General features: G+C 42.8%; 1 protein-coding gene across 2 annotated transcripts; it reads right to left on the bottom strand.

Annotated features, from left to right (window-relative positions):
* Positions 1-1301: 1301 nt before the first annotated feature.
* LOC124703177 (ABC transporter G family member 50-like) lies at positions 1302-14962 on the bottom strand. 2 transcript variants are annotated; one of them, XM_047235403.1, is made up of 25 exons: positions 14810-14962; positions 14021-14128; positions 13809-13932; positions 11791-11876; positions 11462-11546; positions 9494-9653; positions 9321-9397; positions 9102-9155; positions 8935-9025; positions 8549-8850; positions 8178-8453; positions 7786-8099; positions 7530-7690; positions 7350-7453; positions 7109-7262; positions 6198-6305; positions 6007-6080; positions 5567-5899; positions 5175-5465; positions 3575-3658; positions 2973-3106; positions 2606-2833; positions 2301-2472; positions 1964-2218; positions 1302-1599 (listed from the first exon to the last, which is right to left on the bottom strand). In XM_047235403.1, the coding sequence occupies exons 2-25, from the start codon at positions 14083-14085 to the stop codon at positions 1333-1335; spliced, it is 3999 nt and encodes a 1332-aa protein (XP_047091359.1). In that variant the 5' UTR covers positions 14086-14128; positions 14810-14962; the 3' UTR covers positions 1302-1332. The 2 variants fall into 2 exon arrangements, with proteins under 2 accessions (XP_047091359.1, XP_047091358.1); XM_047235402.1 differs by lacking the exon at positions 14810-14962 and having other exon boundaries at positions 14021-14426.
* Between the last annotated feature and the right edge of the window lie 46971 nt (positions 14963-61933).

Raw genomic sequence — 61933 nt, 5'->3', positions numbered from 1 at the left:
TGCGGCTGAGCTGCGAGCAGCTGCCTTTGGTAATCTCTTCTCGATTGTATATGCACGGCTGGAGAGCACTTTCTCCAATTGGCTAGCAACGCAGTGGCAGTGGTAGTTTCACTAGTAGGACTGACCACATTTTTCTATAACCAGCTAGGGAGTCAAGTGCAACTACTTAGAGCAAAAACAATAGTGTAGCTAGCCTGCTATGTTTGTCATGTCATCTATAGCCAATTTATAGCCATCATATATAATAATTGACTTAAAAATATATTGCATTATGAAAATATGACCTACCATTCAATCTCTCAAAGTATCTAGGAGCACGTGTTAGAGTTAGCTCAGCCCACTCTCCTCTCTCATATTCTCTCCCCTCTAACTAAGCATTAATATATTATTTTATCTCTTGTAGCCAGCTGACTGAATCTTAGGGGCTGTTTGTTAGCATGAAAAACCATTGGCTCGCATCGGCCAGTAATTTTCGGTCCATTTGATTGCCTAGCTCCTCTACGTTCTTGCATCGCACGTTTTTTAAAGCACCTTCGGGCCATGCTCTGGAGAAACGACTGAATCTGCTCTTTCTACCAGTGCAAGTACGTTCTCTTCACTCCCACATTCATACTTGGAGGAGGTTATGCTCATTCTCCACACACTCTCTCTTCAAATCAACACAACCATATTTCGAATCAAAATAACTTGTATCTGAAAAAGATACGTGTCGATGATATGAATCGATTTCGACATCCAGTTTCGAGTTTTGTCGGTCGTAAATCGTAAATTTTATGTATGAAGTTTTGAGCAAATTTTGCCTAATTCGTCGCACATGCTCAACCGTTTGAAATTTCCTTTGAGTAGGTTCACCTCACAATTCCGAAGACTTTCGTGTTGAAAGGTTTTTGTTTCGGTGGATATAGTCAGATAGATAAATGACTCGCTAGTATATTGTAATTCGTACGTATGTGTGAGTATATTTTGGAGTACTTTTGCTCAACTTCTCACTTGTTATCTTCATGGACGGCGATGTGTTGATGATAGGTGAGAAGTAGAGGTGATAATCCATGGTGGTGCCGGCACGGTGATGTTTGTCTTCGTGGTCGTGACGTGGTGATGCTTGTGACCGGCGTGACCTACGTGTCATGGTGGTATCCAGCTTCGTGGTCAGCAACATGGTGGTATCCAACAGACCGATCTTGGTCGGTAGTTCATGTTTGTGTTGTACTTGAACCTTGTATAAATGTGGTTGCTTTATTTATAAAGCGGGACGAAAGCATATTTCGAGGAGTATATAAATCACATGCCTGATGCATGATACGACTTGACGTATGTTGGAACATCACATGCTTACCTCTTTTGAAAATTGAATTTCTCAATTGACAAAGAAAACAGAATTACGATCGCAAAGGGAAAGGCAATGAGAACAACAGCTACTAGGCTCAACTTGTCTTGATGAAACCCGAAATAGTCCTTCAAGAAGACCGAAATCGCTTTAGTTTCTCCGAATGCTTCGACCTCTTTCTCTATGTTCCCGTACTGGGATGTCAAGAGAGCATTGAGTACCCAAGACGTAGGGGTGAGATAGTAAAGCCAAAACCACCACTTCGGGATTCGCTGCAATGTGAATCGAAATGAGTGTTAGTGCTTTCCTATGTTCAGGGATGTACCACTAACGCTTGAATAATAATATGATTCTTCCATTGAATATAAAACTCTGTGGGGGCAAGTGTTTTCCTCCATACCCTATCTCATTTACATAAAAGGTAATTGCCACAATATAACCGCACTATAAAAATATTGCCAAATTGAATTAACATTGGTGTGCTACCGAAAAGTGGCCAAAGGTCTAACATTGGAAGTTACTTTTTGATTGGTATATATTTGTTGTGGCCGATCTGATTTTCACCGGTAAAAATAATGATATTTTACATCTTAAAAACTGTAAAATCTCATGATGTTCGGATATATTCTGACTTACAGGTGCAGGTAAAACAAAACCTGAGAACAGTGATTGCATGTTGTTGAACAATGATGCCAGTATAGTCGCAACTTCAACATTGGGGGTTAGTGAAACAAGAAGCAAGCCAATGTAAACATAGGAGAGAACTGAACAGAATGTGGTGTAGAAGAACCATAGGAGTTTGTGTGCTGTCCAATAATAACCAATTGATGGATAAATTATCAACGTATACAGTAGCACTTGGATAAATACATAGGGTATCTCAATGGCAGCCTGTAGAATGTGAAGAAAATTGAAAGTTAGTACTTTCAGTATATATTTTACTTCGCTTGCGAACTTGTGATATGTATCTCACCTGTGAGAATGAATATGACCAAGAGGAGTACATTCCTGCAAATTTCTCACGATACATTACAGTGCGCTCCACTGTACTGAATGGTATGACTAACAACTCATTAAAAGCACCTACGTTTATGACACCCGTATACATGGCACCAAATACATTCAATAGATCCTGCTCGTTGTTCCTTAGAATTGATAGGAAAAAGGTCAGATGCTAATCTATTGAGTATGTTAGATACTTCGACAACAATGGTCTATGGTGAAGCACTCCAGGTTAAGTAATGTGCAATATTGTACATAGTAGAATTGTGGACTTACAATATTTCTGCGTGCTTCCAGAACAATACCCCGATGAACAGGGCTAATATTATTGCCATCACTATACGCATCAAGTTGTATCGAGGACTTCTCCAGTATGTTATGTTTTGTTTCCATAAACAAGCTTTAAGTTGGATCCAGCTATTCTGTGGGAAACGATTGGCGAAACATAGATTTTCTGAATTTGGTAATGGGCTACTTAGCTGCTCAACAAGCTCTTCCATGTCTCTGCAGAAAAGTAACTTATAATCCCTTCGCAATTCAAATTGAGATGTTTTGTTTCGTAAAAAAATTGATTCAAAATTGTTTGGTTTTGGCTATCCATGTATTCCCTTTTGATCATTAAATTTGAAACAAAATTACATACCTCCGCAATGATGATTCTTTATACATAGTCGCAAAGTCTATACTAAGTTGAACCTCCATTGATGTCGATGTTATGTCCAACATCCAAGTGGCCGGGTTGCAGTTGTTCTTTATTTTGGGGACACCAGAAAATTTCTACCGATACAAACAAACATAAGTTCACTCTGTTAGAACCTCCCTGCACACACATCTAAGTTGTCTCACTCATGGTTCTTCTCTCAAAACACTGAAACAGAGAACCAGATATGACCAAAATAAATAAATAAAGACTGAATCAGAGATCCTACTTGAATCCATATCTAAATGGAGGCAATAATTCACTTTAAAACAGCACCGATCGAAAATACACCATACACCAGGAAATGGCCAGGAACAGGTTGGGGCCCAAGAAAACTTCCAAAATGACTTTTTTTATGCGCACAAGGATGAAGATATATTCAAACCATTTACAAATTTTGTTGTTGCAATACCATAAATCATCAATAGGTGAAAAAACAATGAACCACAACTCATGTTTAATTTTCTTCAAATTCAATAGAACCGCTAAAAATGTATTATCAAGAAATACAAATACATATGAGGAAATTGGTTCATGAAACTTGCCTCAAAATACTCAATCACTTTGCAGGACTGCTCTCCTATTGGTCCATTGTAGATTATTTTCCCACCACTTTTCATCAATATGAGCTGCAAAAAAAATTATCAATGCTTTAAAGGAAACTTTGTACTAGCCTGAAGAAAAGAAGATTTTCCGTTTACTATGTTTGGTTATTCCAAACAAAAAAAAATTGGGATACGTCTCTTTACATAACATATAGTTTAGGAAACTAAACTGGCATATAAGTTGCAGTATAAGAGCACTCAGACGGATTAAGTTTGTGCAATCATGTCCTTGGAGTGTAATTTATTTGATGTAACAATGAACCTGTGACAGTCTGTAAGTGTATTTTTCCCTTAATCATATTTTGGCTAAGATGACAACGGACTCCGCTGCAAATGATGGATGATGGTGGTTTTATTTTGTATTTCATTGAACTTTTCATAAACTTGAAGGGCTTCACTGCACAAAACTGAACAGTTGAGGGAACCAAATTGCAGTTTCAGTTAAATTGTTCTTCTAGTTAACCGGTGCTGGACAGCCAAACGCTTGGAGCGGCACAGCATGGGCCACCCAGTTGCTTGCCATTCTGCAATCAGGCTCCAGAGAGATGCAACCATCTCCTCATTGGATGTATATTCTCAAGGATTGCCTGGCAGCAAGTCCTGTCCTTGATACGATCAACTGCAACACCACCAGTCGCCAACGAGGGTTGATCAACAGGCATTAATGTCGACAGGTGGAGGACAGCAAAACTGACCACGTCAGAAACACTGCGCAACAGGATGTCAAGCATAGTGCTGCTGATCTGTTGGATACTTTGGAAGCAACGAAATTTTGGAGCGGAAACGACCAGATGGGAATCAACTCCTACGCACAATGAAAGATGAGGCTAAGACTGCTCATAGTGGGAGTAACATAGCTAGTAACATCACACATCTCAAGGCATTTTGGTGACATGGCATGCGAATAAATGAAGAAAGAGAGTGAGGTGGTAACTAGTTATGTTACCATAACATCACACAGCCCAAGGCAAAATGAGTCTACAACATAATAAATGACACAATGCATGACACCACATATAAGTTACTACCCACTATGAAGGTAGTAACCTAGACTAGTAACATGGCATATGTTACTAGTCTAAGTTACTCCCCACTATGAGCAGCCTAATGCTTGCGCTTTTGCACACGCAACTGGATTTCACCTTGTAATCCCGAGGTGCAAAACCACTGCAACCAGCCGCTAGACTTGTAAAACATTTCGCCTTTTGATACAAATACACAAGCTTTGAGTTTTTTCGGTATTTTTTTTTGCAGTTTCAAGGGCTTGGTTGCGTTAATTGAAATAGTTGAAGGGCTTATGTTGCAACCTTTACATTGTATTTTGTTTTGTACTTTTACTTTACTTGAACAAAAACCGCAATCTATAACCAAATACACGTGCTTCTATTTCTGATGGCTACAAATGCACAGCTATCATGGCTATCTGTGAAGGTGAAAGCTATTTTTCATCCTAATTGCAATGAATTTTATTTACTAACTCCGGCAAAAAAAGTGTCCATCATGTTTGTAGTATACAAGAAATGTTAGAAGCCAAAGTTACCTCATCAAATGCCTCAAAAATTTCAGTGCTAGGCTGATGGATCGTACATACTACTGTCCTTCCTGTTTCAGAAATACTTTTAACAGCACGAATAACAATTGCTGCTGACCTTGCATCTAATCCTGTTGTTGGTTCATCAATTAGTATGACTGATGGATTTGAAACAAGCTCGACTGCAATAGTTAGCCTCTTTCGCTGCTCCATGGATATTCCAGTTGTCTGTGGCATCCCAACTAAGACATCTTTTATTTCATCTAGTTCAACAGTTTTAAGAACTTCAGCAACAAATTCCTACACAGAAGGAAAAACAGGAAAAATGGCTAATTTGTCGATCTCTTAGGTGCCTGACTTATTGAAATCAATATGTTTTTGTGATGTTCCAGGGGACATACCGATCTTGTTTTCTCATCAACCTGAGAAGGCAGACGAAGCCAAGCAGAATAAGTAACAGACTCTTCAACTGTAAGCTGTGGCGAATGTATGTCGACTTGCTCACAGTAACCCAAGATTCTAACAAACGTTTCTTGCAACTTGGGATATCCCCCTATTCTTATGTCGCCTTCAATATAACCTCCTGTTTTCCTTCCTGCTAATACATCTAGCAGAGTTGTCTTCCCGGCTCCACTGACACCCATTAATGCAGAAAGTACACCAGGACGTAATGCACCTGTCAGGCTTTCAAGTAGTTGAAGTCTTCTTCCTGGATAGCCTTGTTTCAGCATTTCCTGTAAGATGATACATTTTGTAAATACCTCCATTATAAAATACGAAGCAGGCAAGCAATAAACAAAACTGTGAAAATCAAATAAACAAGGGGATCTTGCTTAATTACCGGTGGGGTATCAACATGATAGTTCAGATCACAGAATGTGATTGCAAGTTGCGTAACAGGTATAGCCATCTTTGCTGCAAGAACAGTGCATTGAAGACACGTGCATTTTTCTTTTAAAACGTCTATTAACTTCATTCTTCTTAATCTCCAATTCTTATTATTGATTAATATTGATATGTTTAGATTTTTACCTTCCTTGGGAGTATTTGAATGATCGTCAAATTCTTTTTGGACATCATCTTTTTCCTGCCGTTGATATAAGCTCTTTCTAGGAGTGCTTCCATGACTTGCTTCTATAGCTGAAATTGTCAAAAGTATAGCCTGATTCAGAAGAAAATACATGTCTATTGACATTAACAGGGTCTCCATGGTGTCCGGGATTCCGGGCACCATACTCCAAATTCAGAAGTTTTCATGCAGGTATGCTGCATGAATTTTCAATTATTCTGGGTATCATGTTTAACTTGATTAGAAATAACTGGAAACAAGTTTGAACTAAGATTCAAAGTTTAGTTTCCTTTTTATCGATTTTAGGCAATAGGCGAGTACTCATAAATCTGCTTGATATGTGGATGAGTAATCCTCAACTTCTTTGAAATCAATGGCTATTTCGAAAGACTTCAGCATATATCCAATAATTATATCCAACTATCCAAGTATAAACTTTGAAATTGAAATTTCTGAGAAACATTGCCCACATTTAGTGCAATTGAAATCTGGATCGCCAGCCACACTGGTGCTGCAGACAATAGTTTCGCTGATATATGTTGCATCAAAATGTGTGGGTATTACATTTAACTAAATTATAAACAGTTTGAATAAAAATTTAAATCATAGTTTGCCTTTTCATTGGTTGTTTGATTGATGTACTGGCATAGCATATACATGTAAATCTGCTAGGTATGTGGATGAATACACCTCAAAATATTTGAATTTAAGTTGATATTTGACACTTTGGCCATAAGCGGTAATATACTGTAAAACTGAAATTTCCAAAAGAAGTGCATTAGCATAATACAGTGTATTTCAAGTCATGGTGTCAAGGTACCCTGGAGCTCTATTTTAACATAAATGCACTTTGTGTTGTTAGCAGTGAACTTACGTGTTATGCAAGTTAGTGCCAATCCGAAAGCAGTATTAAATAAAATAATACATCCTAGCAGTGCTCCAACAGATATCCAATAGAAGTGCCAACTGTAATATTGCCCATGACTAATCAAGGCTTCGTTCCCAATTGTGATGTTTTGTATAGTTTCCTGAAAAGGTACAAGTAACAATGATGTTAGATGCTCGATAGTAGCTAATCACACTCATTTGTTTATTTGAAAAAAATGTGTTTTCACCTTTTGCCATCTCGGCGATAGGAATTCATTAATAGCTATGCTGATTTGTGCATATGCCAATGGAGAAACCCAAAATCCCCAGTTTAACCATCCCGGCATTGAGGCTGGAACAAAAATGTATTAAACACTGTTACGATTGATATGCATGGTTTCTATGCACTCAATGAGCAACAATCTTACATTTGGGAAGAATGAAGCCTCCAAACACGAGCAATAGAAATACGACAAGAAAAGCATAGAAGAAAGATGTAATAGGTCTCTGGAAGTATGAAGCAATAAATCGATAGAGCGAAGTTACTGATTGATGGAAAAGACAAAGTATCAGCAACTGGCAGAAGAACCTAGCACAATAATGAGTAAAAATAAATGAAGTTAGAGTTTCTCAAAGTTTGTTCTTAGCAATGCAAAATTGATAAGCTTCCCATGAATTATTTACCTTGAGACAGTAGATGTATAACCAATACCATAATATGTGATGCATATCCATACAAGTGAATTTAAAACGGAAACAGGGACCTTTATGATTGAAGCTGGTATAGCATATGCCCATGAAGGATAGAAATTGTAGCTCTTTTGCTTATTAAAACTTGGTAGTCTCGCAATTTGCATGCTCATCTCTGGTATGCCATTTAGCATAATCATGAAGAGGGAATAATATAATGCTCCCATATAATAATTCGCATGAGTTAAGTCTGTTGCCATGCGAGTTCGGTAGAACATAAACATTGTCATGACTGCAACAACAGCAAGCTGGACCAAGGGATAAACTTCACTATGGATGTATAATTTACTTTGTACAAGAAAGAGTGCCTCGCAATGAAATATTACCTGTCCTGTTTTGAAGACATAAATAAACATACTCCTTTTCATTAGGAGTGCTTCCCTTGCTCCACAAGCTTTGAACATTTCCAGTTTTTGTAATGAGTACTTATTGAGTGCTAAAGCTTCCTTGCCGAACTTGCTTTTCTGTGGAATATATGGTTCTTCTACTTTTCTTCCAATGTGATTTTCTTTGAACATGCTTGATAATTCATCAGGTGAAATGTATATGTAAGATTCATTTGGACCAGACCAATACTGTTGCTGGTCCTTCCAGGACAAAATCTAATGATTTCAAAATTAGAAAAACTGGTTTCATGAACGTGTAAAATATCATTTTTTTATTTACTGCACCTGTTTTTGTGATCGAAAACAGTTACCTCTTGGAGAAAGTCAGCTACCCCCTTTCTTTCTGGGCATTTGAACCCACACTCCTCAAAAAAACTGAGTGCTTCATTTCGTGGGCCATGGTAGATAATCCTCCCTTTTGCCATTAATATCAGGTCATCAAAAAGATCAAATACCTCAGGTGTTGGTTGAAGAAGTGAAACAACCATTGTATATTCGCTAATGTTGGCCAGTTGCCGGAAACAACTGATTATTTGGAAAGTAGTAGAACTATCCAGACCATTTGATATTTCATCCATAAAGTAAGCTTTTGCTGGGCCCACAATCAACTCAGCTGGTGAATGAAAGTCAAAAAAAATATTTATGTGGTAATGGCTTTTGGAGAATGTATTTCCCAGTCATATTGGATTTACTATACCTGTGGTTAATCTTTTCTTTTGCCCTCCTGAAATTCCTCTTCTCATTGCATCCCCAACCATAGTGTCTGCGCATATCTCTAGCCCCATGATCTACCAAATAAATCAACACAATGATACTCTAATTATTTGCCTTAAGCACCAAGTTATATGTTTTGGCACGACGCACCTTCAATATGTAATCTGTTTGTAGGCTTCTTTCTGAAGATTCAACTGCTATTGCCTGCAGTAGCATGAAAGGCTTACTTTTACCATAACCAAATATTGTTCTCCAACAGTTGTCATATTTGATCCACATTACATTTCTCTCGTCTTTAAGTCCTATCCTAGTTATAAACTGAGCAAGGACAGTGTCAACCAGTACATCGGAGGAGAATACAATATGTACCTTCATGTATAGATCTATGTCCGCATCAGGTATGATCCCAGCCGCACTCTCCCTTACACTCACCTCCTCGAGTATTTCTTTGGTAAAACAATAATAAGGGATAACATAAATACAGTTACTTAAATGACCTTTTTTTCTGACCACGAATCTTTGTGAGGGTCCAATGGACTTACCTGGTCTTCTACCCACACCTTGACATCGAGCTGAGAAGTCTAAAGTTTCCCTCACTGTCATATCAGGTATGTGCAAATCATATTGACTGATATAAGCAGCTGTTTTCTCAGGTACAAATTCATCGAGTTGGTAACCATTGTAAGAAATGTCTCCTGTTACCTGTAAAAGCTAGTATATTGTCATTCAGATTGACAATGCATTTATTTTCCTGTGATATTTACAAATGTGACCATAGATGTATCTATTGTGGTCCTGAAGATGCTTCTTATATCAGCTACGATCCCACTTAACCAAAAGTTTTTTTTTCAGATGGAAATATGTATTCCATTAACCAAACTGCGCAGCAAAATCGCTGGCAACCAGATCATGGGCAAAGGTAGGAGCTCGACCCAGCCATACTGCTTGGGGCTCGAGTACCATCGTTGCACCATATCGAGCGTTCGAGCATATCCACCGGCGCCCCCCATAGCGGCCCCGATAGCGATTTGGGGGTCGGGAGTGAAAATGGGCTCACACCGGCGCGCCCCAAACGGCGCCGGCTAGTTTTCGAGCCCAATAGAAGCGCAGGCAACCCCGTGCCGGCCCCTTTGCCAAGGGCGCGAATCGGGCGCGCCGGCGCCTCGCGAGGCGGAAAATTTTGGGCGTGGGAGCCGCTTGTCAGTGACGCTAGGGCGCCAAGCGGGATATTTTACCGCCACGACGCCGCACGGGAAATTCTCCCGCCACGATGCCGCGCGGGATGTTTCCCGCCTCGCCGCCAGTCTATATTATCCCTCCTCCCCGCCTCATTGGTGCAAAAATCTAAACCCTAGAAAATACCATCGATTCGTGGGAGGAGGCGGCGCTAGAGGCGGCCATAGAAGTCGTGGAGGAGGACCCGCAGCTCGTAGAGTACGAGGCGTGGGAGGAGGCGGCGCTAGTGGCGATCGTAGACACCTTTGTCGCGGACGAGCGGCAGGAGCTGGAGGAGGCGCGGCGGCGCCGGGAGGAGGTGCGGCTGCAGCGGGAGCGCCGGTTGGAGGCGCGCCAGCAGAAGGAGTGGGAGCAGCTTGCGCTGCGGCAGGCGATGCGGGAGGAGCAGCAGCATCAGGATGAAGTCTACGAGCGGTGGCGTTTGGCGGAGATGCAGCTCCGCCTACAGAGGCAGGAGTTGGATCACCGTCGGCGGCGGGAGGAGCTGGAGCGGCAGCTGCGTCAGTAGGCGGTGGCCGCGGATAGAGCCGCCTACTTGACGTTCGTGGCAGAGAGAGTAGCGGGGGATCGACGATGGAGGAGCAGGGGAGAGAGCTCCACAGAGCCGGGTGGCCAGTAGGTAGTAGGTTAGAGATGAAGCATGTTTCACATGTCATCCGGGGTCGAGGAGTGAATAATGTTTTACTCGGATTTGCCCTATAACATTATTCATTCCTCGATCCTGAATGACAAAATGAAACTACAAGTATAAAAGCTTAGTTTGTTAAAAAAACTCCTATCAGGGTCGTCGGTTTGGAGGCGTCGGTGTGGGAACAGCACCCCCAAATAGAGGATGCAGTGCCGACGCTCCCATACGGAAGTGCTGGCGTCTCTGCCGGCGACTATTTGGGGGCTGCCGGTGGAGATGCTCTTAGCAACTTTATTACATGCCCGAGGGCAATAGAAGATTGAAAATGAACTAAAAAAGCTAGAGCCTTAATCTCCCGGAAAAGTACCACCATTCGGTGCAATATCAGCTTCATTCGAGCGAACAGCCTGAACCAGCAATTGAGCATCAGTCTCAATAATAATTTTTGTCATACCAATCTGTTGGGCCAAGGTCATGGCTTGGATACATGCTTCAGCTTCGGTTTGTAGAGCATCTTGTGCATGAGCAATGCGTCCAGCACCAGACCAACATATATCTCCATATTTATGACAAAAGTTCATATTTATGACAAGCAAAAATAAGACATGCATGTTTCTTGTTTATGGAAGGAAGGCTCTGTTTGTACCTTTAGAGATTTATCTAGTTTTCCGGCGAGAGCTCGCAACAGAGTGCTTTTGCCACATCCTGGAGGTCCCAGTAGAAGAGTCAATCTACAAACATGGGAACATATGGAATAAAAAAAAACCTTAAAGTAGGATGGCGAGAACTAGCAACATAAGCAATTGAACTGAATCTTCCACTCGCTCACATCAAACACCAGAACATCACCGTTCGGACTGGTAGCATCGTCATAGTAAAGTCTATTTTTGAATGTAGAATAATCTCCATACCTTTAATTTTTCATGTTCATGGTCTCTTTTCCATCAACTAAAATGCTTAAGAGATCTAACATACCTGCAGGGTTTTATGATTCCACTCACATCTTCAAGAATGTTGATTGGTGCTCTTTCTGCCTTTAAACCCAGCAACTTTACAAGGCCCTGTTTTTTTATGTAGTCAGTTCGTGATAATTTAGAGGAATTGCATTATTGAACAAAGTTTATTCATATAAACTACGCCCCCAGGGAGCCTATTACACCAGACTACCAGTAATACCTAACCTCCGGGCGAAACTGAGCTATAGTAATATAGCCAGATGCGTCCTAGACAACATTTAAAGCCCAGCCAATCACACAAAGACTATCCTAGCACAAATTTTCTGATACTTGATTACCATGTAGTAAAAAAACGAAATGACACCTTCTACATGAATAATTTAAATACTTATTAACAGTAAATGTCCCGTAGATTTGCATATAACTTTGAGACCACATCACGAACAAAATTATCAAGATTTGGCTAATTTTGGAGAAAATGTCCCATTTGGATTTGGTAAATCATGCAAGTTGAGTTTGTCCTGAGAATTTTCCTATTATTTATTATTAAAACAACCAAGGCACTTGCAGATATGATACCATATTGATCAGGGAATTTTCTGGACACTGGTTAACTTTGCTCGCACTATAGGTTCACATATGAATATGATCATCTTTTTTTTTTTGGTGGGGGGGGGGGGGGGGGACGCATATGATCATGTTTGCTCGCACATGAAAGTTTACCACTCAACCTTGGAGCACAAAATGCAATCGAAGGGAGAAAGGTGACAAGATTCAAACATGAGAACACGAACACTATCTTAGCGACTGCGCTCAGGCTCAGTGCAAGAAAGAACTACAGGTGAGAGTGAAACAAGTCAGTTGTGTTGCTGCATTTCTCCGTCTGCTTACAGAAATGGACCGATGAAACTCATCCACCCATACAACAGAATCAGAGGATCTCAAAACAGCACCAAACTCTGCATGTTCATGCCCAATCAGCACACAAATTTTAGAAACATCAAATAGGAAAAAAAAACTACCCATCTCTTGCACAGAGTTGTACACTCTTCATGCCGCCATAGCATTGATGGGACCAAAGAGGAATGTCATGACTAATGATCAATGATTTAAAAACATAACTACAAAGACAAAGATTAATTTTTGGCTAGACATAGTGAGGGAAGCTACACAATTACACGCACGCTGCATTTTCAAATAAATAAAAATGCAACAGCTCTGGTTGATGAACAAAGTGTATTTGTGCTGACAACTGTGGATTTCTCCCTATATGCACTTCTGGAACTATTTAAAAAAATGTCTAGCCAGAGGGATTCTCAACTATCTAAACAGGAAGGAAACTCTTGAATAAAAACTAACCAGTATATTAGTGTACAAACCACTTCATCATGCTCTACTGCTGGATGTAAGTTTATATAATCTATCCATAGCCCACCACAACACAATACACATCACTAGAGGCTGGGGTCCTCCCCTTATCGGAAAAAAAAACTAGAACCGTAAATGCACTATCTATTAGCTTTGCTCAATTTCCGAACCTGTCAATTGGCTTCGGATCAGCATACACCACTACATTGCTTTTCAAGAGAAGATATGCCACTAAATACTATCTGTCCTACAAGGTAATGACTGAAAATACCTGCCATTAAAGTTGCCATCTACCCTATATATAGATGTAGTTTGCATGGATCTTTATACGTATTACCTGAGTAAAGCTAGGCCAAGCATATCTGTCCACGTAAATTATCTTCATATGGTGAAAAAATATCACGAGCACGAATTATCTACTTAAAATTGACAACACGTCGTATCTAGATAAATCTGTGACAAGTAATTCGGGACAGAGGGAGTATTATTTTCTATGGAAAGCATATCAACCAGTTAAGTAATACAGTGTGCTAATATGCAAGAATCTGTTAATGGAAGCATATATCAGATGCAAAAAAGTTCTGAACCACAAGCAATTAATCAATTCAAGAGGTGTCTTACTTCAGCTGCTGCAATGAAGCATTTTTGGAAAAAGAAGAGTTGTCTTACTGAGTAAACTCCCTTAGTACTATTCCATAGCGTCGGCAGATGAATTCCGTTAGTAATTCTGCACTCTGCTTCCACATATAGATTGTTGTACCTCACCTCTATTGCTGGCAAATTGACATCAACTCTGTCGATTTGAGCAAAACAACAGTTGCATAAATAGACCTTAATCTTCAACCAGATAGAAAGAACTGTATCAGCAAAAGAAAACTTGCCTTTCCAGTCTTTCCTTTTGTCTGTGCAGGAAACGATGGTGGTCATCTTGAACGTTCTTTAGCATATTGTCGAAGAACTGACGCCTCTTCAAAGCTCCTAACTTGCTGCTGTAAAGGAACATGTTTTCAGGCACATGATCAGTGTCTGCAGCACTATCCTGGTGCTGTTTCACTGGCAATTCTAACTCAAACTCGTCGGAATGCTCATCATTCACAGACGAGGGTAAATCTGGATGCTGAGACGATGAGGTTGCCTCTCTTCCAATATCATCCATCTCAAAATGGGTTAGTTGACTTGATAGCCTTTGCCGTTGTCTTATAGTAGTCGAAGCATGTGGTGTTTCGTGTGGTTGAATCAACTTTGCATTATGACTTCAGAATTGACTATGAAGGCGAATCAATTGGCGTGTCTCTGTGGAGTATATAAAGGTTTTATCGAAAAATATAAAGGTTAGGTAATTTAATACAGATTTTCTGACAGAGACAGCATCAAGCACAGGAACTTGAAAGATCAGTTACCTGTTGACTTCAAGTTAAATATTATAGAAAAGCATATTTAGAACTTGCATGTTATCCATAAACTATGCACTCTACAGCACTTGTGATTGATATAGTTGCTCTGCTCTCCGGTTCTTCTATGGTCAGAGAGTTTGTAGTTTTGTACTTGATTCCCCCTATTTTTCGCCCAAAATTATCTCATTTCTGCACTTTTTCAACTTGGGTTGATTTGACAAATGCCACAGCAACACTCGACTTAAGAGAATCGCACTGCAACTCTTCGGTACTCACCTGATTTCTAGGACGAAAACGCCTTCTTCTACCTCCTTCCTTTTCCATCTTTAGAGTCTCCGCCTCCAGCCAGTAACGTTGCTGCCATGGAGCTTGAGGCAGATCCATGGAGATCACCCGACCGCCATGGCCCTCTCGAGCTCCATATCGGCCATGGAGGACCACCCTATCTCCTCCAGAACCGACAGCTGCCACCGCACACGGTGGAGTTGCTGCAGATGAGGGCACGCCGGAGGGGGAGGCGCACGAGAAATGGCGCCCAAGGAGAAGCTTGTTGAGGAACGCACTTTCCCCATATCCATTGTGCTCGATGCGCAGACGAGAAGATGAAGTCATGGAGAGGTCAACGGAGCAATTGCCGTCGGTGGTGGAACCGTCAAGCTCCGGCATGGCGAGGAGGAGAGGAGGGGGAAGTATGTGGCAAAAGCGGGAGCAATGTATGGGAGTAGGGGACAGAAGACGCCGACAATGAGGTGCCCGCCGGAGTTTGAGCGGTCGCCGACAAGTGAGACGAATGGGGGAAAAGTACGAAGAGGGTTGGAATGGCAATTTGGTTGGGAACAGTAGAAATTCCTAGGGGCAGCTTAGTCATTTTACCGTCGCATTATGTGTATATATTTCTGTTTTTTCGAACTATATATTTCTTGCTTTCTATTCCCTCGTTTTCATAGTTCTTGTCTGGATTGCAGTTTGAATTTAAAATAAAACACGGCAAAAATTATGAAACAGAGAGAAAGTACAAAGTTACATGCATGTTATTATATATGTGGATGAAAGCATAAATGATTCTGTCACCTGAACCGTCTTTCTAGGATTTATTGATTAGAGGCAACGCACTAGCGATCTCATTCTCTAGTGACAGGAGGTGCTAATCTCTAGCTCTTACTTTCAGCTTTCAATCCGGCAATGATCAACGATGATTTTGCAGGTGCGGAGCAAGGTAGTGATACGGAAGGAACCCAGAAATAAGGCGAACTCACCATGGATGCACTATTGAGAAACCTCAATCTAAGCGAGGTGGAGCAACGAGTGGTGGTTACGGATGATTGTGGGGACATTTCAGAATCAAAGAAGGTTGCGGTGGCAGGGAAGGTGATGTCTCCAACCGAATTTCATACCAGCACTCTCCGGTCGCAATGGGCAAACCCTAGGGGCTTGAACTTCCAAGACATGGGGAACAACATCTTTGAGGCTACAAAGACCGGACGGGAAGAAGCTCCATGGATGATAGGGAAAATATGTGGTAGTCCTGAGAATTTTGTATGGAGCATGAGACCAGATACTGACATATGTTGTCTAAACTTCTCGTTTAATTGGCTAAACAAGAATGGATGCAAATATGTTGCTAGTCAAGTCGGGGAATTGATTAAGCTTGATATGTGAGGCAGCGGGCGTGGTTGGGGCTAGAGTTTGAGAGCTAGAGCTTGGATTGATGTCAATGATCTATTGCGCGGCGTGACTCTGATTAATTACATGTTAGATAATTATGCTGATAGCTACAAGGTGCAGTATTGCTTTGCGTGTGGCAAACTGGGCCACCCTCATAAACTATGTGTTGATGATCTGATACCACGCAAACACTACATCATGACATGTGTGCCTCACTAGGGATAAAGTAAATACTGTACATGTGTTATGTTTATCATATGACATTATGATAATCTTGTCTATTTAAGGTAGCATATTTAATATTCAAACATTATGTTAAATTGCTTAAGGCTATACTCTATTGATTCGTAATTCAAAATTGCTTGGAGTTTTCCCTTTCTCGAGGATTATAAGGGAGATGTGTTGCATCATCTCTATGTTAGGACGTAATGCCCATATAAATGATTATCAAACACATATTGAAGTTCCACCAATATTATATCATTGATAAATTATTAGTGTCCACTACAACTTAAAAAAAGAGTAGACAAGTGAACCCATGAATCCCGATTATTCGGATTAAATAACAGTCGCCCGCGGATACGTGCATTTATTTGCATTCATCTTGTTTACTAGCCTTTATTTGCTTTCATCTAGTAAACTTTACTTTCATCTAGCTTCTACATACACACACAAAACCCAAATACCACTAGCCTTTCTTTGCTTTCATCTAGTTTACTTAGGTTGTTTACTTTATTTTACTTTACTTTACTTTTATCGTTGTATTTTCTATTATTAATGCGAAACCTTGTGCTTGGCAACCACAAGGCGGAGTTGGGTACACAAGACAAGAACTTTATTTTATAGGTTGCTAGAAAAGAAGAAGAAAAATTCAACTTCTACGCAAATTCCCCGAGAGTTCGATATAAACCCTCGAGTCACCATTGTGGGGAAAAAATGTTTGCAAAAACACTCTGCACTTGGGGTCTCAACGAATTGGTACACACAGAGTTATTTCCATGAAGCATATTTGGTGACGCCACCAAGCGTCATCACCTAGCCACGATGCCCGCGAGCACCGCGAGGAGCATCGATGCAGCGGAAACAAGGGACGATCGACCGCTGCAAGGCAAGCGCATGTGGGCACAGCCTCCAGCCAAGACGAACGAAGATGGCCACCGCCAGCCGCCTGCCCATGCGCTGGGCCACCGTGCCGCTGCCATGTCCGCCCACTCCATCACCGCGCCATATCATCGCCACACAAGAACAGCCGCCCACTGATACGTGCATTTTGCATCATCATTATTGTTATATATATGATTAGTTTCATTGTTATTTGCCATCATTCATCGTTATCTATGCATTTTAGTCGATTTCCGGGACTTTCCTACAAAGTACCCTTCATTGGTATTTAATTCATGGGAGGCAGAAAACCTCCTTTTTCGTATTTTATTTGTTTCAGGACTTTATGGATCGCTAAAAATCGGGGAAAAAATACCTGATCCGTTTTTCACCCGAAGAAGGACCGTGGGCCAATCACGCGAGGGGAGCCACGAGGGCCAAAAGGCACCAGGTGGCGCGCCCAAACATGTAGGGCGCACCACCCTAGCTCGTTTGCGCCTCGGGCATAGTCTTGGCCCCCCTTTTATACCAGAAGCTCCGTTTTGGCTAAAAACCTAAGCCATATTTTTCCCGATTTTTATTGAGGCGGTGGCGGAGGCGAAAGTCCTTTTCTACTCCGTGAGAGGGCAGATCATGTTGCACCGGTGCCTCCGGTGAAGGAAAAATCAATGCCATCAACATCCCCACTCCTCCTTGGCTTTGGAGGAGGCATCTCCATCAACACTATCATCACCACCTTCTTCATCTCTGAGATCGACGTCATCCCCCTCATAATTTGTGTTGAATTGAACCCCAGATATTGTTTTTAGTGCTATTACATGTTCGTGATTGGTACTTTGTCATTATTTGGTGGGGAGATTATATATTCAGATTATGTTGTAATCATTATGCATCTAGTCCATATTATGTTCGACACTCATGAGTACTTCCCCATGTTCTTGAGGGCATAAGATGATTTGGCTATGATTCTATATGATGTGCAATGAGGGTCAAGTTTTCTATCTTTTATGTTGTTCTATGATGGTTTTATGCGAACGTCGACTGCATATTACTTCACCTATACGTGATCATAGGGCTGCACTTTAATGTAATGCACTAGTGTTGGAAGGGACGGACTGACAAAAGCCGTTTTTGAATACTATGGGCTGCATTAGAGGGGTTTATGTCGGGGACCAATGATCTTATGGCTATGGTGGGACATTTTTGTCTTAATGATTCCTATACTTTCTCATGAAAATGTCTCTAGGACCCATCATAAGGGGTGTGTTTGCACATATCTATGGTTGCGCTTAACTTAGGCTCCGCCCTAATTGAATTAAGCTCGACAACATATTTACCATGTTGTTTAGAACTCAGATGCTAGTAAATTCATACCACTCTCGGGAACTTTAGTCTCATATAAGAACACACACTTGAGCTTGCCCTCTTACTGTAAAGAGGGTTGGGCTTTTTTCTCATCGAGAGAATTTACTTATTTTCTATTTACTTTCTGCACTTTATTTTTATTGCAACCTATGCACCCAAAAACACCAAAACTGCTACTTTATTATTACTGCTTTATTGTCGATTCTGCTAACCAATACCTTCAGCTCCTCGTGGGTTCGACAACCTTTCTTATTTAAAAGTACTACAATTGATCTCCTGCACTTGGGAGCCATCAAGACACTTTTCTAGCGCCGTTGATGGGGAGTGTCGCGCTATTGGTAAGTGAATAGTAAAGGAAGCTTTTACTGTTTTTATTATTTGCTATTTGTCTCGTCATGAGTATGTCTAGCCGTGATGAGATTGATTTGATTTTATATAATTATGATTATGTTCAATCTCTTAAAGAAAATGAAGAAAAACCACCTGAGCTTAGGGTGGCATTTCAAATTCCTATTGCTATTGCCAAACAAGCTATGAAACTAACCTTCACACGTGATAAAAGTAAGACTACAATGGGACATCTACATGCTATTGAAAATGTATGATATTTATTTAAATTGGATGATGTTATTCATGATCATGTGAAAAGGAAGTTATTATATATATATATATTTCTCGTAATGCTCACATATGGTTTAGATCTCTGGATATTAAATGTCATCTTGACTGGGAATTATTGAGGAAGGCCTTCTATACCAAGTATTATACTCCTAATGAAGCTTATGATGATCGATGTCATATTTATAATGTTTGGCCTCACCTTGCAGAAAGTATTTCTGAAGCTTGGGGGAGGCTAAATGAACTCATCCGTAAGAATCCTTGTCATGGTATTCCTGACAGTTTTATATTGGTAAACTTCTATGTGAGGCTGCCTCAGCATCATAGTGATTTTTTGGATAATTCATCTTAAGGGAGTTTTACTAATAGAACTCAACAAGAAGCAAGGAATTTATTGGATACTATTGCTAATAATTCAACTGCATGAGATCTTGATAAAGGTAATGAGCCTCATTTTGATTTTGAATATGAATGTGTAGAGTATTTCTCTACTACTATTGTTTGAAGAACTAAAGAATAAGTTTGGTCTTGATCCTCATATTTTAGTAGACGTTTCTAAATCTTTTGCTAACCATTTGAATGTTCCTAAGAAAGGATTCAAGGTCTTTAATCAACCTCTTAATACTTCATCATATATTGCTGAAGTTGAGAAACAGGTTCAGCAAACTTGATCGGCTATTATAGAATAATATGTGGAATCTCCTCCATATCCAAACATGGTGAAGGAAAATTTTCTCACCACTATTGCAAATAAGATTGCTAGAAGATGTCATGAGCCTTATGAAAAAATCTCTATGAAGCCTCAAATTTCAGCCATTAAAGAATTAAATGAAGAGACTCCTTGCGATGTCTATTTATGCGAAGATTCCACTAAGGTAATTCAAGGTAAGACTACTAGAGCTGGTAAACCTATTATATCTTGTGCTATTGGAACTTATGTTATCATGGTCTTTGTGATATTGGAGCAAGTATAAGTGTGATACCATATTCTCTATATCTCAAAATCAAGCCTGATATTGATCTCATACACATGGAGGAAACAGGTATAACTAGTAAACTTGCTAATCAAGAATTTATTACTCCTCTTGGCATGGTAAGAGATGTAGAAGTATTAGTAGGAAAGATTAAGTATCCTACGGATTTCATTGTGCTTGGTTGCTCCCAAGATGCATTTTGTCCTATTATATTTGGTAGACCTTTCTTACATACTTGCCAAAAGAGAGAGTGTTTATTAAATATGCTCGAGAAAGGTTAGAATTTTTTTTTTGAAGTTTACTGATAAGCATTTAGAAAAAGAAAAGTTTCAAAACGATATTGTGGAAACTCTTGCTTATGTGGCAGTTTCTTCATCGGACGCCGGTGGAATGATATGTACTTAATCAAGAGGAACCATATAGTAATGAAGAAAGAGAGGCATTAGAACAAATTTTATCTCAACAACCACCACATTTACAATTGCACATTTGATGCATGTAAAATGCATACATGAACTTTGTCCTTTATCATACTGAATTTCAACATATTTGCCACATATATGATGATAAATACCATGGTTTACATTGATTTATGGGGATTTACCAATGATCCCCTTTATTTGGTTTATAACTCTGCAGAACGGGAAAATCCTTTTTTGTGTATTTTTCACTTTCAGAGACCTATACGGAGTCAAATTGACCTAGGATTTTTGGAGCATCATTTTTTCATCGGGAGAAGAACACCTGGAGAGGCATGAGGGCCGTAAGAGACCAGTTGGCGCGCCCAGCAAGGGAGGGCGCGCCACCCTGGCTCTTTCAGCCATCGATCATCTGATTGCCCTGATTCTTTCACCCACCGACGTATTTCGACCTAAAAATCACTATATATATGGCCCCGACGAGTTCTCGGGAGGAGAGCGCCGGACAAACACAGAAACACGAAAACGGAGCCTGTCACAGAGAAGATTAGAGGGGGGAACTCCACCGGGATCACCATCGGAGGGATCTCCACCTTCTCCAACGTCTTCATCATCATCACCATGATCAAGGGAGAGTAGTCCACCTCTGGACTACGTGTTTGTGGTGCAGTAGCTTGATATGTTTCTCTCTTGTTATTCATAGTTCTCAGTGCCATATGAGCTGCCTAACATGATTATGGTCATATTTGTAATACCTATGTGGTGGATCCTTATTCTATGATATTGTGCTATGAGAACTGGTCATATTATGTGTAAGATGTACTGATAGATGCATATTATGTACCCTGTTCTTAATTATTTGTTCTGATCCAACATCTATGCAAGAGCGTGTGTGGGGTGATGTGTGTATTAGATGGAGTAGCATAGTATTAGTGATTGGATAGTGTAGAGACCTTGCATACCACTGCATGTTGTAGTATGCTAGCCGTGAATATAACATGTGCGAAGTACCAATCCGCAAATATCACATCCCTTAGAGTGGTACAACAGAAACATAGTTGATCCAAACTTACTCACTTAATATTATTACAAGCTAAAAATATACATCATAAGGGAGCTCCTCTTGGGTCCGTAGAGGATAACTCGGGAGTTCCAGTTGAACTGTACAAAGCCTACGAACTATCGGTAGAACTAGGCTTAGGACCATTACTACTCGAGCAGCTTATTCTATATTGTTCGGTGTTGCCCGACTACTACTACAGTAACCTACTAGCTTATGCCTCCTCCTCAGTCTCGTCAGCTCCGTACTCGATCAGGTAGTCCACTCCTTCGATGCCTCCCGAGAGATCTGGCTCCTCGTAGTAGACATCCTCCGCGTAGTCTGTTTCCTCGGGATTCCCCTCAGTGCTGTTCTGGCAATCTAGGTATGGTATTTAAAGAGGGATGAGTACGAGCATACTCAACAAGTTTATTATAGGAAAGAGGTGTTTTATGCACTAGCTACGGCCATGAACCAGAAAGTCCAAGGCAATGCAGGTTTTTGTAGACATTTCTTCAAAAGGTTGCTTTTATTCAGAAGATCTATGTCCGCCAGCCTTCACCGGGTGCCTAGAACTTCATGGAGTTCCTTTCCAGCAGCGTTCGCGGTTCCAAACCCGGAACAGGGAGTGACAAGCCACAATTTGATACACTCTGCAAAGGTGTGTTACTTTACCCATAAGAGAACTTATCCTTGTTACCAGCCGAGTCTAGTTCTCGTCCACACTTCCTTGGTGTGAGGCCAGGTATAAGTCATAGCCAATCACTGGGCCTTCCTGCAACCCCGCATACCCACCCTTTTGTAATCCACTGGCCTCGATTGGCTCATATGATCAATCCCCTGGGCCAGCCCGTTACAATCCATCATAGGTACATCCCGCAGTAGAAGCAATGGGTTCTTTCCCCGGGGCTTCGTCCCTGCCTAAGCATGTACATGCTGGCCACCTGTTGTACCCGTTGGTATGCGAGAGGGAGAAGAGCAGTTGACTACTTCGTCCCACTCCCGATCTTACGGTAAACACGGGTATTACGGCGCAAGAATCACTGAACGATATTTGTTGTTAATCCTATGTGAATATAAACCCATTGCAATGGAACCTCCACCGAACTAATACCATGGTTCCATTGCCCACCACATAGTCATATTCATAGTTATGAAAGTATTATTTTGTTTTTCACGCAAGAGTAATAAGTATAGTACTTTGCAATTAATTGATAAAAATACTCAAATTGCATGAGCAAGCGATGAACTTGCCTGAATACTGCAAGCTATTGCAGTTGGATGGTGTGGATTGACCCTTGTCCTCGGTTTCTGAAAGATAGCATCATTGTCCGATAAGGGAAATGGTTAAAGATCCAATTGATGCATGCTTTCAGTGTTTTTAGGTTGTCCCCCCAACAGGTGTTTAATTTAATTATATTAGAGTTTTAGAAATAAGAAATATTGAATTTCCTCCTTAAGAGTAAAAATAATATTTTGGAATGTTTCCAAGAAGAGTTAAGTCCAATAATATTTATGGACTTGGTTAATTATTTAAAACATGAGGTTTATTTTAAATTCTTTTATTATTATTTTATTCTTTGGATGAATAATTATCCTTTTAATAATCATTTTTTTACTTTGGTTCATCTTTTCAAATAAGTATTTGTTTGTAGTAGAGAATAATTTTTAAAGTTGTTTTCATATTTTATTCTATTTTTTAGAGTTTTCTATGATTTTTGGATTTAGTGCAAGTTTCAAATAAAAAGGGGCTTGTGAAATGACCTTTTGCCCCTGGGCCCATGATACGTCTCCGACGTATCGATAATTTCTTATGTTCTATGCCATATTATTGATGATACCTACATGTTTTATGCACACTTTATGTCATATTCGTGCATTTTCTGGAACTAACCTATTAACAAGATGCCGAAGTGCCAGTTCTCGTTTTCTCGCTGTTTTTGGTTTCGAAATCCTAGTAACGAAATATTCTCGAATTGGACGAAACAAAGACCCAGAGGCCTATTTTTCCACGGAGCTTCCGGAAGACCGAAGAACATACGAAGTGGGGCCACGAGGTGGCCAAACCACATGGCGGCGCGGCCAAGGGGGCCCGCGCCGCCCGTGGTGTGGGCCCCTCGTCCGGCCCCGACTCTGCCCTTCCGCCTACTTAAAGCCTCCGTCGCGAAACCCCGAGGCGAAAAAACCACGATACGGAAAACCTTCCGGAGACGCCGCCGCCGCCGATCCCATCTCGGGGATTACTGGAGATCTCCTCCGGCACCTCGCCGGAGAGGGGATTCATCTCCCGTAGGACTCTACACCGCCATGGTCGCCTCCGGAGTGATGAGTGAGTAGTTCACCCCGGACTATGGGTCCATAGCAGTAGCTAGATGGTTGTCTTCTCCTCATTGTGCTTCATTGTTGGATCTTGTGAGCTGCCTAACATGATCAAGATCATCTATCTCGTAATTCTATATGTTGTGTTTGTCGGGATCCGATGGATAGAGAATACCATGTCATGTTAATTATCAAGTTATTATACATGTGTTGTTTATGATCTTGCATGCTCTCCGTTTCTAGTAGAGGCTCTGGCCAAGTTTTTACTTTTAACTCCAAGAGGGAGTACTTATGCTCGATAGTGGGTTCATGCCCGCATTGACACCGGGACAGTGATGAAAAGTTCTAAGGTTGTGTTGTGCTGTTGCCACTAGGGATAAAACATTGGCGCTATGTCCGAGGATGTAGTTGTTGATTACATTACGCACCATACTTAATGCAATTGTCCGTTGCTTTGCAACTTAATACCGGAGGGGGTTCGGACGATAACCTGAAGGTGGACTTTTTAGGCATAGATGCGATTGGATGGCGGTCTATGTACTTTGTCGTAATGCCCAATTAAATCTCACTATACTTATCATGTCATGTATGTGCATTGTTATGCCCTCTCTATTTGTCAATTGCCCGACTGTAATTTGTTCACCCAACATGCTTTTATCTTATGGGAGAGACACCTCTAGTGAACTGTGGACCCCGGTCCATTCTTTAATACTCGAAATACAAATCTGTCGCAATACTTGTTTTACTGTTTTCTCTGCAAACAATCATCTTCCACACAATACTGTTAATCCTTTGTTACAGCAAGCCGGTGAGATTGACAACCTCACTGTTTCGTTGGGGCAAAGTACTTTGGTTGTGTTGTGCAGGTTCCACGTTGGCGCCGGAATCTCTGGTGTTGCGCCGCACTACATCCCGCCGCCATCAACCTTCAACGTGCTTCTTGACTCCTACTGGTTCGATTAAACCTTGGTTTCTAACTGAGGGAAACTTGCCGCTGTGCGCATCACACCTTCCTCTTGGGGTTCCCAACGAACGTGTCAACTACACGCATCAAGCAAATTTCTGGCGCCGTTGCCGGGGAGATCAAGACACGCTGCAAGGGGAGTCTCCACTTCTCAATCTCTTTACTTTGTTTTGTCTTGCTTTATTTTATTTACTACTTTGTTTGCTGCATTATATCAAAACACAAAAAAAATTAGTTGCTAGCTTTACTTTATTTACTGTCTTGTTTGCTATATCAAAAACACAAAAAAATTAGTTTACTTGCATTTACTTTATCTAGTTTGTTTTATTTACTACTGTTAAAATGGCCAACCCTGAAAATACTAAGTTGTGTGACTTCACTAGCACAAATAATAATGATTTCTTATGCACACCTATTGCTCCACCTGCTACTACAGCAGAATTCTTTGAAATTAAACCTGCTTTACTTAATCTTGTCATGAGAGAGCAATTTTCCGGTGTTAGTTCTGATGATGCTGCTGCCCATCTCAATAATTTTGTTGAATTGTGTGAAATGCAAAAATATAAAGATGTAGATGGTGACATTATAAAATTAAAATTGTTCCCTTTCTCATTAAGAGGAAGAGCTAAAGATTGGTTGCTATCTCTCGCCTAAGAATAGTATTGATTCATGGACTAAATGCAAGGATGCTTTTATTGGTAGATATTATCCCCCTGCTAAAATTATATCTTTGAGAAGTAGCATAATGAATTTTAAACAATTGGATAATGAACATGTTGCTCAAGCTTGGGAAAGAATGAAATCTCTGGTTAAAAATTGCCCAACCCATGGATCGACTACTTGGATGATCATCCAAACCTTCTATGCAGGACTAAATTTTTCTTCGCGGAATTTATTGGATTCAGTCTGCTGGAGGTACCTTTATGTCCATCACTCTTGGTGAAGCAACAAAGCTTCTTGATAATATGATGGTTAATTACTCTGAATGGCATACGGAAAGAGCTCCACAAGGTAAGAAGGTAAATTCCGTTGAAGAATCCTCTTCCTTGAATGATAAGGTTGATGCTATTATGTCTATGCTTGTGAATGATAGGACTAATGTTGATCCTAATAATGTTCCATTAGCTTCATTGGTTGCCCAAGAAGAACATGTTGATGTAAACTTCATTAAAAATAATAATTTCAACAGCAATGCTTATCGGAACAATTCTAGTAATAACTATAGGCCATATCCTTATAATAATGGTAACGGTTCTGCTAATTCTTATGGGAATTCTTACAACAATAATAGGAACACACCCCCTGGACTTGAAGCCATGCTTAAAGAATTTATTAGTACACAAACTGCCTTTAACAAATCTGTTGAGGAAAAGCTCAATAAAATTGATATTCTTGTTTCTAGAGTTGATAGTCTTGCCTCCGATGTTGATCTTTTGAAATCGAAAGTTATGCCTAATAGGGATATTGAAAATAAAATTGTTACTACAGCAAATGCCATCCAAGTTAGAATTAATGAGAATATAAGATTAATGGCTGAACTGCGTGCTAGGTGGGATAGAGAAGAAAATGAAAAACTAGCTAAAAAGGAAAATGTAGCTAAAGTTTGGACTATTACCACCACTAGCAATGCTAATGATTCACATGTTGCTGCACCTCCTACTATCAATGATAAAATAATTGGTGTTGGCAATGCTTCTACTCCTAGTGCAAAGCGCGCAAAATTACCTGAAACTGCTAAAACTGCTGAAACTGCCTGTGATAAAACTGCTGAAATTTTTTCCAACCTTGGAGATGATAATCCCATTGCTTTAGATTGTAATGATTTAGATTTTGATGATTGCCATATCTCTGAAGTTATAAAGTTCTTGCAAAAACTTGCTAAGAGTCCCAATGCTAGCGCTATAAATTTGGCTTTCACAAAACATATTACAAATGCTCTCATAAAAGCTAGAGAAGAGAAACTAAAACTTGAAACTTCTATTCCTAGAAAGTTAGAGGATGGTTGGGAGCCCATCATTAAAATGAGAGTCAAAGATTTTGATTGTAATGCCTTATGTGATCTTGGTGCAAGTATTTCTGTTATGCCTAAAAAAGTCTATGATATGCTTGACTTGCCACCATTGAAGAATTGTTATTTGGATGTTAATCTCGCTGATAATGCTAAAAAGAAACCCTTGGGGAAAGTTGATAATGTTCATATTATGGTTAACAATAACCTTGTCCCCGTTGATTTTGTTGTCTTGGATATTGAATGCAATGCATCTTGCCCCATTATATTGGGAAGACCTTTTCTTCGAACCGTTGGTGCTACTATTGATATGAAGGAAGGTAATATTAAATATCAATTTCCTCTCAAGAAAGGTATGGAACACTTCCCTAGAAAGAGAATGAAGGTACCTTATGATTCTATTATTAGAACAAATTATGATGTTGATGCTTCATCTCTCGATGTTACTTGATATACACTTTATGCGCCTAGCTGAAAGGCGTTAAAGAAAAGCGCTTATGGGAGACAACCCATGTTTTTACTACAGTATTTTTGTTTTATATTTGTGTCTTGGAAGTTGTTTACTACTGTAGCAACCTCTCCTTATCTTAGTTTTGAGTTTTGTTGTGCCAAGTAAAGTCTTTGATAGAAAAGTAAGTACTAGATTTGGATTACTGCGGAGTTCCAGATTTCTTTGCTGTCACGAATCTGGTTCTATCTCCCTGTAGGTAGCTCAGAAAATTACGCCGATTTACGAGCATGATCCTCAGATATGTACGCAACTTTCATTCAATTTGAGCATTTTCGTTTGAGCAAGTCTGGTGGCCTAATAAAATCCATCTTTACGGATTGTTCTGTTTTGACAGATTCTGTCTTTTATTTCGCATTGCCTCTTTTGCTATGTTGGATGAATTTCTTTGATCCACTAATGTCCAGTAGCTTTATGCAATGTCCAGAAGTGTTAAGAATGATTGTGTCACCTCTGAACATGTGAATTTTTATTACGCACTAACCCTCTAATGAGTTGTTTCGAGTTTGGTGTGGAGGAAGTTTTCAAGGATCAAGAGAGGAGTATGATGCAATATGATCAAGGAGAGTGAAAGCTCTAAGCTTGGGGATGCCCCGGTGGTTCACCCCTGCATATCATAAGAAGACTCAAGCGTCTAAGCTTGGGGATGCCCAAGGCATCCCCTTCTTCATCGACAACATTATCAGGTTCCTCCCCTGAAACTATATTTTTATTCGGCCACATCTTATGTACTTTGCTTGGAGCGTCGATTTGTTTTTGTTTTTGTTTTGTTTGAATAAAATGGATCCTAGCATTCACTTTATGGGAGAGAGACACGCTCCGCTGTTGCATATGGACAAATATGTCCTTAGGCTCTACTCATAGTATTCATGGCGAAGTTCTTCTTCGTTAAATTGTTATATGGTTGGAATTGGAAAATGATACATGTAGTAACTCTAAAATGTCTTGGATAATTTGATACTTGGCAATTGTTGTGCTCATGTTTAAGCTCTTGCATCATATACTTTGCACCCATTAATGAAGAAATACTTAGAGCTTGCTAATTTGGTTTGCATATTTGGTTTCTCTAGAGTCTAGATAACATCTAGTATTGAGTTTTGAACAACAAGGAAGACGGTATGGAGTCTTATAATGTTTACCATATGTCTTTTATGTGAGTTTTGCTGGACCGTTCATCCTTGTGTTTGTTTCAAATAGCCTTGCTAGCCTAAACCTTGTATCGAGAGGGAATACTTCTCATGCATCCAAAATACTTGAGCCAACCACTATGCCATTTGTGTCCACCATACCTACCTACTACATGGTATTTATCCGCCATTCCAAAGTAAATTGCTTGAGTGCTACCTTTAAAATTCCATCATTCACCTTTGCAATATATAGCTCATGGGACAAATAGCTTAAAAACTATTGTAGTATTGAATATGTACTTATGCACTTTATCTCTTATTAAGTTGCTTGTTGAGCGATAACCATGTTTCAGGGGACGCCATCAACTATTCTTTGTTGGATATCATGTGAGTTGCTATGCATGTCCGTCTTGTCCGAAGCAAGAGAGATCTACCACCTTCATGGTTGGAGCATGCATATTGTTAGAGAAGAACTTTGGGCCGCTAACTAAAGCCATGATTCATGGTGGAAGTTTCGGTTTGGACATATATCCTCAATCTCATATGAGAATAATAATTGTTGCCACATGCTTATGCATTAAAGAGGAGTCCATTATCTGTTGTCCATGTTGTCCCGGTATGGATGTCTAAGTTGAGAATAATCAAAAGCGAGAAATCCAAAATGCGAGATTTCTCCTTAGACCTTTGTACAGGCGGCATGGAGGTACCCCATTGTGACACTTGGTCAAAACATGTGCATTGCAAAGATCCGGTAGTCCAAGTTAATTAGGACAAGGTGCGGGCACTATTAGTATACTATGCATGAGACTTGCAACTTGTAAGATATAATGTACATAACTCATATGCTTTATTACTACCGTTGACAAAATTGTTTCATGTTTTCAAAATAAAAGCTCTAGCACAAATATAGCAATCGATGCTTTCCTCTTTGAAGGACCATTCTCTTTACTTTTATGTTGAGTCAGTTCACCTATTTCTCTCCACCTCAAGAAGCAAACACTTGTGTGAACCGTGCATTGATTCCTACATACTTGCATATTGTACTTGTTATATTACTCTATGTTGACAATTATCCATGAGATATACATGTTACAAGTTGAAAGCAACCGCTGAAACTTAATCTTCCTTTGTGTTGCTTCAATACCTTTACTCGATTTATTGCTTTATGAGTTAACTCTTATGCAAGACTTATTAATACTTGTCTTGAAGTACTATTCATGAAAAGTATTTGCTTTATGATTCACTTGTTTACTCATGTCATTACCATTGTTTTGATCGCTGCATTCACTACATATGTTTACAAATAGTATGATCAAGGTTATGATGGCATATCACTTCAGAAATTATCTTTGTTATCGTTTTACCTGCTCGGGACGAGCAGAACTAAGCTTGGGGATGCTTGATACGTCTCCGACGTATCGATAATTTCTTATGTTCTATGCCATATTATTGATGATACCTACATGTTTTATGCACACTTTATGTCATATTCGTGCATTTTATGGAACTAACCTATTAACAAGATGCCGAAGTGCCGGTTCTCGTTTTCTCGCTGTTTTTGGTTTCGAAATCCTAGTAACGAAATATTCTCGGAATTGGACGAAACAAAGACCCAGGGGCCTATTTTTCCACGGAGCTTCCAGAATACCGAAGAACATACGAAGTGGGGCCACGAGGTGGCCAAACCACATGGCGGCGCGGCCAGGGGGGCCCGCGCCGCCCTGTGGTGTGGGCCCCTCGTCAGGCCCCCGACTCTGCCCTTCCGCCTACTTAAAGCCTCCGTCGCGAAACCCCTGAGGCGAAAAAACCACGATACGGAAAACCTTCCAGAGACGCCGCCGCCGCCGATCCCATCTCGGGGGATTCTGGAGATCTCCTCCGGCACCCTGCCGGAGAGGGGATTCATCTCCCGTAGGACTCTACACCGCCATGGTCGCCTCCGGAGTGATGAGTGAGTAGTTCACCCCTGGACTATGGGTCCATAGCAGTAGCTAGATGGTTGTCTTCTCCTCATTGTGCTTCATTGTTGGATCTTGTGAGCTGCCTAACATGATCAAGATCATCTATCCGTAATTCTATATGTTGTGTTTGTCGGGATCCGATGGATAGAGAATACCATGTCATGTTAATTATCAAGTTATTATACATGTGTTGTTTATGATCTTACATGCTCTCCGTTTCTAGTAGAGGCTCGGCCAAGTTTTTACTTTTAACTCCAAGAGGGAGTACTTATGCTCGATAGTGGGTTCATGCCCGCATTGACACCCGGGACAAGTGACGTAAAGTTCTAAGGTTGTGTTGTGCTTGTTGCCACTAGGGATAAAACATTGGCGCTATGTCCGAGGATGTAGTTGTTGATTACATTACGCACCATACTTAATGCAATTGTCTGTTGCTTTGCAACTTAATACTGGAGGGGTTCGGACGATAACCTCGAAGGTGGACTTTTTAGGCATAGATGCGGTTGGATGGCGGTCTATGTACTTTGTCGTAATGCCCAATTAAATCTCACTATACTTATCATGTCATGTATGTGCATTGTTATGCCCTCTCTATTTGTCAATTGCCCGACTGTAATTTGTTCACCCAACATGCTTTTATCTTATGGGAGAGACACCTCTAGTGAACTGTGGACCCCGGTCCATTCTTTAATCTCGAAATACAAATCTCGCTGCAATACTTGTTTTACTTGTTTTCTCTCGCAAACAATCATCTTCCACACAATACGGTTAATCCTTTGTTACGAGCAAGCCGGTGAGATTGACAACCTCACTTGTTTCGTTGGGGCAAAGTACTTTGGTTGTGTTGTGCAGGGTTCCACGTTGGCGCCGGAATCTACGGTGTTGCGCCGCACTACATCCCGCCGCCATCAACCTTCAACGTGCTTCTTGACTCCTACTGGTTCGATTAAACCTTGGTTTCTAACTGAGGGAAACTTGCCGCTGTGCGCATCACACCTTCCTCTTGGGGTTCCCAACGAACGTGTCAACTACACGCATCAGCCCATTGGTCAGGCCAACCCACCTGGTTAGGTTGGACCAGCCCACCTGGTCCGTCCCAACCAGCCTCATTCGCCCCCTCCACTCACGCACGAGACGAAACCCTAACCCTAATTTGCTCCCACGACTCCAGCCTTCACCGTCGCCGTCGCCGGTCTTACCCTAGACATCTTAGAGCCGAGCAGCGTAGTAGCTTACGTAAATAAGTTGTTGAGCTCAGTTTAATCTTTATGTTGAGTTGTAATAATACTTCGGTAGTATCTTAGGGTGTTCTCATTGGACCTGTGAGAATACCAACTTGTTAAGACCATGATTGTAATATAATCTAGAGTGTTATGACCTGCAATGTTTCTGTTGTACCACTCTAAGGGATGTGATATTTGTGAAGAAGTCCCTTCATGAAGATGATATCAACGACTTATATACTACAACATGTAGTGGTATGCTGGGTCACCGCAAGCGTCACATGGTAGTGCATCTCATAGCAATCAAGGTTCAGGAAGATATCAACCGAGGATGCCTCGACTTTCGGAAGATGATGCAAGGGAGGTAACTTCAAACTTGTCCAACTCCTTTATGACCATGGACAGCGCAGGCATGCTCAAGCCGAAAACTGTCGAAGGAGCAACTGCCAACCTCGCAGCTTATTTGATTAACCACCAACCGACACCCGATGGGCCCATGGCGCAAGCTCATCGAGGTGCTTTGGAAAGCCTCGCGGTCCTTGGAGATAAGCTCATCCCTAGGAAGGAGAAAGCTACACATCAGGGCAGTGGATCCAGGCATCATTTGAAAGACGCTCGTGATGATATTACACAAAGCAGAATCGATAAAGCTCGACAACGACGTGCTGCAAGAGAAGGATATGATAGCGAGGATTCCAAGGAAACTCAGGAATATGATGTGGAACTTCGAGGAGCCGATTGCTTAAGTTATAAGATTCGAGAGATGATGCCACCGAAGAGATTCAAGCCTACTCCCACTGATGCTGCCAAATATGACGGGCAACATGAGCCGAGGTCTTGGATAGACGATTACTTACAAACTGTGATCTTATATTACACAAGGGAAATCAAATAGCAGCGATACAATGTCTGCAGCTTTACCTGAAAGATTCGGCATGAGCATGGTTGAGAGGCTTGCCGAAAGGATCTATCAGATCCTGGGAAGACTTGGTGACGCCTTCGTCAAAAACTTTCAAGCCACATACAAGAGGCCGGTTGGAATCGAAGAACTACATCATTGTTAGCAGAAGCTGAAGGAATCAATGCGCACGTACATCAGGCATTTTACTAAGCTCCTAAATGCTGCTGAAGATGTTTTCGTCGATAGAGCGATTGATGAATTCAATGATGGCATCCGACGGGAATCTTATATCGAAGAGCTTTGTAGGAAGAAGCCAAAAACCATCACTAAACTTATGGAGATTGCCAACAGTTAGGCTGATGGAGAAGATCATGTAAGAAAACCTCCACCACGCAGTGATGATGAAGATGATGACTAGCAGAGGCATGATTCAGGCCATCGATGTGATCGCCGTAAGAAGAGGAAAGACCATGGATACGACGATGCTAAAATTGAAGCTGCTGGATATTCCGATCGACGAGATGATCGACATGATGAGCAACGTGGCGATAGGCGTGATGATCGTCGGGACAGCAATCACAATAATTCAGGAGGAAATCGCGGCAATTATAGGGAGCAACCTTCAAGGGTCCCGAAATTACCTTTTGCTGAACAACTAAATGCTCCCTGCTACATACATGCGTATATCGATCCCAAGGATAACACTAAGAAGTCAAGTCATTTGCTCAGAGACTGTCGACAGTTTATTGATATGCAGAAGTTCTACGAAACAGGCAGGGGACAACAGCAGCAGCTGAACCCGCCACCACCTCCGCCTCAGCACCAAGTTCAGCAAGTTCAAACCCGTAATTTAAATGAAGCCTTTCCCCCACCACGGGTACAGATGAACATGATTCACAAAACTGGTGTTTCTAGAAGAGAGACGAAGAAGCTCACGCAAGAAATCAACCTTGCAGAAAGTACATGGCGAATATTCCATAATATGTCGACTCGTCATCACAGAGCATCATGTTTAGTAGGGCTGACCATCTGATGTCTATCCCAAAACCAGGTCATGCTAAGTTTCAAAAAAAAAAAAAAAAAAAACCAGGTCATGCTGCTTTGGTAGTCGAAGCACAAATCGGAGGATTCAGTATGAGCAAAGTGTTCATGGACGATGGAAGTGGATTAAATTTGATACTCGCAAGCACCATCAAAAACATGGGCATCACAACCAAAATGTTGGAGGATTCTGATACATGTTTCCATGGCATTGTCCCTACTTTGCCAGCATATCCTCTTGGCAGAATTTCCTTGAATATCGTCTTCGGGAAACCTGACAATTTTAGGAAAGAAAGAATCGAATTTGAGGTAGTGAATTGGGAATCACAGTACCACGCTATACTTGGGAGACCAGCTTATGCCAAGTTCATGGCTGCACCACATTATGCATATCTGAAGCTCAAAATGCTAGGCAACAATGGGACCAATATCACAGTCCATGATCAAACCCGGGGACTTCGGGGACAAAACCGGAAGAAACTATGATGGTGGATAGCATGGAGATAGATGTACCGGTGTTTGTGGTTCGAGAAGCACCAACTTGGGTTAAACCTATTAAGGAATTCCTGATCAACGAGACCTTGCCGGTTGACGAAACTGAATCAAGGAAGGTCCAGAGGAGATCCAAGGCCTATACCATTATCAACGGTGAAATGTACAAAAGAAGTGTTACTGGTGTCCTCCAAAGATGTGTGGAACCAGAAGAAGGAAAAGAAATGCTCGTGGAAATTCACCAAGGGGAATGCGGGCACCATGCCTCATCCAGGGAGCTGGTGGCAAAAGTGTTTCGGCATGGGTTCTACTGGCCCACGGCACTGGAAGATGCTGAGGATTTGGTACGGAAATGCAATGGGTTCCAGAGGTACGCCAAGAAAAACCATACCCCAGCATCCGGTTTAAAAACTATACCGATAACTTGGCCATTTGCTGTCTGGTGCCTGGATATGGTTGGACCGTTCAAAACAGCAAGAGGAAGCATGACTCACATCTTGGTGATGGTCGATAAATTCACTAAGTGGCTGGAGGTAAAGCCAATTGCAAAGTGCGACGGGCATACAGCTGTGAAGTTCTTGAAAGATGTCATCTTGCGGTATGGATACCCGCATAGCATCATCACTGACAATGGGACAAACTTTGCCCAAGGAGAATTTAAGCGATTCCGTGAGGATAACAATATCAGGTTGGATTTGTGTTCGGTGGAACACCCACAAGGCAATGGCCAAGTAGAAAGAACAAACACATGTAACATCCCAAATTTCAATAAGAAGAAGAAGAAGAATTCCAGAGATCCAAAATTCAGAACGAACAAAAACTTTGATTTGCATATAGTACCATGCATAGGACTTGTGCATTTTGAGTGATATGCCATGATGATTGATTGTGTTTATGTGATAAACCCTAAAACCCTAAATTGATCAAGTGAAGATCACCAACCAAATAAAATAAAAGAGAAAGAAATCAAATAAGAAAAACCCTAAAACCCTCACATATGGTCTATGCCATTTTTGCAAATCTTTACCCTAGACCATTTTGATCTTCACCATTAGTTGTATTATGTTGCTAAACAGTTATTACAACTTTTGGAATCAAAGAAATACAAATCAAATCAAATTCAAACTCAAATGGTGATCACATGGGATAATGGTCAAATCTGCCATTTACATTCTGGTCACTACTTTGAGCCCTTGTATTTCAAGTTTTTCAAACTAAACTTTCCCAATTCTTTGCATGTAATCCAAGAGCACATCAAGGTGAACAACTTTGGTAAAGACCACCATGCCAAAATCATCTTGGATCAAAAACTATGCTCATGCAAAGTTGAGACTTTTTAACATGTGCAACAATCTCACACTTTGCAAATTTCGCATTTCTTTGATTTTTAAAATTCCACCACCACTTGTATTTGTCTCTGGTCATTTATAACTCAACCAAACCAACCAATTTCAAATTTTGAAACCATTGGAGCTCAACCAAATTTGGCAAGATTTGGCAAATTTCAAATAGGGAGAAATCCAAAACACTATTTTGAATAGTGTTTGGCCTAACCCTAAGTGCCCACTCGACCCTACCTTGTCCCCTGGCCCTCTCTCTCTCACCCCACAGCATTGAAACCCTAGGGAGCAAGCCCTAGCATGCATGTGCATGGCCATGCCGGCCATGTTCCCTCTCCTCTCTTCTCCTTCCTCCCCAACCCTGGCCATGGCGCCACAGAGCACCACCTTGCCTCCCTACACCTGCCTAGAATCGCCATTGCCAAGGAGAACACCGACCACCACCGGAACGCCCGTGTCCAGAACGGCATTGCCATGCCGTTGGCGTCGCACACGCGCGCGCCACGGGCACCACTGGCCACGCGCCACCACCTCGAGCACGCCCTGGACCCCCTTTGAGCAGGTTGAGCATCGCCTGGCAACCACGAAGCCGCCAGACACGCCCACGGCCGCGACCCGTGACCGCCGCAGCCGGAGACGAGGAAGAAACTCCGCCGCAGCCACGGGCAGACACGGAAACAACGCGACCGCATTAGGCACCGCCTACCCTACCTGTCACCACCCAGAGGACCGCCGTGACGTCGTGAACACCACCGCGCCCTCGCCTAGCTCGCTAGCTCGCCGGAGCATCCGCGTCGATGTCGACTTCATCACGGCCCCGCGGCACCTCCGCGACTCTATAAATAGAGCGTTCCCTGGACTCAACCAGGCACACCATCTCACTCCCCTCTCTCCACCGCTTCTCCTCACACCGTTAGCCAGACCAATCGTTGTCGGAGCCGCCGGAATTGCAAGCTCGGAGCCGCGGAAGCCCTAAGATCATCGCCGTCGATTCACGCCTCCCCAAGCTCCGCCACTGCTACCAGCTGCCTCAGCGTCATTGACAACTTCGCCGTGAACCTCGCCGCCGACCGCCGGAGCCCTGGTACCCTCTCCGACCCCCTAGGTTCGCCGCCAGAGCCTCAGGTTCTCGCCGGAGAAGACGATGATCGTGCGCCGCACGATCATCATCAAATCCAACGCCCCACAGCCAACGTACCGATTCGGGTTTTTAAGAGACACTGACGGGTGGCCCCCACCTCGTCAAACGGCCCACTCGCACTGGATGCGTTGCTGGGCTGATTTTCTCTGATTTAAACCGTTTCGGCCCAACTCAGTTTCCCGCCGGCCCTTTTATTTAAATTCGAAATTTCCAAATCCTTTTAATTTCAATACTGGTCCTGACTTTGAAATTCAATAGAATCTGTTTGGCTTGGCCAAATTGAGCAAACTTGATATTCTTGGAAAGCTATTGAAAAGTTCTAACCAATGCCACTGGTCTCACTGCGAGATCTTTTGTAGAAATAATGTGACAAAAAGATTAAGTCAGGGACTTTTGCACATTCAAATAAATCTTAAAAATCAACCAAAAATGATAGTTAGTTAATTCCAACTCTAATAGCTCACATTTCACTTACACTAATTGTTTCTGCAAAAATATGGTGTGGTCACCTTGGATGATCATGGCCTAGTTTGAATAAAGGACTATATGGCTAGTTTAGTTAAGTGATATTGTCCAAAACTATTATGCAAATCATATGAAGTGTTTCACTTCATTTAAATCTTGTCCCAAGTACTTTCATATGAAGTTTGGACCCCTGGTCAAATATTCTCACATGAAATACTTGGTGATTTTAAATCATATTTAGAATTGTTAAATGGTATGAGGTATCCTACCTCATTTAAATCATTTTCCCAAATGATGATGATGAATGGTTGACTTAGGTCAACATGATTTCATGCATGATTGTTTGAGGGAGTTAAATCTTAAGAAGATGCAATGAGAGGAAATTATTTTCCTCAAGAACTAAATGGATACTATCATTTACATATGTAATGAGAGGAAATTATTTTTCCTAAGGGAAGAAAACCAATGCACCTAATTGTGTCATGGTTGTGCTTAGAATAGTTTGTGTGAAGTAATGTGGTGCTTAGTATAGATCTTGAACTTGTTGAGTGATTATACCTCGTATTCGAATTTAGACGCTAGCACCGGAGAATACCAGGAAGAAGAAGGTTGCTACCAAGAGGAGGAAGAGGAGAACTTTGAGAACTACCAAGGCAAGCTAATATTCTTGCAAAGTGCAAAGCCCCTTGGGGCAAGGCACCATTAGTTATACCTTACTTACAACAATCCTATCCCAAGTTTTTACCATACAAGTTTTTACTTGTTTATTTAAAGAGTTACTTTTATAGTTAACTTTGGTCTAAGTCAAGAAGATTACTAGAGTAGCAAAGTTAGTCTCAAGCTAGCCAAGCAAGATAGCACCCCTCATGATTAGTGCTAGTGCTAAATACTAAAACTTGACTACTCTAGATGGGAACATGTGACTTGAATTGAATTTTTAAACCTTGGAATGATGAGTCATTCCATTGAATGATTTTTGAAGGTGAATATGACCTAGAGAAGATGGTGATTTTTGATTAAAACTGATATTGGTTTGAATGCGATACCTTTCCAATTTTGAGTACCCCCACAATACCTGATTATGGGTAGGGCTTAACTGGAAATTTATGCATCTTAGTATGGGTTCCCTCTGAACACACATCATAGGGGTTATGCCGAGGATGCCTCCGTTGTTGATAAATGATGTGAATTGAGGTGAATTGTACGGCCAAGCCCTGTGCAGTTCCCAGGTTGATAGTTGGTCTTCACTGGGAGGCCAAGCTCATGGGGAGAGGTGCTCATACTAGGGTTTGTAAGTGAAAGGTTATGGTTGATGATCCGCGTATCGTGTTACGATGATTCGGGGAAATCCCGACGGATGAAATCAAATGTTGTGGCACAAGTGTGCAACCTCTGCAGAGTGTAAACCTATTCGAATAGGCGTGTCCACGGTTACGGACGGTTGGAAAGGCCATACAGTTTCTGGTGTCAGATTCTTGAAAATATGAAGTGAATGGTGACTTGTTTTTGAATCACAACTTGAGTTGTGGGAATGACACTAATGTTCCCACTTGAGTTAGTTAGCACATGAATAAGTCTTTTCTCAAATACTTGTGAACTAAAATTGGCTTTATGCAAATAAACTAGAGCTTAGCACCCCTTACTAGAATTGTTAGCACCTACACTAGTATTAGTTTGCGAGTACTTAAAGTACTCACGGCTGTGTCCCTGGCTATTCAAATGGCCAGAGTATGAAGATGAACAGAACTACCAAGGAGATGACCAGCAGGACGCCTACGACAACTAGGAGTCTTCCGACGTCAAGCGTTGGCTCTGTGGACTAGAGAGTCCATTTATCTTTACGCTTCCGCTATGAACTTGTGTTTGTTCGTTGATCAATAGATCAACTGTTTGTGTAATATGGATCATGTGATTCAAGTTGTAAGACAATATGGTTTGTAATGAATGATGACTATGATATTCGACTATTATGCCTCGCAACAACAATATTCCTGGGATTGCGATGAATGACATAATAGGCATCTGGACTTAAAAATCCGGGTGTTGACAACACACTTGTGCTTTCCGGTATCAAACCAAGGCTCATTGAACCACTCGAAAAGACACCGGGATGCTGGCTTGATGAACTACCGTCGGTGCTGTGGAGCATAAGAACCACACCAAACCGGTCTACCGGATACACACCATTCTTTATGGTATACGGAGCAGAAGCGGTCATTCCAACCGACATTCTCCATGACTCACCACGAGTTCAACTCTATACCGAAGAAGAGGTAAAAGAGGCCCGAGAAAATGATGTTGATTTGCTCGAGGAACAAAGAGAAATGGCTTTGGCAAGATCATCCATATACCAGCAGAACCTCAGACGCTATCACGGCCTGAAGGTTCACCCGAGGGTGTTCCGGGAAGGAGACTTGGTGCTACGTCTGGTGCAGCGCATTGAGGGACGGCACAAACTCTCACCTCCATGGGAGGGGCCATTCGTTGTGAGAAAGGCTCTACACAATAATGCCTATTACTTAATCGATGCACAGGAATGGAAGGAAGGAAAGGCGGACATGTCAGGAGAGGAAACCAAGCGCCCATGGAACATAGCTTTGCTGCGCCCTTTCTATTCCTGAAGATGTGATGTAAGGCATTCATTTTTGTACCTTATTTGCTATGAATAAAAGATGCCAGCCCCTTGAAGCTATCTCGGGGACTGCCTATACCAGAATTGCATGCAATATGTTTATTTTTTCTGTATACCGGCTTGATTGTTGGACATTTTCTTTTTCCGGTTTAGTAACGTGCTAAACCTAACAGAGTCTTCGACTTTGCTGCTGTCCGAAACCCGGCTTCATGGCAAGCAAGATAAACCGGAAGGATCTAAATACGTGAAAAACGTAAAGAGAAATCGGAAACAAACAATCCGAAGAAAATTTAGCTAACCTCGGTTATACCGATTTTTTGTGAAATTTTTTGAATTACTTCCAAGTTCAAGAAAATGCTTGCTTGGCAAAAGAACTTTGAGTATCATACGCCAAACACCCAAGAAGAGGTAGGCAGAGCCAAAGCAAAAGAACCAAGTGTGCATCAGATTGGATGCGGAAACAAATCTGGAATCTTCACTGAGCAATATCAAAGCAAATGAGAGTAGACTAAAAAGGTCTCAATAACATATAAAATACCGGCATATCATATAAGATACCGGCAAATTTGAAAGTAGCACAACTAAAAGGACTTAATTGTATTTGATTACATCTCCCACCCGGCATACCGGGGAAATTTCAAGATAATTGTTTTTTCTTAAGACAGAATCAGGGGGCAGCTTCAGGCACAACCGGCGCTCCGGGGCTTGCTCTGGGGGGGCATCAGCTTCTTCCTCAGGGGCCTACGCCTCATCCTCGTCGGTCTCTTCTTCCCCCTCATCATTGGATAATTCATCGTCGATGTCAGCGGGAGGAGGGATGAAGGCGTGGGTAGAGGCGTTCCGCTCCTGCGCCTCCTTCAGTAACTTGCTCTCCTCCGCCAGCTCTTTCTGCAGCTGCCCGGTGGCATCGGTGAAATCCTTCAGGGCCTCGTCCAACCTGGCCTCACCGGCAGCTTTAACCTCGTTGAGCGCCCGCGCATGCTAAAGTTCAGCCTGGATGAGCTTATCCTTCAGTTCAGCGACGATGTTCCGCTGAGCCTCCAGAGCCTTGCGGTGCTCAAGGGCAAGTTTTTCCTTCTCAGATGCAATTCGGAAGAGGAAAAGATCAGTACAAGAAGACAATGATCTCAAACGAAAAAAGCAAACAAACAGGCAAGCCTTACCCTTGAGGGCAGAGATTGGCCGGTAAGGTCCTCGAGCGAGGCTTCCGGAAGGGCAGCTGCACAGAGAAGACTTGTGAATATCAGTTGCCAAGGAGTCAACCGGTACGAAAGAAGCCGGAAGCTAGAGGCTAACCTTGGCACTTGCTGTGGGCTTGCTCGAGGCTGGCGAAGGCGTCGGAAAGGTCCCGGTGCTCCCACAGAAGCTCCTCAAACAGCTGCTTGCAGGAGTCGAGGGAGCCCTGCACAAATTTGAAGTCACGGTGAGCTATTCCGGTTTTTTGTAGTTTCGCGCTAAGTACCTTGTGCTTAACCCGAAACTCGGGGACTAGCTATGCCGGTTTTTTGCAGTTTCGCACTAAGTACCTTGTGCTTAACCCGAAACTCGGGGACTAGCTATGTTGGTTTTTTGCAGTTTCCCGCTAAGTACCTTGTCCTTAACCCGAAACTCGGGGACTAGCTATGCCGGTTTTTTGCAGTTTCGCGCTAAGTACCTTGTGCTTAACCCGAAACTCGGGGACTAACTATGCCGATTTTTTGTTTCAAGAAAGTTTCGCGCTAAGTACTGCGTGCTTAACCCGAAACTCGGGGACTGTGAGGATATATCTATAGCTGGAAAGTTAAAAACTAGCATCGGTGTGAAGTAAAAACTTAACACCACGTTGGCGTTGGCGTCATACCAGGCCAGGTCAAACTCTTTCATGGCACGCCTGAGCCGGCCAAAATGTTGCGCCGTGCTCCACGAACCGGAGTTGTCGATTACCGGCAGCTTGTCCTTGCCAAGGCCACGAGTGACGGGGGAGAGATCCACCCGGTTCCATTTCTCCGCGTACTCCCGGAGCGAGCCCAAGTCAACCTCGCCGCGGGTAAGCTCGACGATCCGGCCCAGCAGCGCTGAGGCCTTCTCGCCGGCAGTGACGGCGGCGCGGCTGACATGCAGCACCATGGACTGCGTCTGGGAGCCGGAAGGGGGCGCGGTCGCCGTAGTGATCGCCGCAGCAAGCTGCTGTGCGGTAACAACTGCGCCTTCCGCCGGAGTAGGCTCAGGGGCAGAAGCAGGTTCACCGGCAGAAGGTGCCGGTGGAGGCGCAAGAGCGTCCCTTGCCAGCGAAGAGGTGGCTGGCGCGGAAGTTTCTGACACAGGTTTGGAGGGGGAAGCAACAGTGGCTTTCTTCTTCTTCTTCTTAAGAACGGGCGGAACTAGAGGTTCCGTCCGCTCGACATCTTCGCTACCGGCGCCCATGTTGCTGGCGTCGGTGTCTTCAAAATCTGGAGGGGAAGTAAAATCCTCCTCCGCGCGGGAATTTGGCGGATCAGGGGCCGCGCGCCCCGAACTTGTGTTTCCTCCCCGAGGGGAGGATGGAGATTTGCCGGCACCCGAAGGTACCGGACTTGCGTGAGGAGGAGAGGTCCTGGCAGCATCTTCGGATCTTTCCGGCCTCATCCCTGGTGCACTCCTGGTAAGGACCAGGGGAGCCTGAAAAAAGAAAGAAGTATGAAAGTTAGTTAAAGAGCAACGAGCAAGAAAATCTCTACCTGCAAAATATAATACTGGGGCCTTACCCGGTAGCGACTGACATTTCATACCTGCGCTTCCTTTCGGAAGGCCCAGTGCTTCCCTTCTTCTTGTGGCGCTTGGTGGGCGGAGCCTTGCTTGTTCCAGCGTCCAAGGCCGGAGCCTTGTTCTTCCGGGCCTTGGAGGCCTGGCCTCCTTGGGCCAAAGCATCCAAGAACTCTTGGCAAACCTCAGCCGCCAGAGGAACAACGTGCTCGTGAACCTGAGGGTTCTCATCGGCTGAAGTAGGTACTACAGAGGAAAAGTTTTATAAGGAATAGGAGATGAACAATATACCTCGAGAACAACAACCTCAGCGCCAGTGTCGGAATCATTTGCCGGATGCTGAGGTGAAAAGTTACCGGGGCGCTTGACGTATGTTGGGCCCATCTTATGTTTTCCCTTCACGAAGGGGTCAGCGTCCGCGTCGTCGTGAAACCGACGGCTGGGGGTGTAAGAAGCCGGCTCCTCCCTAGCGATCCGGGCAAAGTTCTGCAACAAAACAGAAGTCATGTTAGAACAAAAGATTACAAGTATACCGGAAGAAGTGTTCCGGATATCCCGAGATCTTACTCAGGGCGGAGGAGGATCGGAGCGGCTGTAGGGCTTCAGGCTATACTTCCCATTGGGCCGCAGGGTGTTCTGGCAGATCTTCTTAGCCTTAAGGACCAAGTCCATGGGGCTCAGCGAATGGGTGGTGATCCTTGTCGGATCCCTTTGCCCTGACATTTGGCTCATCTTGTGAGCACGGCGCTGGAGGGGCAGGACCCGGCGCGACATAAAGAGCCGGATGATATCATCAGAACTGAGGTTGGTCTCCCCCTTGCTCTTTTCAACAAACAATGCCACCCGCTTGGACTCCTTGTCGTCCTTGGGGTGGTGCAGCCAGTTGGTCATGGCAGGTGGTCCTCGAGCGTACGTTGGTAGATTGATGAAATCTTCCGGGCCTCCGTTTCGGACGTAAAAGAAAGTCTTCTGCTAGGTCCGGACTGACTCCAGACCGGAAAGCTTAAAGAAAACGCTCCCTTGGCGGGGCGAGAGGATGCAGCCCCCGCACCGGACGAAGGGCTTGGGGTGCGGAAGTTTCCTATCTTGGATAGAATTCTTTCGGAGATAATAGAAGTAAGAGAAGTTATCGACAGAGGGAGTGATACCGGCGTATCCCTCCATGAAGGCAGTAAAGGAAGAAAGATAAAAGATGGAGTTGCCCGGAAGATGGTGGGGCTAGAGTTCATAAAAATCTAAAAAGTGCCGGAAGAAATCCGACACCAGAAGGCCTAAGCCACGCTCAAAATGGGCGGCGAAGACTACATACTCGCCTGGCCAGGGCACAGGCTCCCGCTCCTTGCCGGGGATCCGGCAGAATACCTCCTCCGGTATTCTCCGGGACCGGTAGAGCCAGTATATATCTGCATGGGTAACATCAGAACCCATCTAGGCACCGCGGGTGTAGGAGCTTAGATCTATACCGGCGTGCTCCGCGTCATCGCCGGTATCTTGCCTGGAATCACCGGCACCTCCCTCGGACTGAGCGAGGTCCTCCGAGAGCCCATCGGCGGTCTGATCTACCGGGATATCTTCTCCCGAGGAGGTATCCGGGCTCTCACTGTGCAGAGTGCTAGCAGAAAGTTCCGGAAGAGCGTCTTCGGATGACATGATTTATCGGTTAAGTGTGGAACTAGATAAAAAAAGATTTCCCGCAAACTACACCTTCCCGAAGATCTACGAAAGGAAGAAAAACGAGAAGAAAAGGGGGGATAAATACTCTACCGTGCCAGTTATGAACAACAAGAGCAAAGAAATGCGGCTTCCACGAGGCTGCCCTGAGGGCGGCGGCGGAGACTTTGAGGCACGACGGAGTCGACGATCCGCCGGAGTTCGGAGAGGAGGCGGTCGACAACGGCGAACGGAGAAGAGGAAGAAGATGTTGTGGTGCTTCTCAGAGCCAAAGAAGAAGAGTGCCTTGGCACATCTTGACGAGGACAGGCGAGCGAGCTCTGCAGTGCAATCTCGCGAGGGTTCGCCGGAGAGCTTGGGCTTGACGGCGGACGGAGGCGCAGAGAGCTCAAACGGTAGAGGGCTCGGAGCGTGAGAGGTTGAAGACGAAGTGGGAGCGTGGGCGACGGAAGGCAACCGTCGCGCCCTTTATAGCGAAGGGATTAGTGGGCCGTGGTTCGGCCAGGCCCGCTCCACTTTGCGTATGGGCCGCGACGTGGCATGAGGATACACACGTTGTATGAAGGTGCCACACGACGGTCACAGGGATCCAGAACGGCCGCAAGGATCCGGTGCGGCACATTAATTTCGCGCGTGGGAGTCGAAGGATTTGACCCCTGACACTGGCGCGTCAGAAACAGTGCACATGTCTCTGACAGGCACGGTTTCCAACATGTTCTCGACTTTGCCGAGGAGGTTTTAATGGCTAAGCAACCGAAAAAATATACCGGAAGGTTTTGCCGAAGATGATGTGCTGATATGGTTTCCACAAAAACGCCGTAAAGTTTCAACTTGAAACCGGAAGAATTAAACCGGTACGTTTGAGATGAGAACCTGGCATGGTCCGTCGGATAGAATCCACCGGACTATACCAGCTTCGGGGACTAATGTTGGGGGGATGGCCCCCGGTACGCCAAAGGCAGGGCATACTTTCCTTGTTTTAGCTATCAAGATACCGGTTTAAAGATTAATCCGGACAACCAAGTTAAGGTGTTTACAACCAAGTGAAAGTATGCCGGTATCCCAGAAGGGGTATACCGGAATATGGTAAACTCGAGAAGATACCGGAGTACCGGTATAAGCTCAACTGTAGCATGTCGGAATTCTGGTCAAAGATTCTATCAAGGACTAGAGGACAAGGATGAGCGAAGCACACATCAGCTTTAATCGAAGCTCTGAAGCCAAAGCAGAAGATGACGTAAAAGGTACCGGACAAGGTCATCTCTTCCTGGTTAAAGTCAGGACCGGTGTCTTCAAGGCCAAATAAGCTTTATAAAGTAGCTTAGCTCATCAAAGATTCCATTATGGTTTCTTCCCTTGTAAGCCACCCTCTCCCCTATATAAGGAGAGGGGGCACACCCCTGCGCGAGAGGATCAACTAGACAGAACATTAGGCATTAGAGAGAGAAGTAGCAGGATAGAGGTGCTCACCTTGTAGTCCATACTGTCTTCAACTGTAACATCCCAAAAATTTCAAATCAATAAAGAGAATCCCTTTCCATTATTCAAATTTTGGAACCAACAAAAACTTTATTTGAGTTGTATAGTGTGCATAGTACTCATGCCTAAAGGTTGTGAGTTTTGCCATGATGCTTGTGTGAAGTATTTTGAAATGTCTCTAAACCCTAAACCATGCCAAATGGTATCAAAGAGGGACAAAGAAAAAGAGAAGAAAATCAAATAAACCCCACATATGAGCCTATGGCCATTTTTGCAAAACCTTAACCTAGGCCATTCTACCTTGCATAAAGGGTTTGGAAACATTACTAAACTAATAATAATCACATTTGAATCAAATAAATGAAAACAAATCAAAAGAAAAATCAAAACTAACTCACATATGATAATGGTCATTTGTGCCATTTATATCAGGGTACCCACTTTGAGCCCCTGCATTAAGAGATTTCTAAACTAAACTTGCTCAACTCTTTGCACCTCATCCAAGACCTCATCAAGGTGAACACTTTTGGTGTTGACCAACTTGACTGATTCCTTTTCAAATGCTTACAAATGGAGGCAAAGTTGCAACATCAAAACAGAAACAAGATCATCCCCATTTTGGATTTCACCAAATCATCTTCATTTTGCAAACTAACAGCACCAATAGGAGCCAAACATTATTTGAATCACACCCATGCAAAAGTTTGGCAAAATTAAAAATAAAGTTCATGCGGCCATTTCATCAAACACCTTAAGTGCACCAATCTGCCAACTCCATCCCCTCTATTATCCAGCATGTTTTAGCCTAAACCATCAAGCCTAGGTCATCATCAACTCCCTCTTGCACCCAGTAAACAATGCCAAGTCTCAGAGACAATGATCAAGCATGATTTCTTCAAGGACAAAGCCATGCCGTGTGCACCATGCCACTCTCCAAGTCAAACCCCTCTCCTCTCACTTCTGGATTGCATCACCATGTCCTTGACCTTCCTCTCACTCTCCTGAACACGATGGACACCTCCCTCGACCAAACGGACGCGTGCAACGCTTAGGCCAGTACGTGCCCAGGTCACACAGTGACGCCAGCGCGCGCATGGTGGCGACGCAGAGCGCGCCAGAGCACCGCCTCGTCCCATCGCTGCTGACCTCGCCTCGCTCTCTCCTCTCGCACACGCACGCGCAAGTACACCAGCTCCCTCCCAGACACGCTAAATCGCACCGGAGAGGCCTGTCGCCATCGTCCTCGTCGTCGACTTTCCGCCACGGTACTGCCAGCACTCGTCACTCTCCTGCCCGCGTCAGCCCACCATTTTCTGTGCCATCAAGCCCTCTGTGCTCTCCATGATCGTAGAACGCCCCTGCATCGTGGCCCACTCCTCTCCGCCACTGTACCGTCGTTGCAGCTATAAAAGGAGCACTCCCCCGCTCCAATTCTTCACGCCAATCTTCGTCTCTCATCTCACAACCCCTCCTCCAGCAGCGCCACCTCCCAATTTACACCGTAGCCCACCAATCGCTTGTCGGAGTACTGCCGGACCGCCGCAGAAGCTCACCGTCGATTGGAGCCGCCCCAGGAGACGCCGCTGGTACCAGGAGAACCGCCGTCTTCGACAACCTCGCCCTGCATCGTCGCCGATCATCGCCGGAGCTCCGGTGAGCCTCCGACCCCCTACCTCGCCGCGGCCAGTGCTCGATCTTGTCGGAGACAACGATGATCATCGACCGTTAGATCTCCTTCTAATCCAATGTCCCCTGTTCAGCGTACCATTTCGGTGTTTAATAGCCGCTGACAGGTAGGCCCCTTTGTCAGGCAGCCCACGCGTGCGAGACGCGCTGCTGGGCCGGCCTTTCTCTCTTTTTCTCTCTCTGGCCCGTTAAGCGTTTCCCGCCAAGCCCATGATTTCAAATTTGATTTAATTCGTTTAAACCAAATTCAGTACTGATGCCAAGTTCAAAATTAAAAATAGAAAGTTCTACTGAGCCAAAGTTTATAAATTTGATGTTGTTGGAAAGCTTAGGAAATTATCTAGCTAACTACACTGGTCTCAACCCTAGATTTATTGTGGAACTCATGTAGTAAAAATAACAAGGCAACACCTTTTCAAACTTCAAACATTTATTAAAAATCAACTATAAATGATTTTGAGTTGATTCCAACTCTCATAATACACATTTCAAATGCTCTACATGAATATGTAAAAATATGACTATGGTGTTTAGCATGATCATGGGCTAGAGCAAAATAATGGCTATGTGGCCATTTCTAGTTCATTTAAACTACCCCAAATTATTTATTAAATGGTATGAGAGGTGTCCTCTCATTTAAATCAATCCTAAGTAGTTCAATATGAGGTAATGACTTTAGTCTATAGAATCTCATATTTGATTACTTAGTGATATTAAATTATTTCTTTAGTAGTGTTAAATTGCATGAGATGTAGAATCTCATTTAAATCATTTTCCCAAATGGTAAATATGAAGTGTTGACCTTGGTCAACATGATCTCATACTTATTATTTGAGGATATTAAAACTTAGTAATTTTCAATGAGAGGAAATTATTTTTCTTAAAAGAAAACAAAGCCAACCATCTTGTCAGTAATGTTGTGATGATAGATTAGCTTGTGTGATTCCCTTGAGTGTTAAGTCTAGTACTTAAGCATTGTTTGGTGATTGTATACCTCGTATCCGTTTATAGACGCTAGTACCAAAGGCTACGAGGAGGAAGAGGTCTTCTACGAAGAAGAAGAAAGCTTTGATCACTGTACCAATCAAGGCAAGCTATACTCTTGCAAGCTACCCTAATGCAAGCTCTACTTGAGCAAGGCACCATTGCAATACTATTTTGTGTTTTACTCTCCAAGCCCAAGTTTTTATCTTGCAAAGTTTTTACTTTGGTTATCAAGGCTTACTTTTGTAGTTAACTTGGGTCTAGATACGGAGTTTTACAAGAACATCAAAGTTAGACTAGAGAGCTACAAGTTAGTTAGCACCCCTCATGACTAGTTGCTAGTGCTAAAACTAAAATTGACTACTCTAGATGGGAACATGTGAATCAAATGACTTTGAAAACCTTGGAATGATGTGTCATTCTATTGAAAGATTTTGAAGGTGAATATTACTTGAATGACATGGTGAATTTGATAAAAACTGATGATTGGGTTTGGATGCGATACCATTCCAATTTTAGAGTACCCCCAAAATACATGATTATGGGTAAGGCTTTAGCTAGAAATTTATGTATCTTAGTATGGGTTCTCTCTGAACAAGCGTCATAGAGGTTATGCCGAGGCTGCCTCCGTTGAAAGTGAAATGACGTGAAAAGAGTTGAATGTCCTACCCAAGCCCCGTGCAGTTCCCAGGATGGCAGATTGTCATCACTAGGAGGCCAAGCTCATGGGGGAGGTGCCTATACTAGGGTATGTAAGTGAAAGGTTAATGATTGATGATCCGCATACTGAGTATGATTATTCAGGGCTATCCCTGACGGATGTAATCAAAAGTTGTGGCACAAGTGTACAACCTTTACAAAGTGTAAACCTATTCGAATAGCCGTGTCCGCGGTTATGGACGGTTGGATGGCCATACTGTTCCGTTGTCAGATGTTTTCTAATAATGAATGGTAAATTGAAAGGTGAAGTTGACTTGATCACAACAGAGTTGTGAGAATGACACTAACATTCCCACTTGATTTAGTTAGGCAAATAAAGAGTCTTTTATTACTAAGTGCTTATGAAATAAAATTGGCTTTATGCAAATGAACCTAGAGCTTAGAATCCCATTGATATAGATGATAGTGTTTACAATAGTATTAGTTTGCGAGTACTTTAAAGTACTCATGGCTGTGTCTCTGGCTATTCAAATGGCCAGACTATGAAGAGGAGCAGCAGTGACAGAACATGTCCATTACCCCATTTGTGGTTTTGGTAATTGATGACAATCCCTATGGACTAACGGTTGCATTGAGAATCAATCTTAGGTCAAGTCCATAGCCATGTATTGGACTCAAGGTTGCAAGATGGAGAAGACGGAGTACAATGATAAAGATGGTGTCGAAGAGAGACAAAGACGGTGTTGAAGATGAAGAGAGAAGACGACGTAGAAGATGGAGAGAGAAGACGGCGTTGAAGATGGATGAAGACGGTGGCGTGCGTACAAGATGGAAGAAGACGGTGGCATGTACAATCATGAAGAGGATGAAGACGGAGCTTGCCGACTCGAGAGGAACACGCAAGGACAAGGTTTGTGCTCGATAGGATAGTGGGTCGCATCATCGGAGAGAGCTCAAACCTTGCATGCATTGCATCGTGTTTCTTGGTTCTTCTTGGTTCTTATCCATGAAACGGATTCCGGTTGCATCGCATGTTGCATGTGCGTGGGTGATGATTTTACCGATATACCGTATTGAGAGGTTACAACTCTATGACCATGAGAAAATCATCACTCACTCTTTTGCATGATTTCACCTTGTAAAGATGTAGCTCTTGTCGTCCTCTTTCCAACAAAATTGGTTTCATGTCATTCCGAGTTCCTAGCTCAAGTTATTGCGTTTTCCGTGTTGCATATTTTTGGAAAAGAAAAACAGCACAATGGGCCGGGCGGTACTACCGCGAGCGGTACCGGCCTAAGTACCGCTCGGGCAGTTTTGCTTACTGGATCGCGTCCGGTACCAGACCGGTAGTGGGCCGGTAGTACCGGTAGGCCCATTACGGTACCCAACCGGTACCGGGCCGGTAGTACCGGCCGGCCCGATCTAGCCATCCGCCACCGCACGCTAGCCGCCGCTCGCCCGCATCGCCGCATCGCCGCTCGCCCCCGCACCTGGGCCGCCGCCCCGTGCCTGGCCCAGCTCACCGCAGCTCGCGCTCGCCAGGCCACCGCCTCGCTTGCCCACGCTCCCGCCCACGCATAGATCGACGGGGCGTTGACCCCACTCGATGGCCGCGCCCGTATGGCAGCTCCCGCGCGGGAGAGCACTGCCTCTGTGCGCGCGCCTGCCGCTGTTGCGCTGTCTCCCCCTGGCCCCACATGCTGCTGCTGCTACCGCATGCACATCCATGCGCTGCCAATGCTGTTTCTCCCTCTCTCTCATACATGCATGCTCAGATCTGATTCAGTTTTTGCACAAGCGGTAGTACCGCTCCGCAAAGCGGTACTACCGGTCTGGGGCGTTTTTCAGCTGTTTTCTGCACAGTTCGCGCGCGAGCGGTAGTACTGCTTCGACAAGCGGTAGTACCGCTTTGGGCGCGGATCTGACCGTTTTGCAGCCCCAACAGTCATATTTCTGGGCCCCCTATATATACCTCTCTTCCACCTCCGACCAAAACACTTCTTCCCCTCCATTCTCTCTCCTCCATTGTTGACCTTGAGTTGTTTCTTCCTCCTCTTGATCCCCCCACTATTTCTTGCATATTTTTGGGGGAAAGGAGAGAGGAGATCTAGATCTAGAGCTCTACCAATTGAATCTCTCTCCAAGTGAGGGAATCTTGCTAGATCTAGATCTTGGAGTTTCTTGGTGTTTCTCCACATATTTATTCTTCCTCCCTTATTCCCCTAATAGCTTTTGTAGCTTTGTTGGAATTTGTGAGAGAAGAACTTGGGCATCTTAGTGGTGTTCTTAGCCATTGCATTAGGTGCATCGGTTTGGGTTCTCTCCGGGGTTTCGATCTCGTAGAATGCGTGTTTGACCTTAGTGGTGTTCTAGCCTTAGTGGCCTTATCGTCTTTGTGGCGTGGTGGCCTTTGTGGCGTTGTTACCTTAGTGGTGTTCTAGCCTTAGTGGCCTTATCGTCTTTGTGGCGCGGTGGCCTTTGTGGCGTTGTTACCTTTGTGGTGTTGTATCCTTTGTGGCCTTGTAGCCTTAGTGGCCTTATCGTCTTTGTGGCGTGGTGGCCTTTGTGGCGTTGTGGCCTTTGTGGAGTGTGTTAGCCTTTGTGGTTTTGGAGCCGGTTGTGGCGCGTTGGTGTCTTGGTGGCTTTGTTGCCGGTGTGGCGTGTTGTAGCCTCTTGTGGCCTTATGCTTGAGAGCCTCCGTGTTGTGGAGTTGCCTCAAGCTTGATACTTGGGTGTTTACCCAAGCTTGTACGGGTTCGGTGACCACCCTCAAGGGTCCCTTAGTGGATTGAGGCTTTCCTCCTTGGAGGAAAGGCTCGAGGAGAATACGGTGGCCCTAGTGGCTTATTGGAGTGCTGCCTCCACACCGCTCCAGACGGAGACGTAGCACCCTTGGGTGTGAACTTCGGGATACATCGTTGTCTCCTCGTGCACCGGTTACTTCTGAACCCGAGCTCCTTTACCTATGCGCTTTACCTTGTTATATCTATCTTGCTTGATGTGCTATACCTAGCTTGTTATCACATTGTGCTCATCATGCCAGCATAGGTTGTTGGTGCTCTTAGGCAAACCCCTAGTTGGTAGGATTTGAGCTAAACTAGTAAACACATGTATAGTTTTATTCCGCCTAGTTTAGCTCTCAAGTAGAAGTTTTTATACACCGCCTATTCACTCCCCCCTCTAGGCGACGTCCTAGAACATTCAATTGGTATCAGAGCTAGGGATCTCTTATCGTGTTGGGCTTCACCGCCTAGAGAGTATGACGTCGACTAGAGGATTAGTGCACATTTCCACCTTTACATTTGATGGCACTAATTATGATGCTTGGAAATTCTACATGCTTGATTATTTTAGGGGCATGCACCCACATGTGGAGCAAATTCTTGATATGGGTTTTTCTCCTCCTAAGGATCCACAAAATCCAACTTTTGAGGAGAAGAAAAACTCTTATCTAGATGCTCAAGCTACTAAAGTGCTTTTCCATGTTGTGAGCCATGTAGTGATTTCCTCCATCACGCCTTTCCGGAGTGCTCATGAGTTTTGGACAAAGCTTCGAGATACATATGGTGGGTCCAAGACCATTGAGGATGATCACACTCCTTCCACTTCACCAATGTGTGGTAAGACACAAGGTGATGGTATGGTGAGTGGTGATGAACATTGCATTGTTGATGGTGAGCCTTCTCTTGATGAATCTTTATCCCTATCCCATTGCAATGTTTCATCTTTGGACTTGAACACTTGTAGCACTATAAATGTTTTACATGCTAGTGTTGATAGTTCGTGCATATCTTCATCCCATGTTGATATGCTTGCCTTGTCTTGTTGCCATAATGAAGACACTTTGCTTTCCTCTAGTACTTGTGTGACTGACAATGTAGAGGAAACCGAAGATACTATGGGCCAAGACAAGATCTTGGATGGAGCTTCAAGTAGTTCATCGTCTTCATCATCGCACGGTCCCTACACTTGCCTTATGGCTAAGGCTTCTAAGGTATCTCCTTCCTTGGAACCCTATCTATCTAGTGATGATGAGGATGATGATATGGAACGACTTAATGTTGCTTCCTTAAACAAGTTGGGTGAGTTGGTACTCCATGTTCTCCATGATAAGAAATTTGCTTGCTCTAACTTCATGAAAATCTTGGCTTTTGCCATTAAGAGCACAAAACTTATTGAGAAAATGGAAGAGCATGAGTAAGAGGATGCGGAAAAGATTGCAACTCTTAGTGAAGCTCTTAAAGAACAACAAACCACCAATGAATCTCTTGAGGAGAACTTTACTCTAGTGCTATCTATGGTAAAGGAATCTCGTGATAGAGCTTTAGAGGTGGCACATGATTTTCGAATTAAAAATGTTGAGCTAGTAAGTGCTCATGCTAAACTCCTTGAGGTTTTTGAGCTTCTAAAAAGTAGCTCTAGGGCTATTGAGAGTGAGCTCATCAAACTCACCGAGTCACATGAGAAATTTAAGGCTCTCAACCTAATAGAGCTTGATAAGTTGCCTTCTCCTTGTGCTATGATTGATAATGCTTGTGCTACTAACTCTACCTCTTGTGAAGCCTCCATCTTGAAGGGGAATGTTGAGCTAAGGGCTCAACTTGCTTTGCTAACAAGCAATTATGAGAAATTTGAAGAAAATTATGGAACTTTTTAGCTCCCATGATGATCTTCTAATCTCTCATGATTTGCTAAAGTTAGCTCATGAGACTATCATGTCAAAGGTAAAATCTTGTGAGCCTCATGTGAGTACTAGCACTACCTCTCAAAATGCTATTTTTCCATGTGCTAGTGCTTTTACTTCACCCACTCATGCTATTGACTTATCTTGTGGTGAACTACCTTCTATGCCTTGTTCTACAATTCCATGTGCTAGTGCTAGTAATTCACCCACCCATGCTATTGCTATATCTTGTGGTGAATTACATACATTGCCTTGTTTCTCTAACAATGAAGCTTCCACTTCCTCTAGTACTTGTGTTGTTACTAACCATGTAGGGGAAATCGAAGAGCTCGAGGCCCAAGTCACTTCTTTGAAGAAGGACTTGGTAAAGGGTCATGAAGGGAAGCAATTCCCCAATGACAAGAGTGGACTTGGATTCAACTCCAACAACAAGAACAAGTCCACCACGCACAAGCGGAAGAAAGACCAAGGGCATGTGAAGGACCCCGCCAAGATTGTGTGCTTCAAGTGCAAGATTGAAGGGCATCATGTTAGATTGTGCCCCTTGAAGAAGAAGCCACTTGGAGTGAAGAAACAAGGGAAGCGGCCTCAAGATGGAGCTCATGGTCTACCTCAAGGCCAAGCTCAAGGTCTACCTCGACTTGAAGAAGGGCCGCTAACCAAGAAGGATCAAGCCAAGGCTCCCGTTGTGGAGAAATCAAGTGAGAAGGAGAAGAGAAGAAGATGCTACATATGCCGTGAGAAGGGCCACATCTCCTCCTTTTGCACTAGTGGTAACTCATCCAACCCTATCTTGATCCATGGTGCTATTCTCTACATAAGGATAAGGTTGGCGATGTGTTTGCCAAATATGTTGGCACTCAAAGTGGTTTCGTAAAAAGAACCATTTGGGTTGCCAAGCCTATTGTGACTAAATTCTTAGGACCCAACTTGGTTGGGGACCAAGAAGTCAAAATTTGATCAATAGTTACATATGGAGGACATGGAGGCTTGACTAGTTCATGAAGACTTGGGGGATCTTCATCACTCTTATTTCCTCAAGTCAAGTATTATTCCGTTTATCCTTTACCCATGCTCCTCCTTGCGGTAACGAGTCCTCAACTCCTTTACATTGAAAGTTACTCGCTCCCCTTTTACATGTGTTGGTTTTGTACCTTGCATGTGGTTGTGTATGTTGTGCCTCCTACTTGCTTATCTTGCTTCCATGCTTATATATGTTGGGTGGCACATCATGTACAATTGTTCTTTGTTGAGCCTATTGCGTCTTATTGATATCTTAGTTGTTGGCTCATGTGAGAAATTAATGGACTATCCCATTTTGGGGGAGTGATATGCTTTGTGCATTTCACAATCCTAAAATGTGCGACATGATGAACTAAAATTCTATAATGTCCATTAATTATCTCACTTGGTTCTTATTTGCCTCTTGCAAGAAAAATATCTTTATCACATTATGGGGGAGTATTATGCTTTGTGCATCTTACAAGCTTAGAAAATGTGAACATTTGAGGTTGTGTCACATAGAATTGATATTATAGATTATCTTGCTCCTATGTGACATGTTTGCTCAAACAAATCCCACTTTACCATATGCTTTCTTTGTTGTGAAGATAATCTTGGACATACTCACAAACTACCATATGGATATTTCCTAAATACCTCTTGTCCTTGGACAATTGGTAATAAATTGTGTGGTATTGTTCCGGATCATCCTCACACTTGGCTCATGTGCTCAATTGCTTATTTCTTGCCAAGAATTTGTCCTTGTGGGTTAGACTCCCATGTGTCTTCCTTGCTTCTTATGTATCTTCTCTTTTCACTTGAACCTTGTTAGTGTTTTGATAAACAATGGTTGAGTGATGATCCCACATTTGTGCATTTTGTATTCAAATGCAAAATCCTAAATAGTGCACTAATTTTGGGGGAGCTCTCCTATGTTTGTTCGAACACTCTCTCGTTTCAAGAATTTGGCTTTGGAAGACAAACCTTTTCTTTTCGGTACTTTTGTGCCATCATGAAAAGCGTTGAGGGTTTGGTTTATTTGGAACCTTGCTTTCTTTGGGAGTTGGCTATCTCATTACTTGATTTGGTTTTATTTTCCAAAAATGAGATAAGTCCTTGAGCATGTACGTCTTGTATATCATCTTGCTCATTGTGTTTTAGTTCATTTGTTGAACTTGTTTGCCTCTCTCAAAGCATCCCAACTATCTCCTTCTCTTGGTGATTCTTGCGATGTCTTTGAGGTGTTTTTGGTTGAGTTGTTCAATGTACAATGAGTTAAATATGAGCCGTTGGCCGTGCTATAATGCAAATATCTCATGGGTGTGTTGTATTACTTCACCTTGGATATCCCGCTCTTATTCTCTTGTATCTATCTTGTGTGTGCATGTTTCTTGATGGGCAAGTATCTTTGTGATGTTGTCCACTTAGAGAAACTTATATACATGAGAGATGATACTTTTTCTTTTGATATCCATCTTTGTTGGAGTCCATTTCTTTACTCTTGTTCATCTCTTTGGTGGCTCCACAAAGAATTTTATGAGTGCTCATTTTATCCTATTTGCATCTTCACGCACTCATACTTGATTTTGGCACAAGCTTCGTTTTTACTTGCCTCTTATTAAGCTTGTGTTTCTTTTTGGTTCATTGATTGCTTGCTTCATTTGTCGAAGCTATCTCACCTTCACATCCTCTTGCAATCTTTGATCCTCAATATAGTTTGATTTCCTCCGAATATTCGTCATTGAATATGTGCATTTGATTTCACTCACAATTATGAGAAATGCACAACTTATGGAGGAACGCTCGCTATATTGGCCTTCCAAACCTTTCGTCCATTTTGGCAATCGATGCCAATGGGGGAGAAGTTTGGAGGGTTTAAGGGAATTGCTTTTGTTGGGTTCTTAAGCATTTGCCTTTCATGCCTTGCATTTGTTGCTTTGCATGGTTGAATATTTAGAGGATACTCCGCTAGGCTTTAATTGCCGGTATATGCAATGAAATTCAAGTTCATTCACACATGCATATATTATGGGGAGTTTGTTCTAAATATTCAACTTGGGTTGTTCGCTAAATTCCATATTTAAACCCTCTCAAAGAGATTGTCATCAATTACCAAAATGGGGGAGATTGAAAGAACATGTCCATTACCCCATGTGTGGTTTTGGTAATTGATGACAATCCCTATGGACTAACGGTTGCATTGAGAATCAATCTTAGGTCAAGTCCATAGCCATGTATTGGACTCAAGGTTGCAAGATGGAGAAGACGGAGTACAATGATAAATATGGTGTCGAAGAGAGACGAAGATGGTGTTGAAGATGAAGAGAGAAGACGATGTAGAAGATGAAGAGAGAAGACGGTGTTGAAGATGGATGAAGACGGTGGCGTGCGTACAAGATGGAAGAAGACGGTGGCATGTACAATCATGAAGAGGATGAAGACGGGGCTTGCCGACTCGAGAGGAACACGCAAGAACAAGGTTTGTGCTCGATAGGATAGTGGGTCGCATCATCGGAGAGAGCTCAAACCTTGCATGCATTGCATCGTGTTTCTTGGTTCTTCTTGGTTCTTATCCATGAAACGGATTTCGGTTGCATCGCATGTTGCATGTGCGAGGGTGATGATTTTCCCGATATACCGTATTGAGAGGTTACACCTCTATGACCATGAGAAAATCATCACTCACTCTTTTGCATGATTTCACCTTGTAAAGATGTAGCTCTTGTCGTCCTCTTTCCAACAAAATTGGTTTCATGTCATTCCGAGTTTCCTAGCTCAAGTTATTGTGTTTTCCGTGTTGCATATTTTTGGAAAAGAAAAACAGCACAATGGGCCGGGCGGTACTACCGCGAGCGGTACCGGCCTAAGTACCACTCGGGCAGTTTTGCTTACTGGATCGCGTCCGGTACCAGACCGATACTGGTCCGGTAGTACCGGTAGACCCATTACGGTACCCAACCGGTACCGGGCCGGTAGTACCGGCCGGCCTGATCTATCCATCCGCCACCGCACGCTAGCCGCCGCTCGCCCGCTGATACGTCCCAAACGTATCTATAATTTCTTATGTTCCATGCTACTTTTATGATGATACTCACATGTTTTATACACACTTTGTGTCATTATTATGCATTTTCCGTCACTAACCTATTGACGAGATGCCGAAGATCCACTTGCTGTTTTCTGCTGTTTTTGGTTTCAGAAATCCTACAAAGGAAATATTCTCGGAATTGGACGAAATCAACGCCCAGGGTCTTATTTTTCCACGAAGATTCCAGAAGACCGAAGGGGAAACGAAGTGGGGCGACGGGGCGCCGGCACCACAGGGCCGCGCGGCCAGGGTGGCCCCCGTGCCGCCCTATGGTGTGGGGCCCCCGTCAGCCCTCCGACTCCGCCCTTCCGCCTACTTAAAGCCTTCGTCGCGAAAACCCCAGTACCGAGAGCCACGATACGGAAAACCTTCTAGAGACGCCGCCGCTGCCAATCCCATCTCGGGGGATTCAGGAGATCGCCTCCAGCATCCTGCCGGAGAGGGGAATCATCTCCCGGAGGTCTCTTCATCGCCATGATCGCCTCCGGATCGATGTGTGAGTAGTTCACCCCTGGACTATGGGTCCATAGCAGTAGCTAGATGGTTGTCTTCTCCTCATTGTGCTATCATGTTAGATCTTGTGAGCTGCCTATCATGATCAAGATCGTCTATTTGTAATGCTACATGTTGTGTTTGTTGGGATCCGATGAATATGGAATACTATGTCAAGTTGATTATCAATCTATCATATATGTGTTGTTTATGTTCTTGCATGCTCTCCGTTGCTAGTAGAGGATTTGGCCAAACTGATACTTGTGACTCCAAGAGGGAGTATTTATGCTCGATAGTGGGTTCATGCCTCCATTGAATGCGGGACGAGTGACAGAAAGTTCTAAGGTTGTGGATGTGTTGTTGCCACTAGGGATAAAACATCAATGCTTTGTTTAAGGATATTTGTGTTGATTACATTACGCACCATACTTAATGCAATTGTCTGTTGTTTGCAACTTAATACTGGAAGGGGTTCGGATGATAACCTGAAGGTGGACTTTTTAGGCATAGATGCATGTTGGATAGCGGTCTATGTACTTTGTCGTAATGCCCGATTAAATCTCATAGTACTCATCGTGATATATGTATGTGCATTGTTATGCCTTCTTTATTTGTCAATTGCCCAACTGTAATTTGTTCACCCAACATGCTATTTCTTATCGGAGAGACACCACTAGTGAACTGTGGACCCCGGACCATTCTTTACATCTGAAATACAATCTACTGCAATACTTGTTCTTTACTTGTTCTTCGCAAACAAACATCATCTTCCACACTATACATCTAATCCTTTGTTTACAGCAAGCCGGTGAGATTGACAACCTCACTGTTACGTTGGGGCAAAGTACTTTGTTTGTGTTGTGCAGGTTCCACGCTGGCGCCGGAATCCCTGTTGTTGCGCCGCACTACACTCCGCCACGAACAACCTTCACGTGTTCCTTGACTCCTACTGGTTCGATAACCTTGGTTTCTTACTGAGGGAAAACTTGCTGCTGTACGCATCACACCTTCCTCTTGGGGTTCCCAACGGACGTGTGCTTCACGCCTAGCAAGCTCTTTTTCTGGCGCCGTTGCCGGGGAGATCAAGACGCGCTGCAAGGGGAGTCTCCCACATCCAATCTCTTTACTTTGTTTTTGTCTTGCTTTACTTTACTTTATTTACTGCTTTGTTTGCTCTCTATATCAAAAATACAAAAAAATTAGTTGCTAGCTTTACTTTATTTACTGTCTTGTTCTTCATATTTAAAACACACAAAAATTAGTTACTTGCATTTATTTCATTTAGTTTGTTTTATTTACTACTGCTAAAAATGAGTAATCCTGAAGTTGAAGTTCGCTTGTTTAAGCAACAAGGGGGAGAAAGTTTTAAAGATGCTTGGTATAGAAGTAGTGATGCTCATCATAGGTGCATTAAGAAACACTCCACTATTATACTACTTAGGAACTTTTATGTTGGTATCTCTAGCTGGAATAGGTATGTTCTTGATTCTTTTTATGGAGGTAATTTCCTAGGCACTCTTGCTTTAGAAGCTAGTTGCATCATTGAGAGTCTAGTTGGAATACCACCTGTTAATGAAGCTAAAATTGAAATCTATCTTGAAGATGTCTTGAAAAAGTTGGAAGCCATAGAGAAAAATCTTCCAAGTGTTGAGACTAAATTGGGAATATTACTTAATAACACTGATAAACTTGATAAAACTCTAAGTGGAATCAATGAGAGAATTGCCGTTTTAGAAACTTGTGCTACTCATGATAATCAAACCCATAGGATTAGTGAACTTGAAGAAGCTATGGGAACCTTGGGTTCAACTTTTCTTCTCTTAAGTTTAAGGAGAAAGCTTATGTGGGTAAGGAGCAAAAGTTCATGTATGTCTCTAAAGTGCCTAAGCCAAAAAATTATTATAGGCCTAAAATTGACAAAGCCCTTAGTACCACTATGGATAATGGAGCATCTAAGATACCTAATGTGACAAATTGTGAAAATTATGATGTTGATGCTTCATCTCTTGATAATACTTGATTCACACTTTCTGTGCCTAGCTGAAAGGCGTTAAAGAAAAGCGCTTATGGGAGACAACCCTTTATTTTACTTCTGCACTTTTGTTTTATATTTGAGTCTTGGAAGTTGTTACTACTGTAGCAACCTCTCCTTATCTTTATTTTATTGCATTGTTGTGCCAAGTAAAGTCTTTGATGGTAAAGTCAATACTAGATTTGGATTACTGCGCAGAAACAGATTTCTTACTGTCACGAAATTGAGCAGCCCCTTCTGTAGGAAATTTAGAAAAATCTGCCAATTTACGTGCGTGATCCTCAGATATGTACGTAACTTTCATTCAATTTGAGCATTTTCATCTGAGCAAGTTAAGTGCCCCAGAAAAATTTGTCTTTACGGACTGTTCTGTTTTGACAGATTCTGCCTTTTATTTCGCATTGCTCGTTTTGCTATGTTTGATGGATTTCTTTGTTCCATTAACTTTCAGTAGCTTTGTGCAATGTCCAGAAGTGTTAAGAATGATTATGTCACCTCTGAATATATGAATTTTCAATTATGCACTAACCCTCTAATGAGTTTGTTTTGAGTTTGGTGTGGAGGAAGTTTTCAAGGGTCAAGAGAGGAGGATGATACAATATGATCAAGAAGAGTGAAAAGTATAAGCTTGGGGATGCCCCGTGGTTCATCCCTGCATATTTTAAGAAGACTCAAGCATCTAAGCTTGGGGATGCCCAAGGCATCCCTTCTTCATCGACAACTTATCAGGTCACCTCTAGTGAAACTATATTTTTATTCCGTCACATCTTATGTGCTTTACTTGGAGCGTCTGTTTGCTTTTATTTTTGTTTTTGTTTGAATAAAATCGGATCCTAGCATTCCTTGTTTGGGAGAGAGACACGCTCCGCTGTTTCGTATGAACACATATGTTCTTAGCGTTACATTTAATGTTCATGGCGAAGGTTGAAACTGCTTCGTTCATTGTTATATGGTTGGAAACAGAAAATGCTGCATGTGGTAATTGGTATAATGTCTTGAATAATTTGATACTTGGAAATTGTTGTGCTCATATAGATCATGTTTAAGCTCTTGCATCATGTACTTTGTACCCATTAATGAAGAACTACCTAGAGCTTGTTAAAATTTGGTTTGCATGATTGATCTCTAGAGTCTAGATATTTTCTGGTTAAGGTGTTTGAACAACAAGGAGACGATGTAAAGTCTTATAATTCTTGCAATATGTTCATATGTAAACTTTGCTGTACCGTTTTATACTTGAGTTTGCTTCAAACAACCTTGCTAGCCTAGCCTTGTATTGAGAGGAATTCTTCTCGTGCATCCAAATCCTTGAGCCAAAAACCATGCCATTTGTGTCCACCATACCTACCTACTACATGGTATTTCTCTGCCATTCCAAAGTAAATTACTTGAGTGCTACCTTTAAAAATTGTATCCTTTGTCTTTGCAATATATAGCTCATGGGAAAATATCCTTAAAAACTATTGTGGTGAAGAATATGTAGCTATGTATCTTATTTCTTTATAAGTTGCTTGTTGAGCGGTAACCATGCTTCTGGGGACGCCATCAACTATTACACCTTTGTTGAATATCATGTGAGTTGCTATGCATGTTCGTCT

Source organism: Lolium rigidum, chromosome 3, assembly GCF_022539505.1.
Source record: "Lolium rigidum isolate FL_2022 chromosome 3, APGP_CSIRO_Lrig_0.1, whole genome shotgun sequence".
In the NCBI taxonomy this organism is placed as follows: Eukaryota; Viridiplantae; Streptophyta; class Magnoliopsida; order Poales; family Poaceae; genus Lolium; species Lolium rigidum.
This window is presented reverse-complemented; position numbering and strand designations above follow the sequence as displayed.

Coding starts and splice junctions, on each gene's coding strand:
- LOC124703177 (XM_047235402.1), bottom strand. CDS start 14,295: ATGGATGATATTGGAAGAGAGGCAACCTCATCGTCTCAGCATCCAGAT. Junction 8,100..8,177: donor ATGTCTTCAAAACAGGACAG/GTAATATTTCAT, acceptor CCCTTGGTCCAG/CTTGCTGTTGTTGCAGTCAT. Junction 6,306..7,108: donor GGCACTAACTTGCATAACAC/GTAAGTTCACTG, acceptor TGACAATTTCAG/CTATAGAAGCAAGTCATGGA.